The sequence below is a fragment of the Corylus avellana genome, chromosome 7, assembly GCF_965113065.1.
Source record: "Corylus avellana chromosome 7, dhCorAvel1.hap1.2, whole genome shotgun sequence".
NCBI classification, from domain to species: Eukaryota; Viridiplantae; Streptophyta; class Magnoliopsida; order Fagales; family Betulaceae; genus Corylus; species Corylus avellana.
The window spans coordinates 2,518,829-2,579,776 of NC_142496.1; the positions used below are offsets into that span (position 1 = coordinate 2,518,829).

The 60,948-nt window shown below is 34.1% G+C and overlaps 5 protein-coding genes and 3 pseudogenes across 6 annotated transcripts; 7 read left to right on the forward strand and 1 right to left on the reverse strand.

Moving 5' to 3' along the window:
• Nucleotides 1–1,167: 1,167 nt before the first annotated feature.
• On the forward strand, nucleotides 1,168–11,632 carry SDG4 (SET domain group 4). Its single transcript, XM_059598743.2, has 11 exons — nucleotides 1,168–1,584; nucleotides 2,443–2,589; nucleotides 4,103–4,267; nucleotides 5,470–5,496; nucleotides 6,412–6,526; nucleotides 6,705–6,798; nucleotides 7,467–7,560; nucleotides 7,713–7,791; nucleotides 8,473–8,644; nucleotides 9,652–9,732; nucleotides 11,299–11,632. Exons 1-11 carry the CDS (start codon nucleotides 1,219–1,221, stop codon nucleotides 11,450–11,452), a joined length of 1,494 nt encoding a protein of 497 aa, XP_059454726.1. The 5' UTR covers nucleotides 1,168–1,218; the 3' UTR covers nucleotides 11,453–11,632.
• Nucleotides 11,633–13,379: 1,747 nt separating this feature from the next.
• LOC132185614 (gamma-glutamyl peptidase 3-like) lies at nucleotides 13,380–14,571 on the reverse strand. The gene is made up of 3 exons (XM_059599371.2): nucleotides 14,254–14,571; nucleotides 13,672–14,004; nucleotides 13,380–13,573 (listed from the first exon to the last, which is right to left on the reverse strand). The coding sequence occupies exons 1-3, from the start codon at nucleotides 14,569–14,571 to the stop codon at nucleotides 13,478–13,480; spliced, it is 747 nt and encodes a 248-aa protein (XP_059455354.1). The 3' UTR covers nucleotides 13,380–13,477.
• A 9,013-nt stretch (nucleotides 14,572–23,584) lies between these two features.
• LOC132185447 (putative F-box/LRR-repeat protein At3g18150) lies at nucleotides 23,585–26,405 on the forward strand. The gene is made up of 4 exons (XM_059599220.2): nucleotides 23,585–23,672; nucleotides 23,791–24,963; nucleotides 25,108–25,302; nucleotides 26,202–26,405. The coding sequence occupies exons 2-4, from the start codon at nucleotides 23,839–23,841 to the stop codon at nucleotides 26,403–26,405; spliced, it is 1,524 nt and encodes a 507-aa protein (XP_059455203.2). The 5' UTR covers nucleotides 23,585–23,672; nucleotides 23,791–23,838.
• Nucleotides 26,406–31,808: 5,403 nt separating this feature from the next.
• Nucleotides 31,809–34,838, forward strand: LOC148584335 (uncharacterized). Its single transcript, XM_088518150.1, has 7 exons — nucleotides 31,809–32,129; nucleotides 32,228–33,199; nucleotides 33,308–33,376; nucleotides 33,456–33,518; nucleotides 33,602–33,664; nucleotides 33,787–33,833; nucleotides 33,986–34,838. Exons 1-7 carry the CDS (start codon nucleotides 31,809–31,811, stop codon nucleotides 34,836–34,838), a joined length of 2,388 nt encoding a protein of 795 aa, XP_088374276.1.
• A 10,482-nt stretch (nucleotides 34,839–45,320) lies between these two features.
• LOC148584336 (putative F-box/LRR-repeat protein At3g44810) lies at nucleotides 45,321–46,649 on the forward strand (annotated as a pseudogene).
• A 477-nt stretch (nucleotides 46,650–47,126) lies between these two features.
• LOC132184582 (FBD-associated F-box protein At3g52670) lies at nucleotides 47,127–50,830 on the forward strand. The gene is made up of 4 exons (XM_059598271.2): nucleotides 47,127–47,687; nucleotides 47,803–48,992; nucleotides 49,117–49,302; nucleotides 50,434–50,830. Exons 2-4 carry the CDS (start codon nucleotides 47,850–47,852, stop codon nucleotides 50,668–50,670), a joined length of 1,566 nt encoding a protein of 521 aa, XP_059454254.2. The 5' UTR covers nucleotides 47,127–47,687; nucleotides 47,803–47,849; the 3' UTR covers nucleotides 50,671–50,830.
• A 2,278-nt stretch (nucleotides 50,831–53,108) lies between these two features.
• On the forward strand, nucleotides 53,109–54,898 carry LOC148584337 (putative F-box/LRR-repeat protein At3g18150; annotated as a pseudogene).
• Nucleotides 54,899–56,715: 1,817 nt separating this feature from the next.
• Nucleotides 56,716–58,331, forward strand: LOC132185704 (F-box/LRR-repeat protein 25-like; annotated as a pseudogene). The gene is made up of 3 exons (XR_015912811.1): nucleotides 56,716–56,820; nucleotides 56,937–58,140; nucleotides 58,293–58,331. The product of XR_015912811.1 is annotated as an F-box/LRR-repeat protein 25-like (transcript).
• Nucleotides 58,332–60,948: the final 2,617 nt, after the last annotated feature.

Sequence of the window (60,948 nt, forward strand, 5' to 3'; positions counted from 1 at the left end):
GAGGTGTCCAAACCACCCCAATGGCAATGAGAGTAGTTCAACCACTCCTCCCAAAACCAACTATTAGAGGGTGGATGAACCATCCCCAAAGGTGATAATCGGATGTTTGACCACCTCTAAAATTGATTATTGTTGGTGGCTTGGTTATGGGGGTGCATGGTTCATAACCACCCTAAAGGTGATGTAGGTAGTTCGGCCACCTCCAAAATCGGCCTCAGGGATAGTTGAACCACCTTTAAAAAGTTATTGGGATTGGTCAACTACTCCTAAATCATGCTAGAGATTTTTTTTTTTCCTTTATTTTTTTATCTGTGGTAAAATTATAATTTCATAAAGACTATTGAAAAAATTGTTGAAATTTATATGAATGGATACTTTTGTTACAAAAGCATATCACAAATATTCATGTGCTTATATATATATATATATATATATATATATATATAAGCTTCATCTTAGTTTCTTAGAAGAGTAACATTATAAATAATATTTTTTTGTTTTATCATCAGTTTATCTTATTTGTTAATGTGGTAGTAATAATTCGCCCTTAATTTTATTATTTTTTTAACAAGGGCTATTTGCCGCTGTTAGCTTAGCAAAGTAAAATAATGATGAAATAAAAGAGCAGTTTCTAACGTTATATTAATTATGGCCATAACATTTTCTAACGTTCCTAACATTTTGTGGAGAAACTTTTCTTTTTTGAAAAAATTATTAGTATTAACAGACAACTTTAACTATAAAATATTTACAAAATACTCAAAATGACACTGATATAATTATATCACGTGATAATATTTTTCAGCCATAAAAAACAAAAAGAACATCAAAAAAGTGTTATGAAACTAACCCAATCTCAGTAATCACAATGGACTGAATTAAATCCACGTGTGTGTTTCAATACCATTATACAATTTAGGCTCCAACGGCTATTTTCCAGTTTCCCACTCCCAAAAAAGTCACCTTTTAGTTCACACTACAGACCCATCCCACCGTTGACTGGGCCACGCAGTCACTCATCCACTGATGTGGAAGGCACTCTCGTAATTAGCCCAACTATAACAAAAATTTCCGTAATTTCACCTTCTCCCTCTCTGCAACTACAAATTTCACCTTTCCCGCCCAAACCACCACTCTCTCTCTCTCTCTCTCTCTCTCTCTCTCTATACACACATCTATACATACAACTTTCTAGGGTTTCGTTTTCTTCTCAAAACCATGCCAGACCTTGGAAATCTCTCTTACTCAGCTTCTCTGACTCTTACTCGTTGCCCTAGCTTCAAGCCGGTGACTGACACTCCCGATCCGGGCAGTACTCAATGCCCTACCTCCGTCCAACCCCTAGGCGAGGACTGCGATCCGGAGCAGAGGTTGTGGTTTCCGTTGCTGCACAAAAGGGAGGTCAGCAGTGGGAATGGAATTAGGGTTTTGAGGAGGAGCCGGGGCTCGTTGGACCGGGCAAAGAAGGCCTCCAATGGGAAGGGCTTGGAAGACCACGTGAGGGCTTGGGTTCAAAGGAAGATGGAATCAGGGGTTCCCGAGTCGCGGTGCTCTCTTCCTTTCCTCGTTGGCGCTCCGAAAATGGTAATTTGGCATTTCTTTTTAGGCGCTGAGAAAATGTTGGAAAGAATTGGAATTTAGCATCTTGAATTTTTAATCGTTTTGAGAGTAATGCTGTACAGTATTTTTGTTGGAAAGAATTGGAATTTAGCATCTTGATTTTATAATCGTTTTTAGAGTAATGCTGTACAGTATTTTCGTACAATTGGTGTTTGTGTAATCTAAAACAATTTTAAGAAATGATGAATGTCAGTGTGAGATTGGTAGTTACTCGCTTCTTTATGATTTTCCTTCAAACCGAGAGCTAGCAACTATCTTGGAGAGTATTTGTAAGTTAACCTCATAGCAACTCCATTTTGGTATGTGAAGATGATAATAAATTAGTAAGGAGTGTAAAGAACATGTTAAATGTTGCCTTTTGAGGACCAGGAACTTATTGACTACATATTTAGTTTGAAAAGTCAAGAAAGAAGACTTCGAAGCTTAATATCTACACTAGGAGCTTACTCCCTGGAAGCTAAATGTGGGTTTTTTGAAGTCTTTATGTATGGGGAATTGCCAATGTTAATGTTTAAAGCCGACACATACACACACAGAAACATATTTGATTCTTATAGTTAGGAGTGTTGATTTGCCCTGTACTTTACGCACCTGATGCAAGCATGTTTTGCTCAATGGACGTTTTTTAATGTACATATGCAGAGCAGTTTATCATTATAGCCAAGACTCTGCTGCTACAAAATCGGCAAACCTTTTTGTTCATTGGCATGTTAATGGCTGTTTTAGTGACAATTGTGATTCCAACATAATGTTCACGTTTCATTCTTGTCATTTAACATTGGCATCCCCTTTTTGTTCCTCTCTCTTTGTTACTCATGTTAGGTTGAATGTCTTGTTTGCCACAATCTTATCTACCCCGGGGAGGAGCTATTGTGCTCTGTTCGTGGTTGTCAAGGAGTCTACCACATACAATGTGCAAAGGCAAAGCTTCAGGTCTTAAATCTGAAAAAATTCAAGTGCCCACAACATGTAAAGTCCCATCAAATCTTATATTAGCTTTTATTATTATTTTTTTGGATGCATGCGTTGTCTCATTGTGCTAATTTTCTTTATTGTAACATCAAACACATGAAGCATATCATATTTGTAATTCGAAGCTACTGTTGGCGTGATTATGCTTTATTAATTTTGATGCAAACCTTCTAATACTTGGTGTTATAACCCAAGTAAAACATTAGTCACATATGTGCTATGTCCTAAAAAGGACTAGTCAAAGTCACCATGGGAGTTCCCTAGTATTACTTATATGGGCCAGTCTCACCTACCAAAGAACCAATATGAGACCTAACACCCATGCAACACCTTCACAATTCACCTACTCAATATAGTACTTAACTTTTTAGGGTATCACAATCATTTCCATTTAAATCCATGATGTTCTCATCAGAGTCCATATCATGTTGCAATGCCCCAGTGCCTCATAATGTTACTAGGTTAGTTACGGTACCATTTGTAACAACCTAGGGAAAATACTAACCATATATGTGTTATACCCAAGAAGAACTAATTAAAGTTACAATTTTGAGCTTTTTAAGTTAGTTATTTATCTCATCTCACTTAGTAAGGAACCAACGTGCAATTTAGCATCCATGACATTCACAATTCAAACGCTCAATGTAGGACTTCACTTTTTGGCGCATCACACTTGGTATACTTGTTATTTAACTTTTGTCTAGCCTGTTGAAATGTGGATCAGGTCAATTTCTTACTGTATATTGAAATGGGAAGGCTGTTGATAACAAGCCTTCTTTTGGTTCTTACTTTCCTTGCATTCCTGTTAATTTTATTCAATGTAACAAGGGCGCACATACAAAATATATCATATTTCATGCCTGTACATAATAAACACCTATGCTTTTGTTATATACTTAGAAAGTGCCTTGGGTATTTTTGTAATTAATAGATGTTAAAACAACCCTTCTTATGGTTGTGCTGCTTATTATTTAATTTTGTTTGGCTATTGACGTCGCTTTCCTCACTTTCTTGTTATTGGTACGAGAACACATCCTTTGAGTGTAATTAGTGGCTAGAAGAGTGTCTATTCATGTGCAGCATCTTATCTAAGCGAAATTCCAAATATGTAATGACTTTTCTCACCTTTTATTTTCAAATTGGGCTGTGGTTACTTATATATCATTATTAAATCTAGTTACTGGTCTAAACTTTCACGAGAAATACTTTTTCTGAGCTATTCATTTCAGAAATTAAGGACCTTTTTTATAACTTCCCCATGTGTCTCTTGTTTCAGATCTGTTCTATAACTGTTATTTCTGAAATTTTTAGTGTCATTTTCTGAATTCCAATAAATTTTATATTGACTGCAAATTTACACCTTTTTTGCCGCTTTTGATTAATCTGTTGTTATCAATCTCTGTAAATTGTTCTTTTTCTTTCAGAATCTCTATGGATTGTTTGTTACATCTATTATAATTGCTACTACTTGCAGAGGATCTAATATACTTGACATCCTTTCAATAAGCAGACATGCTACATTTGCAAACAGAGGCTACATTGGCGGTGTGTGCGATGCCCAATGGCGTCACATGACAAGTGTGCAGCATGGCCGGACAAAGTGATGCATCTAGAAAGCCAACCGGGCAAAGCTATTTGCTGGAGGCATCCTACTGATTGGCGGTTGGATAGAAAGGTCAATTTTTTTCGTTCCTTCATCATTGTGATTTCCATACACTTGTTTATCTTTATGAAAGATGTATTCTTGAGGTTATATTCCCTACCTATTTAGTACTACTGGAAAATTCTACCCATGGGTGCCTTCATATTATGCCTAATTATATTGTTGCAGCCCACAGAGGATCATTTTCTTTTTCTATCTTTCTATAACATTGATCACTGCATGGGCTGTAGGTAAAGTGTAATAATATTGAAACAGTATCTTTGTTTTCTTACTGTTCCCAGATATGAAATTCAAGATGTTGTATTGATTCAGTTGGCTGTGGTAGAGTCTTGGTCATAAGTAAACACACCATTTATTTGTTACTGGTATTACATATCTAGTTCTGGACTTTGTGATTAATAAGAAGTACCTGCATTTGGCGAGAAGGAATTTCTGAATGTTCTCTTGCTAAAGCTTTTTTACTTGATGCGTCTCAATGGAATGTGCAAAATCTTGTGTTAATCAACTCTATCATTAGAGTTTTGTGGTTGATGTTTCAATGTAAATTATGCACCGATCTGCATTCAGTTGTTGTAGAAATCTTTTCTTATCTCTTGCTTGAACATGCAGATGCTCGTTTCATGTAGGCAGTGATAACTGTGTAATAACTGAGCTTAAGTGTTAGAGGGAGAAGAGAGAGAGAGAGAGAGAGAGAGAGAGAGAGAGCATGGTTCAGGAGACATGTTGGTTTTTGAAAATATTTATCTATTGTGTAGGAGCCATTTTTATCACTTGTGTGAGAATTCAGCATCTTAGGATTTGATTGTAGACTATGGACTACAAGATGGAATTTTCCTGTTTATTCTTTTAATTGCTGTATTTGTATAGTGCTTGTATATATTTGCTTTCATATTCTTATTAAGTTCATAAGTATTTTGGTTGTCGAATTGTGATCAGTGGACTTATCTTTATCTTGGAATTTTAAACCCATTTGATTAAGGAAGTGATATATTGGGCCTCTTTCCATGTGGGGCTGTTTGATTTACTATATCATGCCCCAATTAATTTTGTGGTTTATCAAAGAGAACCAGTTGGTTTTGGGGTTAAGTTAATGGATTGAATTTCCTTCAACTATCACACTATTTTTGAACTTTTTGTTGAAGTTTTATTTCTTCATTCGTATTTTTCATTGATTAGGCTGGCTGACAGGACTGATATATTTGTTGAATGAGCAGCATGCAGCTTGGACAAGTGACATAGAGGTAAAATTCATGAATAATCTTTTAATATAATTGCATGAAGTTATATAATATGATCTATGTTACATGAAAACACTTCTAAATTAAGCACCATTGTTAGACATGACAATACAAGGGTATGGACGTGTGATATGTTGGACATGCCTCCTGTCAAATATTGACTTTATAGCCGTGCCCAAAAAATGGAAGAGAATCACATTCCTAGAGTCCTAAGACTTGAGAAGGATTCATTCCAAATATGTTGCGAGAATGAATATTTCATCATAGGCATATCTTTGTTGAATACAATTCTGATTAAATGAATATTTCATTCTGACCTAACGTATAGAAAGAAAGAAATTGGACATAGTGGGAATAACTTGTCTCCTTGTGTCCAAAATTTTGGTAGTCGATGGACTGATATATAATGCACGTTTCTGGTAAGAGATCAGCACCCAACAAGCTAACCCCAAGTTCATGTGATTTGAAGAAATGATTTTGGAAATTTGCATAACTTTATTTGGGGTCTGTTTTTCTTGTTTTCTTTGAAATCTGTAGAACTAATTTCTGAAGTTCTGCTGGTTCTTGGTTGGAGTTCTCTACTTGTACTTTTGGATTTTGTTGTTTATCTTTAACCTTGTATGGCACCGCCTTTCATCCAGGCCCTTACCAAAATATGAAAAGATGAACAGACCTAAAGTTGAGTGACCATAAAGCGTTAACCTGACTTCTTAATCGGCTATGGTCATACTTAAATATAGAAGCCTTAGAGAAACTAAGAAAGTACTACATGTTTGATTGCATTACAGCTATAGATCTCATGTTTGTCTAGTTATCATCAAATACCAATCTCTAACTCTCCGTCTCTTGCTTGCTCACTCTTTCTTCTCTTGCTCCCCCCCACCCCCCACAAAAAATAAATCCTCTTCAAAATTTCAGGAAGTTTTTTGTGGCTTGCCTTTGCCTTATGTTGATGAGGAGTTCAAGATTGACTTGACATGGAAAGACATGGAGAATAAGATGGAACTACCTCCCTATGTGCACATCAGGCGCAGTATCCTATTTCTGTCATATTCATCAGTAGTATAAATCGTTTAAGCATTTCTTTGCTAAGTATTGAGCATATGCAACTTCTTGATGAAAAAAATGGCTATTGCTCCATTCGTCCGGCTCATTATTTATGTATTCACTGTATTTATGATTATTATTGCACTAGCCCTAACTGAATATAGATATATATCTAGTCAAGAAGAAGCGTAATGATGCAGATGATGATATTGGATGCACAAATTGCAGTTCTACATGCTCTGACGATTGTGTTTGCAGGTCATTTAGAATTATATGTCAAATATTAACTTCTCATAAACAACAACTTCGGTTTTTTTACTCTTTGAGAATTGATATTTCTCCACTTTGATGGCATATATGCATGTAATTTAATTTTGGAGCTTCTCATGGATAAGCCAAGTAAGACTGTGCGTGTGTGTGTGTATAAATAATATACATCATATATTTTTCAGCTTTTAACTATAAGTTCTGCTGCTTCTACATTAGTACAATTGACATAGATTTTTATATGTTAATCTTTCTGGACTTTTATTTGCTAAGCAATTTTCTCTTAGCCAATTGCTGATGTGGTTTTCCCCCCTTTCCCTACCCATCTCCTGTTAAGAGTAGTATTAATTTGTCACCTACCGCCTACAATTGAATTCTTTGAGAGTGTCAATCACATTACTATTCATTAGAGTAGCAATATCATAGATACGTCAACTGCTTTAGTATTTTGATTGTATCATTTAATAGGGGTTTTCTCTCATTACTTGGACAACTGCTTTTTTAGCTCCCTTAGTGATTAGTTTTAATTACTTTCTTGTTCTCTTTTCTCCTTCTATTTAGGCGTTCTCTTGTATACTTCATGTGTACTAGGATTGTGCTCCTTTACGCCTTTTGATATATACTACATTACTTATTTATATCAAAAAATCATTTAATAGGGGTCAATGCATAAGCTGCTCCAAGGCTTGTCGTTGCTCAGAAAATTGCACAAACCGGCCATTTCGCAAGGAGAAAAAGATCAACATTGTCAAGGTGAAAAAATTTTACTTGAGTGCTTCAAGTTTCTTTACTTCAAACTTGTACTATTGTAGAAGAAATTGTTTACCCTTTGTTAAATTTGATACGTTGAATGAGTTCTTGTTTTCTAAGTTCTTTTACCATTAAATGTTTATCTTCCTTCACAGACAGAATTTTGTGGTTGGGGAGTAGTGGCTGCTGAAAAAATCAATAAAGGAGATTTTATAATTGAGTACATTGGGGAAGGTAATTTATTTTATTTGACTTTTGCATATATTCTTTCAAGCCCACCCTTTTTTTTTTGTATGTTCACCTTTTGCTTTTACTGTTAGTTCGGCTATATTTTCATGAATTAGATTCTCCCGTTATCAAGCTTAGCTTCTGTTCCTCATACCTTTTGCTTGTGATTACAGATCCCTTTTTTTCTCCATTAAATTTTTATTCTTAATTATAATAATTTAGGAAGCTTCGCTAGTATATTCAAATAATATATATTAAACATTCTCGCCTTTGAATCAATTTTTTGTTTGTGTCAACATGCAAATCATAATTGCTGCTTGCTTGCTGTCAAAAGATTTTTTTTTTTCCTTGGAGTCGCTAGTGAATATGACAAAAAAGTATTCTTCGTAAAAAAAGGTATCTATCAATTTTGAAGATTTGAATATGTTTTCTCCAAGTTGGGGCCTAGACTTGCGAAGTTGTTTGAACCATTTATATAAAGTATGATGCTTGATTTCTGTTTATGAAATTTGTCATTGCATGGATACAATGACATAGCTGATAGCTGCATTGATATATGCACAACATGCCAATCATTCATAAATAAGATCTACTATTGCTTTTGATTAGATTGGAACCTCAGCCTACCCTTCATCATTTACATATTTTCGAGCTTGGAATTCTAATTAAGTTGACTTTCTGTTTCAGTTATTGATGATGCTCTGTGTGAGCAAAGACTTTGGGACATGAAATATAAAGGTGCACAGAATTTTTACATGTGCGAAATTCGAAAAGACTTCACAATTGATGCAACTTTCAAGGGGAATGCATCTCGATTTTTAAATCATGGTTGCGATCCCAACTGTGTTCTGGAGAAGTGGTTAGTATGAGCAGTATTGTGGCTTTTTATCCTTTTCTTCTTCAGGGATTGTAGGAACTAGCATATTCTTCTGGACTGGAAGTTAATTGCTTTAAAGTTAAAATATGTAATGAGTCAAATCTGCATACACCCGAGTTTAGCATTATAAATTTTTTCTTCTTTTCAGGAACTGGCTAACCCCAATGTTGTTCCTTTGCTTTGGTAATTTGTATGTACAGCCGATAAAACTTTTCTGGTGGTCCTGATTAGCTGGATCAAATATGATATATGAACTAGAGCCTTTTAATATGGTTCTTATGGATCCATATATCTTCTCAATTATTTTTGGGAAGCTCTATACGTTCTATGGACTCTTAATTCCAGTGTGCTTGGACATACGCTGGACATGCTTGGGTATACATGGGCAACTTAATCAATTCTCTAAATTTGGTATTTTCTGTTCCGTAGAGACATGATTGACATGGATACAAAATGCAGGCTGGGACACGACTGTCCTGTGTAGTGTATATGCTTATAATGTGTTTAACCATTTGTCTGTGTATGTATAATTAATCTTAAGTGTGTCTATTTATGATGGATCCTACTCGTGTCCTTGTCCTTATTCAAAAGTGTTGGCCCATTGCATCTGTCCATGAACCGCATGGCTAAAAAATGAAACTCGAGATGAGTAGATTGATGATGTCAAATTTTTAGAGCATTCGAAAGCAAACTCATGAGTAAGCTTGACTGTTGTGATTTGTAGTTTGTTGAGGATTTTTTCTATTGTGCCCTCAACTTAATTATAACGGTGGACCAATTTGTTGGAAAAGAGTGAGAATTTCATGTTCTTAATTTGTGAGTGCCAGACATTTTCTGCCTGAGCAGTTCTGGCATATTAACAGTGAAAAGGTAGTAGAAAGGGTTTATTTTTTTATTTTTTTATTTTTTTATTTTTTTATCTGCTATGATACCGTAGGTTAACAATTTCTCCACCCAAACGGATTTATAACTAATATTTTCTCTTCCAGGCAAGTTGAGGGAGAAATACGTGTTGGTGTGTTTGCTGCGCGGTCAGTCGACATTGGAGAGCCATTAACATATGATTACAGGTATATCTGGTTGTACCTTGTTGTTGATGCTTTAGTTTCTTCTGTATGACCTATATCACTGGGCTACAAGAATTCCAACAAAATAAACAATCAGACCCAGTGGTATTGGTATTTGATTACTTTGTTTTCACGTTAATATTAGCTTGCACGTTTTTATTTTAGTTCCGTTAAATATTCTAGTAGTTGAAACCCAAGTGGGGGCCTATGTCAAATTTCGTCAAGGCTTTCCTATGAGTTTTCTTGGTCCAAATTAATGGACTATATAAAACAATTACTTCTGCTTACATGTTAATCTTTTTTTTAATTTTTTCCTTCTTTTTGTACGAATTGGGAGGAGGTGGGGTGACTTAACCTGTCTAGATGAAGTGCATTAATCTTGCATTTGTTATCAGCTGAGCATTTACAGTTATGGTGGTCATGCGTACAATGTCTTCTGAAGGTGACATTAGATTTTTGTGCTTCATCAAATCCTTTTAAAAAATATGAGTTGCAATATACTATACAACTTTTCAAAAAACTAAAATTATTAAATACCAATGTGGATGATGTGGTAAGAGGTTTGTTGGCCCCAATAACAGGGTCTATATACTTTTATCTGATGAATTATCAATTTGTGTCGTATTCTGAACCAATTTGTATCACAACTAGTTGGTTACTCAACAGGATTTCGGAGTGGCTTGGATGAAGAGAAATATCAGTTTTCATTAATTCAATTTTAGTTGGGATAGGCTTTTGACTATTGTTGCTGTAGGATTTTCTTAACTTTTCCCTATGGCTTTGACGTGAGACTGATTATGTTGCCATCTTGTTCTTTGAAGATGTTATCCCCATCAAATGTTTATTGGAGTCGTTTTGGGTCCTCCGAAAAGTTTATATTGCACCACTTAATTGTAGGGAAAAGTTTAATTTGTTATTATTCTGTGAGTTTTTCAAATCATTTCTCATTGGAGTATAGTGATGTAATCTTTGCTCCCCCTGTCCTGAAACCGTTCATATTAGTTTTTGCCATCCCAAATCAGTGTTGTAGGCTGACTCTTCTCATCACCCAAATGGTTGTTTATAGCTTTCTTAGATGTGGTTTTATTCAACCTGGTGTTTGTCAGAGCAACTTATATATCCTTGTGTTATCATTCCAATTTAGTGTAGCTCATTCTTGTGACGTCCTCAACAGAAGTCTACCTATTTGTTGCATAACATGAATTTAATAGCATTAATTCGTTTTTGGGTATGCTAGTGCCACCTTTTCTTTCATGAATCACTCTTCATCATTAGACAAACTGTAGTGGAAATTTATGTATGCAAACAATCTCCGAATGCTTAACAGGAGCAGGAGATTATAATGAAAGAAAACAGGTTTTATAACCATGAATGGCCTCAGTAATTAACTATTGCATTAAAAATTGATTCTATGAATTCAAAATTCGAAATCTTTGAACACCTCATCTTTAGTTTTTGTGCTAAAACTCTCGTCTGCAGTCTCTTGGTTTTGTCAAATAACTAGTTTCTTTCATGTCCTACTAAAAGTTGCAGCAGAGTTGAAAAATTTTCTGGTTTTTGGCATTGTAGATTTGTGCAATTTGGACCAGAGGTGAAGTGCCAATGTGGAGCTCCAAATTGTCAAGGCTATCTTGGAACCAAAAAAAAGATTGGTAAGGTGGACATTTGCTGGGGCTCAAAACGGAGGAGATCAACTGCTTGCATAGCTATCATAACGGTATGATTTGTATCAAGCAATATGTTACATAGGTGGGATGGATGGTCATGTTATATGCCACTTCCCATAAAGTTTGGCAAATGAAAAATTAAGAAAAAAAAAAAAAAAGGGGTGGAGAAGTAGAAAGTAGTCTCTTGTCATTCTTCCAACATTCCAGCTATGACATCCTCTCCAGATGAAAAAATAAAAAAAGAAAATCTTATTGTAATATTGTAACAATTTAACATGTAATTGATTTCCCAATGGTGGGAAATTCAAGTATAAATCAGAAAAAAAAAAAGAAAAAAAGAGGAAATCTGAAAGCAATGTTAGAGATTGGTTGGATTTATAATATTGATAGGTGTGCAAAAACTTTTTTTTTTTTTTTTTTTTTCACTGTATCCATGTTTTCATCAATTTGAATCTAGTGAGCGTCAAAAGGTAATTTAATATTTTAATTCTAGGATTGGGATTTCCTAAAGTTTTTAAGGTATTTTATTTTTTAGAGTTAAGATTTTTTAATAATTGGCTCTAATTTTTCAAAGGGTTAAATGATGGTTGGTCATTCCTTAAAGAGGCGGCCGATCAGGGTAGTTCGGTCATGTTTTTTACTATGCCTTTTTAATCTTTTTATTTTTTGTGAAGGCTTAGTTTGCTTGATCTAGGTTGTTCATTCAAAATGAACAGTCTAAATACTTAAAATTGTAGGCCCCTACAATTTTAAGAAATTGCAAAAGATCCCAATCTCTCTTAAACAGTCTCACGAAGAGATCTTGCCAAAGTTCTTTTATCCACGTGCTAACTTTTAAAATTAAATACTTCAAAAAATTTCAACGTAGTATCCAACCGAGTAAAATACAATGAATTAAGGAATAACAACCTTCTTAAAATAGTAAATGATGCAGGAATACAATATGAAATATTAATTTCAAAGTAAGGAATAAGATTTTGGAAACTCAATCTTAGAGTTATCTCAATTTTTTTTTTTAATTCTCAAAACAACTGTGAAAAAGGGTTTTCTTTTATTTTTTATTTTGGAAAACAGATTCATCAAATTGCGAGGAAGAATCAATGGATTCAATTTAAATAAATATGTAACGGATCAATTCTTACGAATCTTAGCACGATGAAGTTCCTCATTGACTTCAAAAGATAAGTAGAACTATGGAGTATGGACCACCAATAACAGTAGAATTAGGCTTAAATTCTTGTGCTACTGGCAGTCTAGCATTACCATAAGGCAGAATCTTTAGATACCATTTCTAGAGTTTGTCACTTTACAGTTAATGACAAGATCTTTCTTCAAATCGGGTAGGATCAATTTATTCTAATTCAATCTATTAGACGGATACGTGTTTAAAATGTACGAAATTTTCACTATATGTAAGAAAAGAATCATGTATATATAATTTAGACTAAATTAAAAGAATTTTTTAAAAAAACTAGTTTGGAGGATAACTTTGCTGTCATTCAAATGATAGCATTCTTTTAGGGATTGTTTATCCATTCACTGTTGGAGGTTTATAATGCAGTTGGGTTAAGAACAAACAAAGCCGACAACCATGAGGGCTGGAACATGATGAGAGGGACATGCACAATTTGTCATGCAAGACTCCTGTAAATATTCCACCTAATTTGCATATGGGTTCAAATATTCGAGCCTTGGATTCCCTCCATTGCTGCCTGTTGTGATGGGAACATAAAATACCCAAAACACTTGGAAGGCTTTTTTTTTGTCCAATTTTATTGAAATCCACAAAGCTTTTATGCTGGAGGAATTCAACTTTGTCCCCAGTTGGCTGCGTTTCCCACATGGCTAATTCAAGTTTAAGCCATAGAAATGGAATCAATATGGCTTTAGGGCATCAATAACTCCCAAATTATACTTCCATTACCTCAATAAAAGGTTTATACACAGTATATCCATGTCAGATGTTTATGCTAACCATTTTGAGTTAATCTAAGAAGGAAAGATGGGGGGTGGAGGAAGAACATAAACAGAGAAAAAAGAGAAACCCTGGATGTGTAAGAAAGGAGGTAAAAGAAAAACTATCATCCCTTGAGAAAGTTCCTGCATATCTTTTCCCAAAACTTCCTATCCGGCTCAGCTGTCTGCAATCCAAACTTTACTTTTTCTGCAAAACCTCTCTGCAACCATTCAAACAAAAACAAGGTAAATATATATAGTGATAAGTAGACAGCAAATTAACATTCACAAACAATGGATTGACAATGAGATTAATTACCTCTATGGCATCCATATTGAGAAGGCGATCAATGAGATTTTGAAGAATGTCCTTGGTGTACTCAGGGTGGCCTTGAATGCCTAAAATATGGCTTCCAATCCTGAACATCTCCACACCTGTTTTGTCTGAGGATGCAATCACTTCAGCTCCCAGTGGAACCTCAAAAACCTCATCTTGGTGGCATTCAATGACAGAAAGGGAAGCTGGGATCTCACCCAACTCATCAAGGAAGCAGCATGGGGCCAACTCCTTCACTACACTCACCTTCCTTAGCCCCACATCCCACCCTGTATAAGACTTTCCAACCTTTCCTCCCAATGCTCTGCACAATACCTGCACAGCAAAACCTTTGTTTTTTTTAAATAAATTCTTCTCTGCATGAGATTTATGTGGGTTCGTTTCGGTTTCAAAACATGTAATTTGAAAACATGATTTGGTTTAAAATTGTGGTTTTTGTATATAAAATTGCAGTGCCAAACACACTCGAATCGTGCATGAGATATAAAATGTTTTTCAACGCACTGGTCAATTCACTACAGTTGAGAAATAGCTGTATTGCAATGTAGAAGAGGTCCACATTACCTGGTGACCAAAGCAAATCCCAAGGACTTTCTTCTCCATGGCATCCAAATTTCGCAGCAGCAAGCAGAGCTTGAGAATCCAGTAATCATTGCCATAAGCATCACAAGGGCTTCCACTGATCACAAAACCATCATAGTTTTGGAGCTCATCTATGTCAGGGAAGTCCCCCTCTATCACCCTGTACAAGTCCCATATCTCTCCTTCTTCCCCAAAAGCTGCAAGGAACACATTGAAGTAGCCACCATATACTTTCTTCACATAATCAGAGTCTTTTGCTGCTAGAAGAAGAGCATACCTTTTCTCTCCTCCAACCTTCATCTTCTAAAAAAGAAAAATTGAATTGAATATCTTGGATATGGAGATGTGTGTGTCTGTCGGAAAAGGAAAGAATTAGAGTTGAGGAAATTAGGATTTAGAATGTTGAAGTTTGTAGAGGGAATGATGCCTTTTTATAGGAGCTGAATGATGGAAGCCACTTATGAATAATGGGGAGAGTGAAAATATTCATATGATTGGAATATGGGAATAAAACTATTTGCCAATATAAACTTTCTATGTATGTATTTTTATTATGCAATCCAAAAGTGAAACCGTGTATGCCCTATTTGATATGACAGATTTTTGTCTTAAGCAGGAGATGTGGTTTTTCTTTTCTTTTCTTTTTCTTTATATATATATATATAAAGCACTTAAAAAAGTCAAGTCCGGTGATATGAAAATAATACTAGTATCACATATAAATGGTCTAGTTCTAATTGAAACTGGATTCAAGCCAAATTCATTGTCAAAATAGAAACTTTTATTTTGTTATAAGAAAAGTTTCCAAATAAGATGAAACAATGAAAGTTTTTGTCATGAGGATCGGAGATTTGCAGTACAAAAAGGTAATTAATTTTAGTTGTCATTTGTATTTTGAGTTGTTTGTTAATATTTTTGTTTTAAAAATATAAAATAACTTTTTAGCAAACATAATCGCAGTTAAAAAAAGATAATTAATTCTACTTGTCATGTTTTGGTTTCTTTAAGAAGGTTGTCTGTAAGAAATTGACAATTCAGATAAATTATTAAAGCAAATGTTGAAGAGTAAAAGAACAAAAATAAAATTTAGGAAACATTGGGAGTCATTTGAACTGAGACCATAATAAGGACAGGTACATGAAGAGAGAGAGATTCAAACGAATTTATTGGATGACTACTTTTTCTATAATCTTGCAAACAATTAGAATTTAGAGCAATATATACCCTTTTTTTCAAAGTCCTAAGGGTCATTCAATTCTACCATTGACATGCCCAATAGGGAACAGAATTAGGCACCGACCATTTCTTCCATGCACCCTCTTGTCAAGGGAGAATATGATTCTCTTTATTTAAAATAAATATAAATGAACTATTTTATAATTAAAATTTAATATTATTGCATTTAATTGTGCAAACAATGGGGACGCCGTTTAAAAAATTTAAATAATGTAGTTGTTAAATTTTGACCATAAAATTACTAACCGAAAAAATCATGCGGTCAAAAATCGTGGGTTCTCATAGAAGTAGAATTAAGAATCAAAATAAATTTAGGAATAATTCTTTTTTATACATGTATATACTTTGTATTCACTTCTTTTGATTGTATAAGTCCCGAGTTCCTATTGCTTAACCTTTTATCAAATCACTTCTTTAAAATTAATCAAATCAATCCTTAAAGTTTAATCTACTCTTATTAAATCACTCTTTTTGTCTCAATTATGTTGACTCTTTTGGTGAAATGCTACATCATATCCTATAGGTTTGTGGCACGTGTATACACACATGCATAAGCATAATCAATGTCACCATGTCAACAGTATTTCATGATGAATTAGTACATCGATGGCACGTCATAAATGTCACGTCATTAAAAATTATTTATCAACAAATCACTAAATTTCATATTAAAAGAAAAAAAAAGAAATAAAAAAGTGAAGAGAGAGAGAATAGTCACGACTTAATCTATTCTAAGAGCATTTGGCTTGTAGGAGATTTAGGGGTGACCACACAATCACTTCTTTCTTATGTATTTTTGCGAGATCTAGTAAGATAATATTATTATATTAATATATTATTTAATCCAAAACTTTGGACGTAGGAATTGAATCAAAATTAGATTATAACGTGTAGACTTTAACACTGGAATTTTAATGGGAGACCTTCACGCAACGGACCATTTTTCACGTGGAAATTTCAACGTTCCAGAACAAGGGAGCGTGGAAAGCTAGAAAGCGAACACGCGGAACTAAAGCAGCCGCACTGCCGCTGGCAAAACAGTAATATCACGTCGAATGGACCTTCGAACACGACCGCGTCATTAAATCTTTTTTTACTCCCCATTAGGCCATGGCCCATCGGCCCATGAGGGGTCCGCCAACTTTACGGGAGTCAGGCCGGTAGTAAAGCATCCACCAAGTTCAACTAAAACTACGGGCATACCCTTAATGTATAGTGCCAATTTTGAGAGTAAATCTTAATTTTTATATATATATATATATATATATATATATATATATTGTGGCGGATCTAGGAATTCATTTTACCAAGAGCGTCAAGAAAATAATAAAATATAATGATAAAATATTTTTTTTATTATAATATGGTAAATACAATTAAAAAAAAAATTATACCACAATATATGTATCACAAAAAGCATATTTATTTGATTTCATAAATATATGTTAAATTGATATATCAATTACCATGTAGGCACTAGTATAAAAGTAAAAGAAAATACAAAATACAAAGTGCTTAAAATTGCATTCTATGCGACCTTAGAGAAACAAAATAATGAAAATGAGAGATATATCTTAATTAAAAAGCCTAAATTATAACCAAAACAAATTAAAGGCGCTGTCATAACTAGGACAAATTAGGGCCTTAATGACTTTAATTATAAACTTTACTCTCAACTTACTCGGTAGGGTTATGACAAGGAAAATGCCAAGTATTGATAAATAAACATTAAATTTCTTGACTTTTTTTTTTATTATTATTATTGTTTTTTTTTTTTTAATATGAAACCAAGAAACTAAACCAGCCAAAGAGGGAAAGATTAGAAAAAGTTTGAAAAACTTCAAACACGTTACACGAGAATGAGAGAAACCAAGTTCTTGACTTCTTGTTTATGACAATTGAGTCATTGACAATGCACAAAGAATGTGAGAGAAACATCGAACACGCACTGACCGACCCACAGACATCAAACAGCTAAAAATTAACAGCATGCTGCACAATCAACTGAGTGAAGGGCGCAACAAATCAAAAAAATTAAAAATACCAGAAGCCCAACAAACTAAAAATTAAAAATTGAATTAAGAAATTTTTCTTAATTTTGTTTTACTAGGGGTGCCCGCCCCCAGCTCGTCCCCACGTAAATCCGTAAAAAGGGGAGACGTGATTCGAACTAGTGACATCCACTTCATGAAGCGTAGTTTACAGCCGATTGAGGTATCCCTTGGATACTCTTTGCACTTGTATTCTATTTTCTACTTTAAGATTATATATACTAAATTAAAACACTTGATATAAGGATAAGGATAAGGATAAAATTAAAATTCGGGACATAATTCAAAGACCAAATATATATTTTGGCCAAGTTATAAGAGTTGGGGATGAAGTGGTTGGCTCCTCTGTCCGAAATGGTTAAAGTAAATTGGGATGTGGAGATAGACATATCCAGAAAGATAATGGATGTGAGGATTATTGTCTGATATCAAAAAGGGTATCTTTTGGCTTCAATGTGCTCTATAAAACAATTACGCATGAATTGAATGTCCATCACTTTTGGGATATAACATTAATTGAATTGAATGTCCATGACGCTTGAATTTTCAAAACATGTTTCTTTTTCAAATCTGATTATGTTGAGAGGGAGTTACGACTCCTTTCTCCCCGCTCCATTTCTCCTTCCCCTTTTTTTTCATGCCCTCACCATAAATCGACTAGGGTGTGTGTGTCAATGATCATTAGGGTGCTTTTTAGCTGTGTGGTTGGCCAACAGTGGCTCATGGAACGCGTGAGGGTGTGTTGGGTTTTCGTTATTGTATTTTCGTTTTTAAATAAGAATGTATAGTCTATAAATCTGTTTTTAGTAGCAATGGGGTGAAGTTTTATTTGCTTTTATTAAGTTTTGTTTTTACAAATCTTTAAGAATAACGGAATTGGTTTTCGGTTAGTATTTTCCCCCTTTTCCCTACCCTTGTGCAGATATGTGAAAAAAAAAAAAAAAAAAAAAAATCAATAATGATTTATCACAAATCCAATGGTAATTTTAAAAGCGATAAGTACTAGAAAGCCAAAGAGAAGGAGTCGGAATTCTTTCCAAACTGACGTAGCAAGAATTTTAAACACCCCAGACCGGTTGTTTAGAATTTTTTTTTTTTAAAAAAAAAAATTTCTTGTCACGTCAGTTTGGAAAGAATTTTTATTTTATTTTTATATGTCCACACAACAGAAAGGGGAAGGGAGAGAGGAGATTCGAACTAATGATCTCCGCTTCATTAGGCGTGACCCACAACCGATTGAGTTATTCTTTGGGAACTTGGAAAGAATTTTGGCTCCATCTCTTTAGCTCTCTAGCACTTCTCTTTAAAATCTACATTATTTTTTGAAAGACACAAATGAGACTTCTACCATTACTCTAAAAGTACTATCAATGCGTAGATGCTCTAATAGATTCATATTTAATTCTAAATTCTTAGTATAAAAAAAAAAAAAAAGTAAAATTAAATATAGACCGTAAAAAAAATTACTCCACAAATACTAAAGCTTTTCTACAGGATCTAATTAAAATATTTTTTTAGCCAAAATTAACGATGCCGAGGATATTTTGGTACTAGTCAGCATAAATGCAGTAGCTTTTGTGTTGATATATAATTGATATTATATTATATATAATATGATATAAAAGTAATACAATATTGCAACCATTTCAAACATGTATAACGTGGTAGGCATTGTCTCACGTGTGATAAAAAAAAGCTTTTAATAATACAATGGAATACCTAATCAAACAGGTCTATCACATTTTCTTAATTGCAGATAGTTAATTTGAAATGGATTTCATTTTCTTAAAAATTGTGAAATAAATTTATCCATTGTACTCTATACCTCCCGTAAATTGGGATGCAATCATTGAAAGAGCATGTTTGGTTATGTAATTTCACATTTTAAAAGTGTATTTTTAAATAAAATTGTAAAATTATGTCCTCAATGGTAGCTCAATCGACTCAAAATTATATATTCCTCATGAAGCGGGGAGTTTATCGGTTCAAATCCCTTTCCCTCACTCCCTTCCTTGGTTGCTCATATCAAATAAAAAATAAAAGCGTAAAAAGTGTTATATTTGAGGGTTTGTTTGATAAAAAATAACAATATACATGAAGGCAAGGCAAGAGAAGTTAAGGCCAATAGGGCGGAATTAATGGATTTTTATTTATTTATTTTTTAACGGGGATTGATTTAATGGTTGTTCAATGCTATTATATCAACTCAGTGAAATGGGGGGTGTTGTATTTATCATTACTCAGTTCAAAATGGAGAGTTGCACTCTACATTCTAAAGTTTGTAATCTATATAATAAAGAGTAATGTTATACTCCATGAGCATAGTGAGATAGTGATGAGATAATAATATAGTATATAACATTACTCTATAATTATAGAGTAATGCTAAAAATTATATTTTTATCATATAATTATCTTATAATACTAATGTGTCAATCACAACCAATCCTTAGATTTTTTATTATTATTATTATTATTATTTAAGAATGATGGATCAAAGAATTAGTTGAAATTAACATGCCAGTGTTGTAATATAATTTTGAGATTAAAAAAAAAAAAAAAAAGGTGGTTTTAGTGTTACTCATAAATATACCCTTATGGGCACACAAGTGACAAGTGTCATTATAAACTGTGAGACAATATGTTTTATTAAATTAAATTCTCATCAAAAGAGATCTTTTTAAAATTAAAATTCCCCAAAAAAAGTATTCACTAATCAAATTGATTCGGATCACAAGAAATCAGGAAAAAAAAACAAAACAATTAGTAGCCTGTGACTCTGAGCATATAGTATCATTTTTGAAAATAAAAGTATTTCCATCTAAATATAAGCATATTCCTGTCAACTTTTAATATATACTCCATTTGGCATCATGAATTAGGCCTTCCTTCCTGGCAAAGTTCATGATCTATGGCAAATTTAGAAGTGTCAACTTACAGAAGATAATCCATCAAAATAGAAAGCAAAAAGAACAAGAAAAGATATTCAGTACTGTAGCAAATTGCTTAAAGAACAAGTAACATATTCTAGAACCAAAAAACAATTCTATGAGACAAATTGGAATCCCAATTGAACAAGGAATAAGAACCCAATACTTGGGACCTTTTTGAATGAAGAATCCCCAATATCAAACAAAAATGGATGAAACTAATGACGGTTCTTTTATCCGATCTAAAAAAAGCATTAATAAACAAAGCCGATATTCGATTATGCACAAAACATCCCTTCATATCTTTGAATTAGTTGCATTATCTATGTACAATGCACCAAAGGATCCTGAAATTCGTTTCCAATAGGCATGAAAGATTCGATTATATATACTATGGCATTTGCCAATACCTCATTCATCCCCCAACTTGTCGAATCATAATCCCTACTATGTTAAATTTAACACATGTTTGGTTACTGTTTTCTCACTTGCCCATCTCATAGGCTTCCATTATTTAAAATTTCAGCAAAAATACCATTTAACAAGCACTTTAGCCCACTTCAAAAAAAAAAAAAAAACAAGCACTTTAGCCAATGTCAAATATACCTTTTGTCATAATTCATCTCCAAATGTATAGAGCCCAAAAAGTAAAAAAATTATTTTTCTTCTTCTCTCTTTTTTTTTCTTTTTTAATATTATTGTCTTCATTGGCAGTATTACGTTTGGTTCCTTCGTTACGTTTGCCCAAATGGTTGGTCTATTACGTTTAATGCGCAACACTAATTATGTAGCTGCAATTACGCATAAATTGAATACTGATCACTTTTGGGGTGTAACTTTAATTCCATAACATTAAGGCATGAATTGAATGATGTAGAATCTGATTCTGTTGGAATGCTTTACTATTGAGACTTCGAGCATATTTAACTTTTAAGTAAAAAATGTGCTTTATAGCAAAGCTTTATTTTTAAGCTTTTTCTAAAAGTGCATTTTAGCCCTTTTTGGACTTTTTAAACCTTTAAAAACGCTTTCAATTTTTTTTTTTTTTTTACCAAATTGGTACTTTTTTCTTCAAACGAACTTTTTGAGTGTTAAACACACTTTTAGACTCTTCAAATGTACATCCAAATTAACAAGCCCTTCAATGGTTAATATTCAGCAAAAATAGTCTTAAATTTCAACTATGGAAGCCTTTCAGTACACCCAGTGGCGGATCTAGGAATTTATTTTAATAGAGGTGAAAATAAAATAATAAAATATAATGATAAAATAATTTTTTTGGTTCTCTTTGTATATTATATTTTTACTATAATATGGTAAATACAATTCAAAATATAAATTATAACACAATATGTGTATCACAAAAAGCATATCTATGAGACTTCATAAATATATGCAAAATTGATATATCAGTTAACATGTAGGCCATAGTACAAAAATAAAGAAAAATACAAAATATGAAATGTCTACAATTGCATTCTAAGTGTTCTTAGAGAAACAAAATCATTAAGTATCACATCTGAATTGAAACTTTTGGAAATTTTCTTTCAATGTAAACAACTAAATTCTCCGCAAAAAACTCATCCTTCATTTTGTTACGAAGTCTTATTTTAACAATTTTCATAGTTGAGAATGCTCGTTAGGTAATTGTTGTAGAGTGTAGACACTAGAAGAGTCAAAACAAGACGAATCAATCTATCAATTAGATAATACGTATATGATTTTCTTGTCTCTACCAATCTTCGACATAAGTCCGCAATGGAAGACAATCTTTGTAATTCCGAATGATGAAACATATCAACTTCAAAATGCTTCAACTAAAATCTCAAAATAATTTTATCCTACTAAGAAAAATCAAGAGAATAATACTTCTATGCAAGACTACATATATCATCAATATTAAAGGATTTATAAGTATCATTTGGATTCAAAGCTGAATTAAGTGTCAAGAGTTCCATTGTCTCTTCACCAAATCTACTATTGAGCTCTTGCAATTGAAAGTTTATAGTAGTATTGAATATGTCAAAATGATAATGATGCTCTATTATAATATGATCCGGTTGATGACAACCTCATCCTTCAACATAACGAGCACAAAAATCTAGAATGTCAATTTCAAATTACTTTGAGAAATAAACCTTTCTCAAGCAAATTATCCTAATGCATTAATCCTGAAAGCTATTAATCTAACAAATCAACAAAAAAATGAATTAGTAAAAGAAAACAAACAATAACAAATAACAAATAACATACCTGAGATTGACAATAATATATATATATATATATTCCTAAAAAGATGCAAATATTGTTTTAATTATAAAGAGAAACAAAATTTTAATAAAAAAAACAATTATGAAAAGTAATTATTTGTCATTTCAAGAGTTTAAGATCAATTAGATAAATTAAACAATGGATTGCATTTTAATATCAAATAACTTGGTTAAGTGGCATGATAATATATATCACTCATAACTCATTAAGCAACAATTTAATATATATATATATATATATATATATATATCTTAGCTCTCAATTTTTGCAATTTCAAAATCCAAAGCCAGCTTCAGATCCTAAGCCAGTTCTTTACTAATGCTCGGGCTTCTTTGGATTGCCTAAACATCCAAACTGCCCAATAGGCCCAATAGCCAAGGAATGGGCATCATACGTAGTGCTCACACCATGACCCGATTCACAAGAGTTTGGGCTGGGCCTCAAAATTTAAAAGGCAAAATTGTAAATATGCGTGCATAATCAGGTAAAAGCGTCAATGGGATTCTATATATAGTACAAGTTTAGTCTCCTTCGCAAGACTATTGAATCACACGAAGATAAGCATCCAATTAGAATTTCAAATGAAGATAAAGTCTTAAATGAAGATATAATCAAACAATCTTATCATAATTCTCTTGTAGCAATAGAACACTAGGATTAGATTATATATTTGAATTAGATGTAGATATCTAAACAAATTGTATATCCTATGAGTTTATAAATACAGGAATTGCACTACGTATTTTGTAGGCAGTACATACATCAAAAACATAAAACTCTATAAAGACAATTTGTGGATGTTCTGAAATTTCACAAATTTGCAGACGTCGTCTCTGCCGCCGTCGAAGCAAAAAGATTTTGTCTTCCTTCTCTCTACCAACCTTCAATCGCCTGACACGTGCTTGGGAAAAAGGTTTGTCTTCCTCTGATTTCTATTTTGTTCCCAATTTTACTCTTGGCAATTGGCCTGTTTGTCGTGAGGTTTTTAATTTAATTTTGTTTTTTTTTTTCTCCTTTTTATGGAATACTAGGATTTGTTTTTTTGGAGTTTGTTTGTGGAGGAAGATTAATTCAACCTTATGGAGCACAAAATTGACCGACTGTCAGTGTTGCCGGAACATGTTATGGAACACATTCTCTCATTCATGCCCTTGAAAAGAACACTTCAACTTAGTATATTGTCCAAGATATGGCAAAAGGTCTGGACTTTATTCCCTATTCCAGAATTTAATTCAAACTTCTATGGCAGAGATTTGTACTCGATTTATGACAATGAGAAAAAGCAGCAAATCACAATAAAGAGTGAAGAGAGAGAGAAGTTCAATTATTTTGTGGAGAGAACTTTAGTCAGCCGTTGTAGGCAAAAGCTAGGATTAAACAAGTTTAATCTTAAAGTTTTGGTCATGCGTGAATCGGATTATGTTCTTGCAAGAGGTTGGCTTGGCTATGCAATTGAATGCAATGTAAAAGAGTTGAATCTTTGCTTGAAGTCCTATTTCTATGACAGTGAAGCCGCGCTTGACAGTTATGCGGTGCCCGAGAGTATTCTAACAGCAAAATCAATAATTGAGTTCTATTTGTGTGGGGCTATTTTCAAGTCATGTTACAGTGATATTAATTTATCTTCTTTGAGAAAGTTGGTTTTGAAGCGAGTTGATATGAATGACCAAATTTTCCGAACTCTAATTTCTGGTTGTCCTGCATTAGAAGAGATAACAATTGGACAATGTTACGGGTTGAAAAATATACATGTGAGAAGTCTTCCTAGGCTCATGGCGGTTACGTTGCTCTATAATCCTGAACTTGAGATCTTTAAGATTGAAGCACCAAATCTAAAGAAACTACTATTAGAATCAACCATTGTGACAGACAAATGGTTGCACGACTTTCTTTCTAAACATCCTCTCGTTGAGAGCTTGGAGCTACGGCATTGCAATATGTTAAAAAGGATTAAGATTTCAAGTGATCACTTGAAGAGTTTGACAATTTGTCATTGCGCGAAGTTGGTTGAAGTTAACGTTATTACTCTTAACTTAGACAGACTCAAGTATAGTGGTGATGTTATATCATTTTCTTCAAATGCTAGGATTCTATCGGAAGTTAGACTCAAATTTAAAATTGCTCCTTTGGATGTTAAAAAGATTGAGTTCCTCGCACAGTTAAATCATCCGAAATTATTGGCTTGGAATACTCTCCGTGTCGAGGTATTGTAGTTTCTTTTATTTGATTCTCCTTCTAATTTTTTTAATTTTTTTTTTTTTAATGGTTTGTGTTGCTATGTACATCAATTATTACCATATATTATGAAAATCTATCTTTCTTTTTTTCTTTTTTTTTTTTTTGTGAAGAGTGTGATTGCTCTAAAAGAATTGAGAGAAATACTACCATCCCCATTGTATAATGTCAAGCAATTGAAGCTAAAAGTAAATCATCGACGTGGGTGTTATGAGATCATCAAACTTGTGGATGCCTTGCTATGGATTTCTCCTCTTCTAGAAACTCTTTTTATAGAATGGACGATGGATGAGAATATATCTTTCAAGGTACGTATTGCACATATATTCATTTATGAGAATTTAGAAAGCTTCTTCTAATACTCTTATTTTTTAGGATGCTTTGGTTATTTAGTGCTTCAAATCAAGTTACTAAAGTAAAAGTCATTCTTGTTTTTTCTTTTTGTTTGCTTCTCAAGTTAAATTGGATTTGGGATAGATCACTATTAGATTTTGATCCCATAATGATTTTAAAAGCCATATTAGATTTGGGGGATAAAAGAAGGACAAAAGTCCTACATCTAGCATTACTCATAAGTTTATAAATTAGACACAATAGAAGAAGAAGGAATGAACTTATCAATTGAGTCTTTTATCATTTAAGATTCAACTATACCATTTATGAAGCAATCATTTTCCAATGAAACTTCTTTTATTTTCTCTACTTATAAGGTTGTAACCTTGTCGTCTTCATCTCCTATATGGTAACAATTCACTGTTGTGAAGAATTCTAGTACTTTAGTGATAATTATTTTAGAATGGTGCTAGGGATATTACAACTTTTATAACTAAGTTATTTACAAATTAATGTGGTAGTTCATAACTAGTAAAATAATCAAACAAAAAATAAGGTTTATTAATTTCTCTTAATTATTTTACTAATTATAGATTGCCATATCAGTTCGTAAAAGATTTTATAATAAAATTTTTAGTACCCCAAACATTTTCCGTTATTTTGCACTATAGCTCTAATTTGATCTTTTGTGGTTCATTCGTAGCACCTGACATTAGATGCTAAAAGTTAATGGTGGTATTACAATGCATTAATCATTTTTTTATAATTAAAAAAATGATTCTTATTGTGATCATGTTTTCACATTTCTAAATTCAATTACAAATACTTTTTTTTTTTTTTTGGTAGTGTTCCTAATCATGTGCTCTTATTTCAGTTCTCCTATGAAGATCGTATTTACAAATCGAAAAAACATAATTGTTGCAAACTTCTTCCAGTTCTATGTTGGCGGCATTGTCTAAAGACTGTCAAGATTGAACATTGCGGAGGAACTATTGCAAAAGAGACTCTAGAGCATTATTTTTCCACACATGCTGAAATCTTAGAGAGCTTCGAATATTGTATGAGGATGCATGTTTGACGAAATTCAATGCACTGCTAATTTTTTGGTTCGATTTATAATTTATAATCACTTTTCCAACCGTCATTTTTTAACAATTAGAAACTATGCTTCAATAGATAAAAACTACACTTAAAATTCTATCTAAAATGATGATTTCAAAAATTCGAACAATTACTTCTCTTATGCTATTACACTTTTCTTGTTTGAGATAGCGTTTAGAATTTGGAATCCACACACTATATTCGAATAATATTGTATTATGAGTATAAAATTACCAAGTCCCCTTTGCAAAATATATTATATAAGTGGGAGACAATATTTGTCTAAGAGATAGATTAAAACTCGCCTTATTGATCAATTTGTAGCCATTCCCATATAATATTATGCAATACTTTCTTTTAGGGAAAAATGCATTTTACCCCCCTGAAGTTTCAGGGGTTTTGCAATTTTAACCCCGAAGTTCAAAAAGTGGCAATTTACCCCCCTGAAGTTTCAAAATTTGACAATTTAAACCTTCCGTTTGTTTTTTCCGTTTAAATGGACGGAACTCGGCGCACGTGCTCCTCACGTGACTTTTTCACTCAAAACCTTCCAATTTAGCCCTCAGTAATATTACATGATGAACCCAACCCCTTTTCAACCCCACCAACACACTTTGCTCGACATTCCCTCCAAACAAACCCACACACCCCCACGGAAGCACGACAAGGTGAAGAAGAAAGTTCCAAAGGCGTGGTCCCCTCGTGTATTGAAGAAGCAAATCGCGTGGTCTCCTTTCGTTTCTACCCCACCCACACGACACATCACGACAACACCCAGGCGACAATTTCGGTGAAGTTGTTCGTGGTCCCCCGTTCGTGGTCCCTTGTTCGTGGTCCCATTGCGTGGAGAAAGGGGACAGCAGAAAGCAAACAACTTGTTCCCATAAATTTCGGTTGCTATCTAGGTATGCCCCAATTTTACAACTAATTATCAACCATCTACTTTAGGGTTTTTTGTAAAATTGGGAGTTTTGGGGGTTTAGGGTTTAGGGTGTTGAATTGTTTAGGGGTTACAATGCCCGAATATTGTGAATTGTTGGATATTTTGGGTTCATCATTTTTTGTCGGTATGCCCCAATTTAGCAAGTAATTTGGACCATGTACTAGGGTTTTTTGTTTATTTGGGGTTTTGGGGCAATATTGGTTTTGGGGTTATTGTGAATTGTTGACTATTTTGGGTTCATCATTTTTTGTCGGTATGCCCCAATTTTGCAATTAATTTTGGACCATGTACTAGTACAATTGGTTTATTTGGGGTTTTGGTGAAATATTGGTTTTGGGGTTATTGTGAATTGTTGGATATTTTGGGTTCATCATTTTTTGTCGGTATGCCCCAATTTAGCAAGTAATTTGGACCATGTACTAGGGTTTTTTGTTTATTTGGGGTTTTGGGGCAATATTGGTTTTGGGGTTATTGTGAATTGTTGACTATTTTGGGTTCATCATTTTTTGTCGGTATGCCCCAATTTTGCAATTAATTTTGTACCATCTTCTAGGGGTTTTTGGGGGGAATTTTTTTTTGGGTTTAGGCTTCTTCCAATTGAGTTACAATTTTGAACCCCCCATTTCTGAAAATTGCAATGGGAAATGTCAATTCTATGTTGTGAATCAAACTTTATTTGGATGAGATGCACACACACACACACACACACACACACACACACACACACATATATATATATATACTTGGAAGTTGGATGAGGGACAAATGTAAGCAACCACATATTGATTTTGGTTGGAATTTAAAGTAAAAACAGCATTGGTGTTTGGCTATACATATCTCTCTGTTTTTATAATGAAGCTACAATCTTGAAAGACTTGAACATATGACTTACAAATCATCATCATATGCTCCATCTCCTTGTTACATTTGTGATTATATTCACTTAAAGTTGGATTTTTTTCGACTTCTTCCAATTGAGTCACAATTTTTGAACCCCCATTTCTGAAAATTTCAATGGGAAATGTCAATTCTATGTTGTGAATCAAACTTTATTTGGATGAGATGCACACACACACACACACACACACATATATATATATATACTTGGAAGTTGGATGAGGGACAAATGTAAGCAACCACATATTGATTTTGGTTGGAATTTAAAGTAAAAACAACATTGGTGTTTGGCTATACATATCTCTCTGTTTTTATAATGAAGCTACAATCTTGAAAGACTTGAACATATGACTTACAAATCATCATCATATGTAGGGGTGGGCAAATTAACCGTTACCGTTTAACCGGCCGTCTACCGGCTTCGACCGAACCGATATAAACCGTAGCCGATATGCCGATATCCTTATCGGTTAAAAAAAGTAAACCGGAATTCGGTCCGGTCCGGTCCGGTCCGGTTAAGCGGTTCTTATCGGTTAACCGGTTAACCGATAAGAAACCGGAATTTTTTTTTTTTTTTTTTTTTTTTTTTTTTTTTTTTTTTTAAGTCCTAGTCCCAAAACGGCGCCGTTTAGTCTTTTAGAGAGGTTTCCAAATTCCCACAAGTGACACAGGTTTCCGAATTTGTGTAATGGTGTTGCCCATGACTTATTTTCCTTTTGCTAAGTGACTTTAATTAGTTAATACTTTGTTTATTATTCATTAATGAATTTTATTTTAATTTGAGTTTGGGTAGGTTTGATGTTTTTTTTTTAAGTGATGGCATTTGATGAGATTTCTTTGCCTTTGGTAAAAGCATTTTTCATTAACTAGTTTTGCTAGTCTAATTAGCATTCATTATGTTAATTAGTCCATTTGCTTTGAAAAAATGTATTTTATAATATTAAAAAAAAAGAAAAAAAAAAAAAAGGTTGAAGTGGATCAATATAAAAAAGTTTCAATTTTTAGCCCAAAAAACAAATATTTGGGTCCCAACAAAAAGTATTTGATCCCTAAAACAACTCATTTTTAATAAATTATTTTAGCCCAACAAAAAGTATTTGGGCTCTCAAAAGTCAAAAAAACTCATTTTTTGTTTTTGGCCCAACAAAATAAATCAATATAAAGCTCTCGGTTAAATCGGTTAACCGGTTTAACCGGACCGTTTAACCGTGTACCGTTTTAACCGAAATTATCGGTTAAAATTCTTATTGGTTCGGTATCGGTTAATAAACCGTTTAACCGAAAATTATCGGTTAATAACCGATAAGGTCCTTAACCGGACCGTTTTGACCGATACCCAGGCCTAATCATATGCTCCATCTCCTTGTTACACTTGTGATTATATTCACTTAAAGTTGGATTTTTTTCGACTTCTTCCAATTGAGTCACAATTTTTGAACCCCCATTTCTGAAAATTTCAATGGGAAATGTCAATTCTATGTTGTGAATCAAACTTTATTTGGATGAGATGCACACACACACACACACACACACACACACACATATATATATATATACTTGGAAGTTGGATGAGGGACAAATGTAAGCAACCACATATTGATTTTGGTTGGAATTTAAAGTAAAAACAGCATTGGTGTTTGGCTATACATATCTCTCTGTTTTTATAATGAAGCTACAATCTTGAAAGACTTGAACATATGACTTACAAATCATCATCATATGCTCCATCTCCTTGTTACACTTGTGATTATATTCACTTAAAGTTGGATTTTTTTCTACTTCTTCCAATTGAGTCACAATTTTTGAACCCCCATTTCTGAAAATTTCAATGGGAAATGTCAATTCTATGTTGTGAATCAAACTTTATTTGGATGAGATGCACACACACACACACACACACACACATAAAATATGTACCAGATAAACTGAGGGCCACATAGTAGTATAATTCACGTTTGTTGCTGGCATGCACCCACTATATATAATTTATTTATTTCGGTATTTCTTTTGTTTCCTTTAAATGCCGAGTTGGGATTGTTGGCTTTTGGATGGAATTAACCATGTCAATTTCTATTGCATCGCCTATATGTGACATGTTATTGAGTTTGAAATTAATTTCAAATTATTAGTTTAGGATGGCCAATTGAATCAAATTATTCACTAAAAATGTTTATTTCACTTTGTAGGATGGCCAATTCAAGGTTATTGTTTGAGGTCCACCATGGTGGTAGATTCAACAGGACACTTGGATGTGAGTACGTGGGGGGTGATGTGGCAGTACATACAGAGAGTGTTGACCCTGATGAGTTGTCATATTTCGAATTGGAAGGCATATGTCGACATTATGGGTACAAGTCGGGGGATTTAATCTTTTTTCAAGAACCTGGTAAAAGTTTAGTCAATGGCTTGCATTTGATTACATCTGACCATAATGTACTATTTATGGTTGCTAAGCACACTGGTCATAACGTAGTTCACTTATTTGTTGTTTCTTTCGGAGAGGGTGTAGTTGATGAACAAGATGAGGAGGATGAAGATGAGGATGGAGGGAGGGTTGACCCTAATGACCCTTGGTGGCGTGATAGGATTAGTGATGATGAAGATCTTTTTGATGTAGATGTTGATGACATTGATAGTGGGGCTAGACCATCAAATACAAAACCAAATAGTCAGGAAAAGGAACAGGATGGGGATGACAGAGGTGTTGAAGAGGGTGAGGATGCTATAGGCGATGAACATGATAGAGGTAATGACGAGGGTGAGGGTGATAGAGGTGATGAACATGATAATGATGAGGGTGAGGGTGATGATGATAGAGGTGATGAACATGATAATGATGAGGGTGAGGGTGATGATGATAGAGGTGATGAACATGATAATGATGAGGGTGAGGGTGATGCTGGTGTTCTCGGAGGTGATGATGATGATGATGATGACAACTCCGAAATGGCTAGGAGTGATATACTTGCGTCGCCAGTCATCAGTGATGAAGATTGTGAAACACAATCTGCACGTGCAGTCGACTTTCATGCTATGGATCTAGTGGATCCAGTCATTAAACTTGAGATGAAATTCCCAAACATTCAAATGTTTAGGGAAGCTGTGAGGGTGTACAATGTGAAGAGGGGAAAGGATGTCAAATTTACGAAAAATGAAACAATGAGGTGTGTAGCGGTATGCAGGGATGCGAAATGTAAGTACAGGGTGTATGGAAGGAAGATGCCTGATGAAGAATCATTTCAAGTAAGATCAGTACAGTCTAAACACATATGTGGTCGAAAATACCGAAACACCATTGTGAACTCTTCTTGGATAGCACAGAATCTCATTGACAAGTTTAGGGTTCAGCCGAACATGCCGTTGGATGTAATCCAACATGAAGTGAAGGAGAAATGGCGTGTTGATGTGAGCCCAAGTATGATGTACAGAACTAGGAGGAAGGCCAAACAAAGATTGTATGGGAATCTTGAGGACCAATATGGTAGGTTGTGGGACTATTGTGAAACCTTGAGGAATACTAATAGTGGAAGCTGTGTTGTTATGAAAGTTGATAGACCAAACCCAAATTTGCCTCCAAATTTTGGAAGACTATATGTTTGTTTGGCTGCCATGAAGAAAGGCTTTTTGGAGGGTTGCAGGCCGATCATTGGGGTAGATGGGTGCTTCCTAAAAGGACCGTTCAAGGGCCAACTCCTTTCTGCAGTTGGAAGGGATGGGAACAACAACATGTACCCAATTGCCTTTGCGGTTGTCGAAGCCGAGGTTAAAGACAGCTGGATTTGGTTCCTTGAAACCCTTGTCTCTGATCTTGGTACCCATGACAGGCATGCTAGGCCTACATTCATTTCAGATCGACAGAAAGTAAATTGTTTTCTTGTTCACAACTTAAATATTCATGCAATTTGTTTGACTACTGTTTTGGTAACATAATATATATATATATATATTTTTTTTTGTAGGGTCTAATGCCAGCTTTTGAGGTTGTTATGCCCATGGTTGATCACAGAATATGTGTTAGGCATTTATATGCCAACTTTAGAGACATTGGGGGGCATCGAGGGTTGGCACTGAAGGAACAGTTGTGGTCTGCAGCCTCTTCATACACAGAATATGAATTCAATGATCATATGGAAGAGTTGAAGAAGATGAATGAAGCCGCATATGAATATTTGAGTCAGATTGACCCTAGTACATGGTCTAGGGCATGGTTTAGTGACTACCCCAAGTGCGACCTCCTAGTCAACAACATCTGTGAGTGTTTCAACTCATATATTTTGAAGGCCCGTGAGAAGCCCATGTTGACCATGTTGGAGATGATACGGAAGAAGCTGATGCGGAGATATCAAGTTAAGAGGGAAGGGATAAAGAAGTTGACTGGGAAGTTAACCCCCAGGATTGCTGCAAAGTTGGAAGAAATTGGGTTGCAAGCAATTGACTGCATTGCACAGTATGCTGGTGATTCTATGTTTGAAGTTACTTGTCCGGATAATAGACAATATGTGGTAGACCTTGGTAGAAGAAGGTGTGGTTGTAGGCAGTGGGAAATTACTGGAATCCCATGTTCCCATGCAGTGGCAGCTATACTCTATGATTGTGGGGACCCTGAAGACTATGTTGATGAGTGCTTTACTATTGAGGTCTACAAGAAGGCATATGCTCCAGTAATATACCCAATGCCCAGTGAGGAACAGTGGATAAAAACAAGTCATGATAAGTTGGAGCCTCCAAGAGGAAGAATTGCCCCGGGTCGACCAAAGAAGCTAAGGAGAAGGGCACCCGATGAGAGCAGGGACCCAAGAAATCCATATCGGATGAGGAAGTACGGAGCGCGAATGAGATGTGGGAAGTGTAACGGGGTTGGACACAATAAAAGGGCATGTCCAACCAATAGAAGTGAAGCATCCAATAGCAAGAAGTCGGATACACCAATTGTAAGTTTCTCATACATATAGCTCATATTTAATAAACATATGTTTTATAATATTTATAGTTCGTTGTTATGCATGATACTAAACTTGTTTTTGATGTTGTGTGTGTAGTCACGAAGTGTTGGGTTGAAAACACCTAAAGCGACAAAAGGCAAAGGCAAACAAACAATTGTGCAAAAGGTAGTGGAAGGAGTTCCTATTTACTTATATACATGGTAATATTGTGATACTAAACCTATTTTTGTTTTTATGTGTGCAGTCACATAGGGTTGGTTCTAGTACACCTAATGCGAGCAAAGGGAAACAAAAAGTTTTGAAGAAGGTACTTGAAGGAAATCGTATTTATTTACTTTTATACATGGTATGCTTGTGATACTAAATATAGTTTTGTTCTTATGTGTGTAGTCACAAAGGGATGGTGACAGTACACCTAAAGGGACCAAAGGGAAACAAAAAGTTACGGAGAAGGTACTTTAATTATTTTGTATTATTGTATTTATTTTATTAAGTGTTTTGGTATTATTGTAGTCCACCATTTAACAATTTGTTGTTCCAATTGTGCTAAAACAAATTTTGTGTTATTTTAGCAGGAAATGTCTTTGCTTAGGGAATTGTGTGGTGGACTACTTGGTCCACAGTCGGCTACTGTTTTTAAGGTAGTTAAAAACAGTATCCCAAACAAATGATTTCTATTTATTTTTTTGTTTTGAACCCTCATAATTGTCTTGTCTTTTATGTAACTTATTTTCTGATATGTTTTATTTTTATTGTTTCTTTTTACATATAAAGAAGAAGGGCATATCAAAGAGCAAAGCATCTACAAGTGTTGGTGCACATTCCAAGAGAAAGGAAATCCACATCCCGCATCTTGTTGACGAGCGAGAGCACACACCCCCCCCCCCCCCCCGGATTTGCCCATGTACGCAAAGATTTCCCACCCGCCGGTGGTGGTGTGGAAGAAAGAGTATCACCCCCTCCTGCAGCTGCTGATGAAGAGGGCGTATCACCTGCAACTGGAGTTGCTAGTGAAGGTAAAGGCTCATCTCCACGTAGACCAGCTATACTTGAACATGGATTTGGTGCAGGTATTGAACTACCTCCATCATGGGGTGACCCACTTGGACCCTTAACAGATGATCTAGATGATCTACTATTTCCTAAGTTGTCCATAGGAGGGCCTGCAACAAGGACTCGCCATTCGGATCGAATAGCTGGTATTTGTCACAGTTTTCCCAAAAAAAACACTGGCCCAATACACATTGACTTAACTGAAGATGACTGTGAAACTGGAACTGCTGCAAGAAGAGGGCCATTGACTAGGGGTGGCCGAATTTCAAGATCTGTAAGAAAAGGCCCATTAACAAGAGGTGGTTCAACTGGTTCAACTGCAACTAGGGGTGGGGCAGCAACGGGTGGTGCATCCAGGGGTGGTCCAGCCAGGGGTGCTGCAGCCAGGGGTGGTGTACGCAGGGGTGGGGCAGCAAGGGGTGGTGGAACGCCGTCTGTGGCAGGCAGAGGTGATGCAAATGCTTCTTCATCGTCAAACCAAGTGAAAGGCAAGCGCATTGTGAGAACAGTACAAAAAGGAATAGAAATTATGGAGGCCAAGAGGAAACGAAAAAATCCAGATTGGAAGCCATAGGCAGATGTTTTATACTTGTAAATTATTACGATGTTGGTTGTGGTATGTTAGGTGTTATGTATAATGACATGTAAATAGGTCGTTTTGGTTTGTTAGTTGCTAAGTTTAGTACAAGGATATGCTGTTTTGCTATGTTGGTTGCTAAGATTAGTACAATGACATGTTTTGGTGTGTTGGTTGCTAAGTTTAGTACAATGACATGTTGTTTTGCTATGTTGGTTGCTAAGATTAGTACAATGACATGTTTTCGTGTGTTGGTTGCTAAGTTTAGTACAATGACATGTTGTTTTGCTATGTTGGTTGCTAAGATTAGTACAATGACATGTTTTCGTGTGTTGGTTGCTAAGTTTAGTACAATCAAACTTTATTTTGGTATGTTGGTTGCTAAGTTTAGTACAATGGTATGCTGTTTTGGTGTGTTGGTTCCTAAGTTTAGTACAATGGTATGCTGTTTTTATGTTGGTTGCTAAGTCCAAAACAATAACATGTTTTGGTATGTAGTTTGCGTATTGTTATTGTATGAGGAAATTTGAATGTAATTTACAGCAGGGGTATTATTTTTCGTATGTTGTGTTGGTATGACGATGTTTGAATGTAATTTACATCTTTGGTATTATTTTAGGTATATTGTGTTGGTATGAGTGAGGAAATTTGAATGTAATTTGCAGCTTTGGTATTATTTTAGGTATGTTGTGTTGGTATGAGTGAGGAAATTTGAATGTAATTTGCAGCTTTGGTATTATTTTAGGTATGTTGTGTTGGTATGAGTGAGGAAATTTGAATGTAATTTGCAGATTTGATATTATTTTAGGTATGTTGTGTTGGTATGAGTGAGGAAATTTGAATGTAATTTGCAGCTTTGGTATTATTTTAGGTATGTTGTGTTGGTATGAGTGAGGAAATTTGAATGTAATTTGCAGATTTGATATTATTTTAGGTATGTTGTGTTGGTATGAGTGAGGAAATTTGAATGTAATTTGCAGCTTTGGTATTATTTTAGGTATGTTGTGTTGGTATGAGTGAGGAAATTTGAATGTAATTTGCAGATTTGATATTATTTTAGGTATGTTGTGTTGGTATGAGTGAGGAAATTTGAATGTAATTTGCAGCTTTGGTATTATTTTAGGTATGTTGTGTTGATATGAGGAAATTGCAATGGTAATGTAAAGCTTGATCTTTTTTTTCATTTATTGAATTGGTATGAGGATATTTCAATGTAATGTACAACTTTATTTGTATTATTTTTGGTATATTGTTTTTATATGAGTATCTTTAATCAAATTTATACCTTTGGTAGTTTTCGTATGTTGTTTTCGTTTGAGGATCTTTATTGAAAGATGTTGAACACAATAAGGTCTTCAACACTATATCGCGTACTACATAATAATGTAACATAAATCGCACTTGGGACTAATGGAGTTAAACTAGGGTTGAGGTCAAATTTAGGGTTTACGATTTAACCCTAAACCTTAAACCCTAAACCCTTAAACTAAACAAATCCCACATGGAACTAATGCCTTTTAACTAAACAAATCTCACGTGGGACTAATGGAATTGCAAATTCATGATCAAACACGGACTAATACCTGTAAAACAAAATAACTCCGATTAAATAAACCCTGATTTATGGAAAGCTTCTAAGGTTTAGCTTATACCCTGATTTATGGAAAGCGTGGCAACAACATATTGCTCATTGCCCAAAGAATGAAAAATAAAAAAGTAAAAAATTTAAAAAAATCCTCCAAACAACACATGACACTAATGTATTTAAAGTGAACAAATCCCCATGGGACTAATGGATTCATGATCCAACATATCGACTAATGTCATAGACAAAATAACTTCACATACGACTATATAGTTCTATCATATTACACATTGGTAAATATACTAACATATCACAAAACCACAACAAAAAACTACACCACGTTCCACCAGCTCAACCATGACGACCAACCTCAGGATAGCATCACACGACGTAATTTGCAGACGTGGTGACCATTGGGAATGTATCTGTAACGACCTAGATTTTAAAACTCTTATATAAACAATATTAAATAGATTAAAAGAATAAATGAATAAATTAGATCAATGATATATGGATTAATGATATTGAATAACTATTTAGTGTTACAAGTATATTACATTGATTTTTGACATCTTTTGTATATCCATTCAATTCTAAAATTTAGCTTCACTAATATGTTTATGAGCATAATTAAACACAATCTAGTAAATAAATTATTTGTATTGGTGTTTAGTGAAGTCATAAATTAATTTGAAGCTTTGTAGTTTTTGGCCTAAAAAGCAGTGTCTTAATTTTCATACTGTCTAAATGGGATTAAAACTGCTAAAGAAAGATATCAAGGCTAGCCACCTTTGTTGAAAGCTTAAAGTCTTCTAGTAATGATGATTATAGTAAATATCATGATTATAATTATTTAATAAGGCAAGTGGCCAATGCAAATAGATTAAAGCCCAAGTTGAATAGGAAACTTTGTACAGGCCAAAAATAGACTCAAACGAACTCGGATGAAGTCGAACCAAAAATATAAAATGTTTGTCTCGGAGTCCTCTATCTACTCTCAAAATTTCATGTCAATCGGAGTACGTTTGGACATTGAAAAATGGATCGGAATACACTGCCCTCATTTTGGACGAAAATATCAATTGGTATAGAGCATGAAATATGGACTAGGTTCATTCTTTTGATTAAATACATCTCAACCCTTAGATCAAATGTGTAAAAATAAATCCTAACCATCCATTCTCTTATAAATAGAGCCTATAGCTAAATTCACTTTCACTTGAGTTTTTACAATCTTAGAACAAGTAAAATTGTTTGCTCCTCCTTTCATTTTATTTCTTAGTTCTACTCAAATACCATATAGCCTAGATCTTTCTTGTAGTGTTCAAGCGTTTTTCTAAAAATAGCTACCTAGAGAAGATTTGGTGGAGTTTTACTTCTAAAGGATTATTGGGTAAGTGTTTCATGTATAAATATCATGATTTATTGCTTTTATTACTTGTCCTCATTTAATTGTTTAAAGACCCAATAAAGCGTATAATGTAAAATAAAGTAATGGAACAAGTGTATTAATAATAAAGAGTTAGTGGACAAAATCAATTAAGGACTTATAATATTATCTATATATTATTTACTTTACAGTATTTACATTCAGTCATTTCTTTTATGTCATTTAAATTTCTGTTCATATTTCTGGCGGTAAAGACTATTTGAGGTCATCCCCGAAATATGCATTTAACATTTACATTCAGTCATTTCTTTTATGTCATATTTCTGGCGGTAAAGACTAATTGAGGTCATCCCCGAAATATGCATTTAACATTTACATTCAGTCATTTCTTTTATGTCATATTTCTGGCGGTAAAGACTAATTGAGGTCATCCCCGAAATATGCATTTAACATTTACATTCAGTCATTTCTTTTATGTCATATTTCTGGCGGTAAAGACTAATTGAGGTCATCCCCGAAATATGCATTTAACATTTACATTCAGTCATTTCTTTTATGTCATTTAAATTTCTGTTCATATTTCTGGCGGTAAAGACTATTTGAGGTCATCCCCGAAATATGCATTTAACATTTACATTCAGTCATTTAACTAGTTATATATGACTATTTTATATTAATATAATAAAATGAGTAAGTAAAGATGAAGTGACGGATAATAAATAAATATAAAAAGATGAGTGTCTTTAAAACAATGATATTATTGGAGAATGAACTAAGTATTGTTTGTATGTATGTATTATATGCAGAAGTGGAGCAGAATACTACACTAAGGAGTGTAAGTATGGATATACTTACTGAGTACTAGCTTTGTTTTATTGTTTTAGGAATTCTTATTTTGTCTTATTGATATAATTTTGCAATACAACTGCTGCATAATGTGTCTAATAAAATGGGCTGATAAGATAGCCACCTTAAGAACAAGCTGGGTGGATTGCCGCGAGGAACTGTCGGTATCTCAGTGGATGGGGGTATATAACCGTCCAAAAGGCCTAATATATAACTAAGCTGGGGCGGTGTAGTTGCCAGCACCAAACAAGTAAACCTCTAAAGTGTGAGGGACATAACGGACGTAAGCGGGCTGAGAGCTCATGAGAAGAGGTCTGAAGAAAGATTATCATAAAACACAAACTAATCTGTCATTACGCTGCATTCACAACTCATTCATTATTATATATTTTAGTCTTTAATCTTATTTGTTCAAATTAGTCTTTTTAGTCTTTATATCTAGGAAAATAGATTACTCACTTGTTTGCCTATGTAAATATGATAACGTCATCTTTACATAGATCTTGATGCAGGGATAGAAAGTGAGGACGATGGTCCTTTTACTGGTTTTGATGGTTGATAGACCATCTGCTGCAGGATTTATGCTTACTCTATGGAGCAAGTCTCATTTATGTTAATTGCTTTTATTATGTATGGTGATGTGTGTAAACTTAATAGATATTACTATGTTAATTTAGGTGCCGTCTGTGGCATATATTTGGTACACCTAGTGTATACATATGTTGTAATGAAAACCATGTTTCTATTTTATTTAATAATATATCACCTCGAGGTATTTCAGTCAGCTCAACTGTGTTGTGTAAGTTATTCCTAGGTCATAGAAAAAGAAAAAAATATACATACTCCGCTGTAAGATTGTATTTTCTAAAGTTGCAGCGTCACGACTTCGATATTTGCTAGCTCAAATATCGGGGCGTTACATTATGGTATCAGAGCGGTTTGCTCTATGGGAAAGTTAGTATCATACTAGACTAGGGTATATTTTAAGGTGTCTCGAGGATTTAGAAAAGATTATTGATCATGATTTAAAAATCGTATGATGATTTTATTGATTTAGGTTGCGAGCTAATTTGTGAAATTAATTTGGTGACAAAATGGTTTTATTGATTTAGGTTGTGAGACAAATGGTGTAAGTGACTTAGTAACGAATGGTCTTATGGATGTCGGTTGTGAAATGATTCTTGAACTGAATTAATGATATAAGAGTTTATATGAGTTTTTGGTAATGGCTAAGGTTTGGTCGATGACAATAATGATACTATGATTGATGTTATAATATATGGATTGATGAATAAGGATTTCGTAGTGGCATGAAGTGAATGCCTAAGTATTGCAGGGATAAATGCAAATAAGGTATACCCTAGAATCTATAAGATATTTTGAGATATAAAGTTGTGGTTTAAGGATTTTGATATTTTCAAATGATTGCAGAAATTGAGACTTTAGACTGTGAATAAGATTTACTCATAGAAGAAGGAGATGGAATTTCAATATGATAAAAGAGAGTAAGCTTTGATGAAGGATTGAAAGGAATATTATCTGAATCCCTCAACTTGAAGATTGGACGATAATATTATAAGTTTTAATTTCGGGGACGAAATTCCAATAAGGTGGGTAGAATGTAACGACCTAGATTTTAAAACTCTTATATAAACAATATTAAATAGATTAAAAGAATAAATGAATAAATTAGATCAATGATATATGGATTAATGATATTGAATAACTATTTAGTGTTACAAGTATATTACATTGATTTTTGACATCTTTTGTATATCCATTCAATTCTAAAATTTAGCTTCACTAATATGTTTATGAGCATAATTAAACACAATCTAGTAAATAAATTATTTGTATTGGTGTTTAGTGAAGTCATAAATTAATTTGAAGCTTTGTAGTTTTTGGCCTAAAAAGCAGTGTCTTAATTTTCATACTGTCTAAATGGGATTAAAACTGCTAAAGAAAGATATCAAGGCTAGCCACCTTTGTTGAAAGCTTAAAGTCTTCTAGTAATGATGATTATAGTAAATATCATGATTATAATTATTTAATAAGGCAAGTGGCCAATGCAAATAGATTAAAGCCCAAGTTGAATAGGAAACTTTGTACAAGCCAAAAATAGACTCAAACGAACTCGGATGAAGTCGAACCAAAAATATAAAATGTTTGTCTCGGAGTCCTCTATCTACTCTCAAAATTTCATGTCAATCGGAGTACGTTTGGACATTGAAAAATGGATCGGAATACACTGCCCTCATTTTGGACGAAAATATCAATTGGTATAGAGCATGAAATATGGACTAGGTTCATTCTTTTGATTAAATACATCTCAACCCTTAGATCAAATGTGTAAAAATAAATCCTAACCATCCATTCTCTTATAAATAGAGCCTATAGCTAAATTCACTTTCACTTGAGTTTTTACAATCTTAGAACAAGTAAAATTGTTTGCTCCTCCTTTCATTTTATTTCTTAGTTCTACTCAAATACCATATAGCCTAGATCTTTCTTGTAGTGTTCAAGCGTTTTTCTAAAAATAGCTACCTAGAGAAGATTTGGTGGAGTTTTACTTCTAAAGGATTATTGGGTAAGTGTTTCATGTATAAATATCATGATTTATTGCTTTTATTACTTGTCCTCATTTAATTGTTTAAAGACCCAATAAAGCGTATAATGTAAAATAAAGTAATGGAACAAGTGTATTAATAATAAAGAGTTAGTGGACAAAATCAATTAAGGACTTATAATATTATCTATATATTATTTACTTTACAGTATTTACATTCAGTCATTTCTTTTATGTCATTTAAATTTCTGTTCATATTTCTGGCGGTAAAGACTATTTGAGGTCATCCCCGAAATATGCATTTAACATTTACATTCAGTCATTTCTTTTATGTCATATTTCTGGCGGTAAAGACTAATTGAGGTCATCCCCGAAATATGCATTTAACATTTACATTCAGTCATTTCTTTTATGTCATATTTCTGGCGGTAAAGACTAATTGAGGTCATCCCCGAAATATGCATTTAACATTTACATTCAGTCATTTCTTTTATGTCATATTTCTGGCGGTAAAGACTAATTGAGGTCATCCCCGAAATATGCATTTAACATTTACATTCAGTCATTTCTTTTATGTCATTTAAATTTCTGTTCATATTTCTGGCGGTAAAGACTATTTGAGGTCATCCCCGAAATATGCATTTAACATTTACATTCAGTCATTTAACTAGTTATATATGACTATTTTATATTAATATAATAAAATGAGTAAGTAAAGATGAAGTGACGGATAATAAATAAATATAAAAAGATGAGTGTCTTTAAAACAATGATATTATTGGAGAATGAACTAAGTATTGTTTGTATGTATGAATTATATGCAGAAGTGGAGCAGAATACTACACTAAGGAGTGTAAGTATGGATATACTTACTGAGTACTAGCTTTGTTTTATTGTTTTAGGAATTCTTATTTTGTCTTATTGATATAATTTTGCAATACAACTGCTGCATAATGTGTCTAATAAAATGGGCTGATAAGATAGCCACCTTAAGAACAAGCTGGGTGGATTGCCGCGAGGAACTGTCGGTATCTCAGTGGATGGGGGTATATAACCGTCCAAAAGGCCTAATATATAACTAAGCTGGGGCGGTGTAGTTGCCAGCACCAAACAAGTAAACCTCTAAAGTGTGAGGGACATAACGGACGTAAGCGGGCTGAGAGCTCATGAGAAGAGGTCTGAAGAAAGATTATCATAAAACACAAACTAATCTGTCATTACGCTGCATTCACAACTCATTCATTATTATATATTTTAGTCTTTAATCTTATTTGTTCAAATTAGTCTTTTTAGTCTTTATATCTAGGAAAATAGATTACTCACTTGTTTGCCTATGTAAATATGATAACGTCATCTTTACATAGATCTTGATGCAGGGATAGAAAGTGAGGACGATGGTCCTTTTACTGGTTTTGATGGTTGATAGACCATCTGCTGCAGGATTTATGCTTACTCTATGGAGCAAGTCTCATTTATGTTAATTGCTTTTATTATGTATGGTGATGTGTGTAAACTTAATAGATATTACTATGTTAATTTAGGTGCCGTCTGTGGCATATATTTGGTACACCTAGTGTATACATATGTTGTAATGAAAACCATGTTTCTATTTTATTTAATAATATATCACCTCGAGGTATTTCAGTCAGCTCAACTGTGTTGTGTAAGTTATTCCTAGGTCATAGAAAAAGAAAAAAATATACATACTCCGCTGTAAGATTGTATTTTCTAAAGTTGCAGCGTCACGACTTCGATATTTGCTAGCTCAAATATCGGGGCGTTACAGTATCCAAATAACAACATGAATAATGCACACATCATTACCATACATGAACATACAATGATTGTAAGGTAATTCTTCTTCATTGCATTCATCTTTATGTCCACAATCTCGAGTTGTTTACGATACTGAGATATCTCATTCAGCAGTTGTTCCTTCATATGACGAGCTTCACTCTCCATTTCTGCCTTCAGCTGCACGGTTTTTTTCTCATGTTCTGCTCTTACCTTCCCAACTTCAACTTCAACCAATGTTTCATATCGTTTCGCTTGAGCCTCTAAATATTCGTGCCTTTGATGCAAACGATGTACCACCTTCTTACCGAAGGAGCACATTTTAGGATCAAGCCATTCAAAGAAACCACAGTCTTGGTTAATCTACAAAACACATTACAACTAACAATTACCAACCGAAAGTAATTGAATAAACTAAACAAAAGCAGTAAACAATGACAGTTCATATATTGATAACATAAAATATCAAGTACTTGCCTTCCAGTTTTCGCAACTCACAAACCTCCTTCCAAAGTTTTTCTCAGTGTTGGCTGTTTTGACAATAGTCGGCCGCTCACAGAAGCAAACGCGCTGCACCGCAGATGAACCACTGCTATGAGCTGAACCAAACGAGCTTCCAAATGAGCTTCCAAATGAGCTTGCACCTTCATTTGAGGTATCCATTCTACATGATATAGTAATACATAATTAGTCCGCTTCCACATTTGTTTTATTGTTGATCACATTTCAAATGGGTAATAATGCATGCATGTGACCAACGTATTCTGAAACCTACGCTATTCTTTTTTTGGGAAAATAATTAGAGAAGGAGAAGAGTGTAGGAAGCTTATTTCAGCCTGGGTTTCAGACTTACATTGTTCAGCTTTGGCTGCTCCTCTCCTTATTTAATTAATTAGGTAGCATTTTATTAACTACTACCTCAGACCATAGAAAATAACCACGGCCAACCAAGCTACAAGTGCTTACAACCGTTCATCCATTAATCGTTGTAGCATGAAAAAGTAATGTTTATTGGAAGCTAAACCATAATAAAGAAGAATAAATAAGAGGCATATAATATTCCCTTAAACAAAAACAACCCTAATCAATATTCCAACAAAACCCCCAATTTGTTCTCTACACAAAACCCTAAAACATTACATTATCCAATATTTTGAAATCTAAAGATACCTCTTAAGAAATGGCGAAGAGAGGAGATGGCGAACTTTTGGACTTCGTTGCTGTCGCTGGGCTAGGAGCACGCCTTTGGAACTTTCTTCTTCACCTTGTCGTGCTTCCGTGGGGGTGTGTGGGTTTGTTTGGAGGGAATGTCGAGCAAAGTGTGTGGGTGGGGTTGAAAAGGGGTTGGGTTCATCATGTAATATTACTGAGGGCTAAATTGGAAGGTTTTGAGTGAAAAAGTCACGTGAGGAGCACGTGCGCCGAGTTCCGTCCAGTTAAACGGAAAAAACAAACGGAGGGTTTAAATTGTCAAATTTTGAAACTTCAGGGGGGTAAATTGCCACTTTTTGAACTTCGGGGTTAAAATTGCAAAACCCCTGAAACTTCAGGGGGGTAAAATGCATTTTCCCCTTTCTTTTAATTATGAATATCCCACATTCAATTTTCAACACCCATGAGCTCAAGATCCCATCCGACTATTTTCAGTGATTACTAAAGAGAAATGCTAAACATTCCAAATTTTTGTTCTACAAGTTGGTTTCCAAATAATGTGTCACTATCTCATGAATTGGTGACACATTTCTCAAAATAATAAATATGATAAGATGGTGACACATTATTTGAGAACTAACTTTTGGGAAAAAAAATTTGAGATGTATTGCACTTCTCATCACTAAATCCATCTGGCAGCCCACATTCGCCATCGGCCCATCGGAATTGTCTAGCACGACCATCGTAGTGGCTGCTGCCAAGCATCAACCCAATTTGAAGGAAAAGTCTATCTATGTAGACGGTGAAGTATTCTTCAAGAAGTATAGGCAAGAGGCTGGAGATGAATTGGGCCTAACAATTCAAACAGAAAATTGATGGGAATCTGGATTGTCTGCCTCCGGAATCCAGCCAGCTTCAGTGCCTAAGCCCATGGGCTTGGCCAATTCTTTAGTGATGCTTGGGCTTCTTCCGATTGACAAAATATCCAAAATGGCCAATACTCCTTTGGGCTGGGCCTCAAACTTTTAAAGGCTAAATTGTAAATATACGTATATAATCAGGTAATATATATATATATATATATATAGGTCATATGTTTACGGGGATGTGAACTGGATTTCACACAACGCGAAATGTCAGCATATCATGATAAAGAGCGAAGAGAAAGAGAAGTTCAATTATTTTGTGGAGAGAACTTTAGTAAGCAGGTATAGGCAAAAGGTAGGTATAAACAAGTTTAATCTTAAAATTCAGGTCCTGTTTGAACCGGATTATGTTTTTGTAAACCGTTGGATTGGCTATGCAAGTGAAAGCAATGTAAAAGAGTTGAATCTTTGCTTGAAGTCCTATTACAATGACAGTGATGAGAGGCCTGACTATTATGATGTGCCTGAGAGTGTTCTAATAGCAAAATCAATAATAAGTTGAAGTTGTCTGGAAGTCGCTTGAAGTCATCTTACAGTGATATTAATTTATCTTCTTTGAGAGAGTTGGTTTTGAAGAGAGTTAATATGAATGATCGAATTTTTTGAACTCTAATTTTTGGTTGTCCTGCATTAGAAGAGATAACAACTGGACAATGTTACGGGTTGAAAAATATACATGTGTGAAGTCTTCTGAGACTCATGTCAGTTACATTGCTCTATAGTCCTGAACTTGAGCTTTAAGTTGGAAGCACCAAATCTAAAAAAACTATTATTAGAAGCAACCATTGTGACAGACAAATGGTTGCACAACGTCCTTTCTAACAATCTACTCATTAAGAGCTTGGAGCTACGTAATTGCAATATGTTGAAAATGATTAATATTTCAAGTGATCACTTGAAGAGTTTGACAATTTGTGATTGCACAAACTTGGTTGAAGTTAACATGATTACTTTTAACTTACATAGACTCGAGTACTATGGTGATGCTATATCCTTTTCTTCTAACACTTGAATTTTATCGGAAGTTAGACTCCAATTTGAAAGCTGTTATCCTTTGAAAATTAAAGAGATTGAGTTCTTCGTAAAGTTAAATCATCCAAAATTATTGGCTTGGGATACTCTCAATTTCAAGGTATTCTAGTTTCTTTTATTTGATTCTACCTCTACTTTTATTTATTTATTTATTTTTGATGGTTTGTGTTACTATGTACATCAATTATTATCATATATTATAAAACTTTATCATTTTTATTTTTATTTTTTTACTTTGTGAAGAGTGTGATTGCTCCAGAAGAATTGAGAGAAACAGTACAATCCCCATTATACAATGTCAAGCAATTGAAGCTAAAAGTAGACAATCCATATAACATCATCCAACTTGTGGATGCCTTGTTATGGATTTCTCCTCTCCTAGAGATTCTTTGGATAGCAAAAGGGTGGAGGGATGACTGTATATCTTTCGAGGTACGTATTGCGCATATGTTCATTTATGAGAATTTAGAAAGCTTCTTCTAATACGTTTATTTTTTAGGATGCTTTGGTTCTTTAGTTCTTCAAATAAAATATCTACAGTAAAAAGTCATTTTAGTTTTTTCTTTTTGTTTGCTTTTCATGATAAATGAGATGAATCACTACTAAATTTTGATCTTATATTTGATTTTAAATGTCATATCACCTTTGAGAGCTAAAATGAGGACAAGAGTCCTACGTCTAGCTTTACTCATAGGTTTATAAAATTAGACATAATGGAAGAGATTGGGCTTATCAATCGAGTCTTATATCATTTAAGTTTCAACTATGCCATTTATGAAGCAATCATTTTCCAATGAAACTTGTTTTATTTTCTTTACTTGTAAGGTTGTTACCAAGTTCATCTCCTATTTTGTAACAATTCATTGTTGTGAAATTTGCGAATTCGGTTGAAATTTTAACCACCTGTCCGGGTTGGAAAAGGATTGTGGGTAAGATATTTTAAATTATCGAGTACCGACCCGCCCCGTCCGCAAACCCAACCCAAAAAAAAACCTAAAACCCTCTGATCTCTCTTATACTCTTTCTTTCCTCATGCCGTCACAGCGTAGGATTTGAGAAACAGAGGATTTGAGACTAGGATTTGCAGGAGGAGAAGAGAGGGGGAGAGACGCAGAAAGAAGAAGAAGAGGAAGACGAGAGAGGGAGAGAAGAGGCGCAGCAGCGGCAGCACGCAGGAGGAGAGAAAAAAACCCATAAGAGAAAGAAAAGAAGAAGAAGAAGAAAAAAGAGGGAGAGCAGAGAGAGACAGGAGGAGAAGAAGAAGACCCGCCCCGATCGCACAAACCCGAAGTATCCGCCCCGCCCCGCAAATCCTGAGACCCGGAGGGTACTGTCCAATGAAGCCGGGTCTCGGGTACCAATTTTAATACCCGCCCCGTGCCGCCATCGTGTCTCTGAAATTTCACAAGAAAATTTGTGGATGTTCTGAAATTTCACAATTCTGTCGCCGTCGTGTCTCTGCCGCCGTTGAAGCCAAAAAGATTTTGTCTTCCTTCTCTCTACCAACCATCGAGCGCCTGACACGTGCCACGGCCCAAACGTGCTAGGGAAAAAGGTTTGTCTTCCTCTGATTTTAATTATAAGATTTCTATTTTGCTCCCAATTTTACTCTTGGCCTGTTCGTCGTGAGGTTTTTAATTTTTTTTTTTTTCCTTTTTATGGAATATTAGGATTTGTTTTTTCGAGTTTGTTTGTGGAGGAAGATTAATTCATCCTTATGGATCACAAAATTGACCGACTATCAGTGTTGCCGGAACCTGTTATGGAGCACATTCTGTCATTCATGCCCTTGAAAAGAACACTTCAACTTAGTATATTGTCCAAGAGATGGCAAAAGGTCTGGACTTTATTCCCCATTCCAGAATTTAATTCAAACTTCTATTCGTCAGATTTATCAGATGTGTTTGATTCGTACGAGATTTCAGACAAGGAGAAAAAGCAGAAAATCACAATAAAGAGGGAGGAGAGAGAGAAGTTCAATTATTTTGTGGAGAGAACTTTAGTAAGCCGTTGTAGGCAAAAGCTAGGATTAAACAAGTTTAATCTTAAAATTCTGGTCATGCATGAACCGGATTATATTCTTGCAAACCGTTGGATTGGCTATGCAATTGAATGCAATGTAAAAGAGTTGAATCTTTGCTTAAAGTCCTATTTCTATGACACTGATGAGGAGCCTGATGATTATCAAGTGCCTAAGAGTGTTCTAACAGCTAAATCAATCGTTAAGTTGAAGTTGTCTGGGGGTAGCTTGAAGTCATGTTACAGTGATATTAATTTATCTTCTTTGAGAAAGTTGGTTTTGAAGCGAGTTGATATGAATGACCGAATTTTCCGAACTCTAATTTCTGGTTGTCCTGTATTAGAAGAGATAACAATTAGAAAATGTTACGGGTTGAAAAATATACATCTGCAAAGTCTTCCTAGACTCTTGGCGGTTACATTGCTCTATAGTCCTAAACTTAGGAGCTTTAAGTTGGAAGCACCAAATCTGAAAAAACTACTAGTAGAATCAACCATTGTGACAGACAAATGGCTGTACGACGTCCTTTCTAAACATCCACTCATTGAGAGCTTAGAACTACGTGATTGCAGTATGTTGAAAATGATTAAGATTTCAAGTGATCACTTGAAGAGTTTGACAATTTGTCATTGCACAAAGTTGATTGAAGTTGACATTATTACTCTTAACTTACATAGACTCGAGTATTGTGGTGATGTTATATCATTTTCTTCCAATGCTTGGACTCTATCGGAAGTAAGACTTGACTTTAAGAACTATGCTCCTTTGGATGTTAAAAAGATTGAGTTCCTTGCAAAGTTAAATCATCCGAAATTTTTGGCTTGGGATGCTATTGCCAAGGTATTCTAGTTTCTTTTATTTGTTTCTCTTTAATTTTTTTTTTTTGATAGTCATTGTTACTTTGTACATAAATTAGTATCATATATTTAAAAATCTAACATTTGTTTTTGTTTACTTTGTGAAGAGTGTGATTGCTTCAAAAGAATTGAGAGAAACAGTACAATCCCCATTATATAATGTCAAGCAATTGAAGCTAAAAGTACGCAATCCATATAACATCATCGAACTTGTGGATGCCTTGTTATGGATTTCTCCTCTTCTAGAGATTCTTTGGATAGAATGGTGGAGAGATGTCAATATATGTTTCAAGGTACGTATTGCATATGCTCATTTATGAGTATTTAGAAACTTTCTTCTAATATTGTTATTTTTTAGGATGGTTTGGTTCTTTAGTGCTTCAAACAAAGTTACCAAAATAAAAAGTCATTCTCCTTTTTTTTTCTTTGCTTCTCAAGCTAAATGAGATTTGAGATAGATTACTATTAGATTTTGATCTTATATTGATTTGAAAGCCACATCATCTTTAGGAGCTAAAATAAGGACAAGAGTCCTACGTCTAGCATTACTCATGGGTTTATAAAATTAGACCCAATGGAGGAAGAGGGATTGGGCTTATCAATTGAGTCTTATGTCATTTAGGTGTTTTGAGGACTTGGAGGGGTCCTTGGAAGACATTTTATCCTCTTGTTTTCATACTTTGTACCTTTCGACTGTTGCGCATGTTTTTTTGGTGTTGATTAGTTACAATGATTTCCTTATTCGTTTTTCTCTTTCTAGTAGGGTGATCTTATTGTATACTCCGGTGTACTTTGAGGCGCCTTACGCTTTTAATAAGACTAGTTATTACTTATCCAAAAAAAAAAAAATTGAGTTTTATATCATTCAACTATACCATCTATGAAGCAATCATTTTCTAATGAAACTTGTTTTATTTTCTTTACTTTTAAGGTTGTTACCATGTCGTGTTCATCTCCTATTTTGTAACAATTCATTGTTGTTTAGAATTTTAGTACTTTAGTGATAATTATTTTAGAGTGGTATTAGGGATATTACAGCTTTTATTACTAAGTTGTTTCATAATTAATGTGGTAGTTTATAACTAGTAAAATAATTAAATATTGAATATGGCTTATCAATTTCTCTTAATTATTTCACCAAGTATAAATTGCCACATCAGTTTGTAAATGGTTATAGTAAAAATTGTAGTAGTTCAAGCATTTGTATCACCTAACATTAGATGCTAAAATTTAATGGTGGTATTACAATGCATTAATGAATTTTTTATAATTAAAAAAAATGATTCTTATTGCGATCATGTTTTCACATTTCTAAATTCAATTTCAAATACCTTTTTTGTTTCTTATACCTATTTTATGGCTTTTTTTTTTTCTTTTTTCTTTTTTTTTTAGTGTTCCTAATCGTGTGCTCTTATTTATTTCAGTTCTCCTATGAAGATCGTATTTACAAATTGAAAAATCATAGTTGTTGCAAACTTCTTCCAATTCTATGTTGGCGGCATTGTCTAAAGACGGTCCAAATTGAAAATTATGGAGGAGCTATCGAAAAAGAGACTCTAAAGAGATATTTTTCAAAGAATGCTGAAATCTTAGAGAGCTTTCAATATAGAAGATTGCTAAGATCAAAAACGGTAGATAATGTGCATATGAAAAGATTCTAAAATAAGTATCTTTTACATAATGCATAATTCTTTGAAATTGTCTCCCAAATAGTGACCTTTATTTAAATGGTCTTGTACAATGTTTTGACTCAATTTTGCTAATATTTATTTTTACTCTAAATAAAAATATTGTAGGAGGCTGAATGTTTTGTAAGATTTATCTAAGCTTTTACCAACTTGTCATACATAATAAATTTGTGGTGTTTATTTCACAACCTTAGTAACTATCAATCTTATGTTCTAAGTACTTAAAAAGATGGTGAAACTTCACTTTAGATTGTACTACACCACGTTTTGAGAAAACCTTATAAATTTCAAAAACTCTCAATTTCACCCCATGAACTTTCAATTTGATGTAATTTACTCCAATTGTCAATTTTTAAACGTTAAAAGTGATAAAATAACCATTATACTCATGACTTTTTTATAAAATTTCAAATTTACCTTTTATTTTAAATTAAAAATTTTAAAAAATAAATAAATTTATTGGCAAAAAAAAAAAAAACAAGGTGACTCACGGTTGGGCCACCTTGTGGACCTTTTTTTCAAAAAAATGAAAATCGAATGGTAATTTTGTCTTTTTAGGGGGTTTCGTTAGGTTTTAATGGCCAAAATTGACAGAGGGTGTAAATTGTATTAAATTTAAAGTTCAAGAGGTGAAATTGAGAGTTTTTGAAATTTAGGTGGTCTTCTCAAAATGCGCGGTAATTCAGGGATCTTTTGTAAAGTATTCCCTAAAACGATTCTAAATTAATTTTAGGGGAAGTATTGTGTATTGTGTATTGTGTTTGTGGCAGTGACGCTATTTGTTCATGTTGAATTAACCGATGCTTTCGATCTAATTTTTTACTTCATTATTGCACTAATAATAAATTGTCATATTAATTTGTAAAATTGAACCATTAATGTATCTTGAGGACAAAATTACTGAATTCTTTTTGCAAAACTTATTATATAAGTGGGAGACAATATTTTGTATAAGAGATTAAAACTCGCCTTATTATTCAAATTGCACTATTTTCTTTTAAGTTTGAATATCCCACATTGGTCACCGGGATTGTTTGGCACGGCCGTATATAGTAGTGGTTGCTGCCAAGCAGGAGTCTTAACTCCAACATTTTTTTCTCTATAATTTTTCTTCTTCTGTGGTTTCACATAAAACAGTATTTATTGTTTATTCTTGATCGGAAAAAGCTTCTTTTTTTTTTTTTTTTTTTTTTTTACCCAAAACTTAAGACACTTCTCAAACTAGTTGTGAGCAGATGAACCACTAAATCTATAAAATGTAATATTAAGGTATTCCGAAAAATTGACATGGACCGAGTGGCATGAAATTTGATGTTTGTTTTTGACATGTTTACACAAGAGGGAGAGAGTCTTGAGATTTGATGTTTTGCAATCTTTAAGTACTTACAAGAAAGGTAATATGAACCTTTCATGAAGCATAGGCAAGAGTCTTGAGATGAACTTGGCTAACAATTCAAGCAAAAAATTGACAGAAATCCAAATCCACCGAAAAGGTACTAGGGTCCGTTTAGGATTGCAATTTCAATAAGTGCGACTTTAATAAGAAATTGTTTTTTTTTTTTAAATCGCAAAGATGTTTAGTAAAATAAGTTAATATGTATATATATATTATCAAATATTTGTTACGCCAAATCGTGATTTTTGTTTAAATTTGAAGTTTTTTTAAATAAGCACCTCTTAACCTACTTATAGAAATCGTAAATTTTTTTTTTTTTATTTTTAGATTAAGTGTTTTTTAAACTTCAATGCCAAATACATTACATTTTACGATATATTTTAAAAACACATAAAGATAAGAAATTGTTTTAAACGCACCCTTTGTTTGTGGCCATGTGGAAAGCTGTCAAAAAGTCTCACACTGCCACTTTAATCCAGCTAGCTTCAGGGCCTTGTGGTCCATGAGATCGGCCAGTTCTTTAGTGATGCTCGAGCTTCTTCCGATTGCCCAAACTTCCAAAATGGCAAATACCCATTTGGGCTGGGCCTCACACTTTAAAAGGTAAAATTGTAAATAAGCGTACATAATCAAGTAAAAGCGTCAACGGAAATATTTAATTAATTAATTAATTAATTTTTTTTTTTCAGGTAAAATCACTCTCGTAGGGTTTTAATTTCTCGTGAATTTCGTGAGGTTTTTTACTTTTAATTTTTCCCTTTTCATGGAATATTAGGATGTGTTTGTTCGTTTGTTTTTTTGTTTTTAAACGTAAGAAGGTGTTCCTGAAAATTATTTTTATAAACGTATTTGTTTTGAAGAAAAGAAAAGAAAAGGAAGGACATAAAAGTTAGCAAAGAAAAAGGAATTGCTCTCAATAACAACAATAATTTGCATTAGCTGACTAAATTATATATTATATCGTGCTAGCACAGTCTTTAGCTTTGCTTCTTTGGAGGAAAATTAATTCAAGCTTATGGAGTACAAAATTGACAGGATATCCGAATTGCCGCAACCTATGATAGAGAACATTCTACCATTCATGCCCTTGAAAAATATACTTCAACATTTAGACTTTATTCCCCATTCCAGAATTTAATCCAAACTTCTATAGGTCAGATTTGTACGGAGATTTCAAACAATGGGAAAAGGCAGCATATCACGATAGGGAGTGAAGGGAGAGAGAAGTTCAATTATTTTGTGGAGAGAACTTTAGTAAGCCGGTATAGGCAAAAGGTAGGTATAGACAAGTTTAATCTTAAAATTTTTGGTCCTGTTTGAACCAGATTTTGTTCTTGCAAATCGTTGGATTGGCTATGCAATTGAATACAATGTAAAAGAGTTGAATCTTTGCTTAAAGTCCTCTTACTATGTCAGTGATGAGACGCCCGACTATTATGATGTGCCTGAGAGAGAGTGTTCTAGTAGAAAAATCAATAATTAAGTTGAAGTTGTGTGGAGGTCGCTTGAAGTTATGTTCTTTGAGAGAGTTGGTTTTGAAGCGAGTTCATATGAATGACCGAATTTTCTGAACTCTAATTTCTGGTTGTCCTATATTAGAAGAGATAACAATTGAAAAATGTTACGGGTTGAAAAATATACATCTGCGAAGTCTTCCTAGACTCGTGGCGGTTATGTTGCTCTATAATCCTAAACTTGAGAGCTATAAGATGGAAACACCAAATTTAAAGAAACTACTATTAAAATCAACCATTGTGATAGACAAATGGTTGCATGATGTCCTTTCTAAATAATAAACATTCACTCATTGAGAGCTTGGAGATACGTTATTGCAATATGTTAAAAATGATTAAGATTCAAGTTATTACTTGAAGAGTTTTGACAATTTGTTATTGTAAAAAAGTTGGTTGAAGTTAACATTCTTACTCTTAACTTACATAGACTCGAGTATTGTGGTGATGTTATATCCTTTTCTTCCAACGCTTGGACTCTATCGGAAGTTGTACTCAACTTTAACAATTATGCTCCTTTCAGAATCAGTCATTTGGATGTTAAAAAGATTGAATTCCTCGCAAAATTAAATCATCCGAAATTTTTGGCTTGGGAGTCATGCTAGTTGTGCCAAGGTATTCTAGTTTTTTTTTTTTTTTTCTCTTATTTTTTTTAAATTATTTTTTATAGTCTTTTTTTTTTTTTTTTTACTTTGTGAAGAGTGTGATTGCTTCAAAAGAATTGAGAGAAATAGTACAATCCCCATTATATAATGTCAAGCAATTGAAGCTAAAAGTACGCAATCCATATAACATCATCGAACTTGTGGATGCCTTGTTATGGATTTCTCCTCTTCTAGAGATTCTTTGGATAGAAAGGTGGAGAGATGCCAATATATGTTTCAAGGAACATATTGCAAATATTCATTCATTAGAATTTAGAAACTTTCTTCTAATACTGTTATTTTTTAGGATGCTTTGTTTCTTTATTGCTTCAAACAAAGTTACTAAACTAAAAAGTCATTTTCTTCCACATAACTGGTAAAACTGAGGCATTAGAGCACATACCTTTACCCAAAATAGAGTCTCCTTATAGGCACTCCTAACCGTGAATTGACCGTTGTTAGTCCCTAACCAGACTAACTGATCCTTCTGGCTACGTGGACAAATAGTCATTCCACAAATAAGCCTTGCTTCCTCCTCATTGAAAATATCATGGATCAGACCATGATATTTTTGCTAAATACCATTTTAGTATACATAGTTTAAATACTTTATTTCTGTATATCTCGGTTTCAATTCATATTGTAGATAGTACCACACTTATAGCTAAAAACAGAAATCGTACTTCCGTCAATAAAATCAACGAAAATCCACGTCAAACCAACAAGAAACTGGCATATGGCCATTTAACTCATTAAAAAAAAAAAAAAAATAGTAAACTAAAAATATTTTTTAAAAACACATTCCAAAAAAAAAAAAAGTTGCAATGGGGTCGGTTGGACCCCTCATGGTCAACCAGAGAGTGGCCAAACCATTCCATGGCCTTGGGGGTGGCCAAAACCACCGTCGTTTGGCCTGGGGTGGTTTCGGCCACCCTTGGCCAACCCTCCAAACATATTTTTATGGGTTAGCCTTTTGGGGGTGGTTCTAAGGGCCATGGGCGTGCTTCAACTACTCCTAGATACCGAACCACCCCATGGCCCTTGGAGGTGATTGTGATGGTGGCCCACCCTCTAAAAATAATTTTAAGGGTTGGCCTTTTAGGGGTGGATGAATCACCCAAAGACCCATTGGGGTGGCTCAACCACCCCTACACCGGTTGTATGCGGGGTTCTTTAGCTACCGCCAAGGAGCTAACCCTAAATTCTTCCCCCCCCCCCCCCCCCCCCCCCGTCTTTTGGCCTTTTTGGGGTGGCCTAACCACCGCCAAACCAAATGAAGATGCCCGAACCACCCCTCCCCCCAATCCCATTTTACTATTTCTAGGTAGCCGTACCACCCACCCCCTCGCTGGCCTTAAGGGATGGCTCGAGTCACCCTTTTTAGAAATAATAATATTTTTTAATATTTAATGAGTTTTTTAAATTTTTAATGATGCAAATGGTCGTGTGGTAGTTTTTGAATCATTTGATGTGGATTTTCGTTAATATGGATCGAAATACCATATTCATTTTTAGTCATAAGCGAGGTACCATCTACAATATAAATTGAAACTAAGGTTAGTGTTTGTAAAGTTGTTAAATCACACAAGGGTAATGAGCTTTTAGCCCTCCTAATACTTGGAGCCTTATTGAATGAAGAATCCCCAATATCAAATAGAAATGGATGAAATATTGACCGTTTCTTTATCCGATCTAAAAAAGCATTAATACACGTAGCCAATATTCGATTATGTACAAAGCATCCCTTCATATCTTGGAATTAGTTGCATTATCTACGTACAAAGCTTCAAAGGATCCTGAAATTCGTTTCCAATAGGCATGAAAGATTGATTAAAGATACTGTAAAAGATTCGATTATTTTCAAGTTTTTGCTAAAAGTGCGTTTTGAACATTTTTGAACTTTTTTGAACCTTAAAAGCATTTTTAATTTTTTTTATCAAACGAGTATTTTTTTCTTTAAACAAGTTTTTTAAGTATTAAACGCATTTTTAGACTCCTCAAACAAATATGCAAAGGCCCTTCAATGGTTAATATTCAGCAAAAAATAGGCTTAAATTTCAAACAAATTTTGTCTGGATTCCGGAATATTAGAAATGAGGTAAAATTTCGAAAAAATTATTTTAGGAGCACTTCTTTTTTTTTAAAAAAAAAAAAAAACAATCTTTTATATTAAAATCTTAGCTTTCAATTTTGCAATTTCAAAATCCAAATCCAGCTTCTGCTCCTAAGCCCATGGGCTCAGCCAATTTGCCTAAACATCCAAAATGCCCAATATCCAATGAACGGGCATCATACGTAGTTCTCACACCATGACCTGATTCACAAGAGTTTGGGCTGGGCCTCAAAATTTAAAAGGCAAAGTTGTAAATATGCGTGCATAATCAGGTAAAAGCGTCAATGGGATTGTATATATATAGTCTTTACAAGTTTCGTCTCCTTCGCAAGACAATTTGTGGATGTTCTGAAATTTCACAAATTTGCCGACGTCGTCTCTGCCGCCGTTGAAGCAAAAAGATTTTGTCTTCCTTCTCTCTACCAACCTTCAATCGCCTGACACGTGCTTGGGAAAAAGGTTTGTCTTCCTCTTATTTCTATTTAGTTTGTTCCCAATTTTACTCTTGGCAATTGGCCTGTTCGTCATGAGGTTTTTAATTTAATTTTGTTTTTTTCCTTTTTATGGAATACTAGGATTTATTTTTTTCGAGTTTGTTTGTGGAGGAAGATTAATTCAACCTTATGGAGCACAAAATTGACCGACTGTCAGTGTTGCCGGAACATGTTATGGAACACATTCTCTCATTCATGCCCTTGAAAAGAACACTTCGACTTAGTATATTGTCCAAGATCTGGCAAAAGGTCTGGACTTTATTCCCCATTCCAGAATTTAATTCAAACTTTTGTAGGTCATATTTCTACGGAGGTTGGTACTCGATTTCTGACAATGAGAAAAAGCAGCATATCATGATAAGGATTGAACAGAGAGAGAAGTTCAATTATTTTGTGGAGAGAACTTTAGTAAGCCGTTGTAGGCAAAAGCTACGATTAAACAAGTTTAATCTTAAAATTCTGGTAAGGTTTGAACCGGATTATGTTCTTGCAAACCGTTGGATTGGCTATGCAATTGAATGCAATGTAAAAGAGTTGAATCTGGACTTAAAGTCCTATTTCTATGACAGTGAAGAGGAGCCTGACGATTATCAAGTGCCTGAGAGTGTTCTAACAGCAAAATCAATAGTTAAATTGAAGTTGTCTGGGGGTAGCTTGAAGTCATGTTACAGTGATATTAATTTATCTTCTTTGAGAAAGTTGGATTTGAAGCGAGTTGATATGAATGACCAAATTTTCCGAACTCTAATTTCTGGTTGTCCTGCATTAGAAGAGATAACAATTGGACAATGTTACGGGTTGAAAAATATACATGTGCCAAGTCTTCCTAGACTCATGGTGGTTACATTGCTCTATAGTCGTAATCTTGAGAGCTTTCAGATTGACGCACCAAATCTAAAGAAACTACTATTACCATCAAATATTGTGATAGACAAATAGTTGCACGATGTCCTTTCTAAACATCCACTCATTCAGAGCTTGGAGCTATGTTATTGCAATATGTTGAAACGGATTAAGACTTCAAGTGATCACTTGAAGAGTTTGACAATTTGTTATTGCGCAAAGTTGGTTGAAGTTAACGTTATTACTCTTAACTTATATAAACTTGAGTATTGTGGTGATGTTATATTCTTTTTTTCCAACGCTTGGACTCTATCAAAAGTTGTACTCCACTTTAACGATTATGCTCCTTCCAGAATCAATCCTTTGAATGTTAAAAAGATTTGAGTTCCTCGCAAAATTAAATCATCCGAAATTTTTGGCTTGGGATGCTAGTTGTGCCAAGGTATTCTAGTTTTTTTTTTTATTTGTTTGTCTTTTCTTTTCTTTCTTTTCTTTTTTTTTTTTTCTTTTTTTTTGATAGTCTTTGTTACTTTGTACATAAATTAGTATCATATTTATAAAAATCTAACATTTGTTTTTGTTTACTTTGTGAAGAGTTTGATTGCTTCAAAAGAATTGAGAGAAACAATGTAACGACCTTGGTTCTAGGCTAGAGTAATTCCTAGGCCTACCCTTGATAGATGAATTCAGAGTTGTGTAGGCCCACTAGTATGATTTTAATTATCTTAGTTAAATGGATCAAAACAACTTTAGAGTATAAAATCTATATTTTGATTTAAAGGTTTTACCCTCGATTTGGCTAATATTTATTTTTACTTTAAATAAAGATATTGTAGGAGGCGGAATGTTTTGTAAGATTTATCTAGGCTTTCATCGACTTGTCGTATTTGTGATTATTTTTCAACTTTAGTAACTAGCAATATTATGTTCTACGAACTTAAAAAGATTTTAAATTAAGTTTAGGGGAAGGATTGTGTATTGTGTTTGTGGCAGAGTGGAGCTATCGTTAATGTGTCTGGTTTAGTTGAATTAACCAATGCTTTGGATCTAATTTTTTGCTTAATTATTTCACCAATTATAGATTGCCACATCAAATTGTAAAATTGAACCATTAAATTTAAGAACAATGATTAAAATCTTTAGATCTCCCTTCTCCACATAAAAATATTCTGAAAAATCTAAAAGACATTTACTTGTTAACATTTTAAGCATCAATTTATTAAAACACGTCATTAGAAAGAAAGTTTGGCGACATATATAATTTCACATGAACATAAACACAACATATGAGGAAAAAGGGGTTTTTCTGGGCTACCGTTCTATCCTGATAATAATATTCCAACAAAATATTCACAAACTTGAATTTTTTATTGATTCTTAATTAAAAGATAAATGTTTGTGGTCTCCAAGAACTAGTTCAATCGGCTAGGACCACGCCTAATGAAGCGGAGGTCACTAGTTCGAATCCCCCTCCCCCTTCTTATGCGGACATGTCAAAAATAAAAATATTCAAATGAAAACATAACATTAATCAAATAGGCTCTTTCTCGGCCAGTACAATATCCAAAAACAACCTTATTCTGTCTCAACCAAATTTGTCTAGCCACAACAGCAAACATTTGCATTTCCTCATAATCCAACCGCGTACAGAGAATTTCAACTATATGGGAGAAATTGTCAGAAACATTAGAACACTTATGAAACTTCTTATTACATTCAAAAGAAGAACAAGACCAAAGAATATGGCCCAAAACTTCCCTCTCCAAACCTCAAGTGGGACATTTGGGATGAAAGACAATCCCCTTATGAAATAAATTATCCTTGGTTGGCAAACTATTGTTACAAGCTTAATTTCCAAAGGAAAATTTTAGCCACACGTGAACCATGAATATTCCAAATTTTCTTCCACATAGCTGGTAAAACAGAGGCATTAGAGCACATACCTTTACTCAAAAATAGAAGTCTCCTTATAGGCACTCTTAACCGAGAATTGACCATTCTTAGTCCCTAACCAAACTAACTGATCCTTTTGACTAAGTGGACAAATAGCCATTCCACAAATAAGCCTTGCTTCCTCCTCATTGAAAATATCAGACCATGATATTTTTGCTAAATACCATTTTAATATACGTAGCTTAAATAATTTATTTTTGTTTATCTCAGTTTCAATTCATATCGTAGATAGTACCACGCTTATAGATATAGATAAAAACAGAGATCGTACTTCCGTCAACAAAATTAACGAAAATCCACGTCAAACCAACAAGAAACTGGTATATGGCCATTTACCTCATTAAAAAAAATTAAAATAAAAATAGAAAACTAAAAATATTTTTTAAAAACACATTCAAATAATAATTAAAAAAAAAAAAAAAAAAGTTGCAATGGGGTCGTTTAACCCCTCATGGCCAACCAAGGGGTGGCCATACCATTCCATGGCCTTGAGGGTGGCCGAAACCACCGTCGTTTGGCCTGGGGTGGTTTCGGCCACCCTTGGCCAACCCTCCAAACATATTTTTATGGGTTGGCCTTTTGGGGGTGGTTCCTAAGGGCTATGGGCGTGCTTCAACTACTCCTAGATACCGAACCACCTCATGGCCCTTGGAGGTGATTGTGATGGTGGCCCACCCTCTAAAAATAATTGTAAGGGTTGGCCTTTTAGGGGTGGACGAATCACCTAAAGATTCATTGGGGTGGCTCAACCACCCCCACACCGACTGTATGCAGGGTTGTTCAGCCACCCCCAATGGGATTTGGATTAAACCTCCAAATCCCATTGTACTATTTGTAGGTAGCCGAACCATCCACCCCCTCGCTGGCCTTAAGGGTATTTATTTGCAAAAACTTTCTTTTAAAGCTAACTTGATTTTGTGAACGCGTGAATGGAGTGATATATATATATATATATATATATATATATATATTCTAAAGAAGATTTTATAAAACCAAAAACAAGAAACCTACCAAATTGCGGCCCATCTCTTTATTCTCTTATCTTCTCAAAACTTTTACCTTCCCTCATTTTTTTCTCTCAAGAACCCTAGCATTCTAAACACTGGACGCAGCCGTCTCTCAATCTCCCTCTTATTCTGTCATTTTGAAAACAATATTCCTAATTGTGTGCTCTTATTTCAGTTCTCTTATGATGATTATATTTACAAATCAAAAAATTCTAGTTGTTGCAAACTTCTTCCAATTCTATGTTGGCGGCATTGCCTAAAGACTGTCCAGATTGAATATTATGGAGAAG

What these genes read in the sequence shown, in the direction of transcription:
- LOC132185614 (XM_059599371.2), bottom strand. Translation starts at nt 14,571, where the DNA reads ATGAAGGTTGGAGGAGAGAAAAGGTATGCTCTTCTTCTAGCAGCAAAA. An exon ending in GGATTTGCTTTGGTCACCAG is followed by an intron (nt 14,005 to 14,253) that starts GTAATGTGGACC and finishes TTTGCTGTGCAG; the next exon opens with GTATTGTGCAGAGCATTGGG. An exon ending in TCAATATGGATGCCATAGAG is followed by an intron (nt 13,574 to 13,671) that starts GTAATTAATCTC and finishes GAATGGTTGCAG; the next exon opens with AGAGGTTTTGCAGAAAAAGT.
- LOC132184582 (XM_059598271.2), top strand. Translation starts at nt 47,850, where the DNA reads ATGGATCACAAAATTGACCGACTATCAGTGTTGCCGGAACCTGTTATG. An exon ending in CTTGGGATGCTATTGCCAAG is followed by an intron (nt 48,993 to 49,116) that starts GTATTCTAGTTT and finishes TACTTTGTGAAG; the next exon opens with AGTGTGATTGCTTCAAAAGA. An exon ending in ATGTCAATATATGTTTCAAG is followed by an intron (nt 49,303 to 50,433) that starts GTACGTATTGCA and finishes TATTTATTTCAG; the next exon opens with TTCTCCTATGAAGATCGTAT.
- SDG4 (XM_059598743.2), top strand. Translation starts at nt 1,219, where the DNA reads ATGCCAGACCTTGGAAATCTCTCTTACTCAGCTTCTCTGACTCTTACT. An exon ending in CTATGTGCACATCAGGCGCA is followed by an intron (nt 6,527 to 6,704) that starts GTATCCTATTTC and finishes AACTGAATATAG; the next exon opens with ATATATATCTAGTCAAGAAG. An exon ending in CCATTAACATATGATTACAG is followed by an intron (nt 9,733 to 11,298) that starts GTATATCTGGTT and finishes TTGGCATTGTAG; the next exon opens with ATTTGTGCAATTTGGACCAG.
- LOC148584335 (XM_088518150.1), top strand. Translation starts at nt 31,809, where the DNA reads ATGAAAGTTGATAGACCAAACCCAAATTTGCCTCCAAATTTTGGAAGA. An exon ending in AACAAACAATTGTGCAAAAG is followed by an intron (nt 33,377 to 33,455) that starts GTAGTGGAAGGA and finishes TTATGTGTGCAG; the next exon opens with TCACATAGGGTTGGTTCTAG. An exon ending in AACAAAAAGTTTTGAAGAAG is followed by an intron (nt 33,519 to 33,601) that starts GTACTTGAAGGA and finishes TTATGTGTGTAG; the next exon opens with TCACAAAGGGATGGTGACAG.
- LOC132185447 (XM_059599220.2), top strand. Translation starts at nt 23,839, where the DNA reads ATGGAGCACAAAATTGACCGACTGTCAGTGTTGCCGGAACATGTTATG. An exon ending in GGAATACTCTCCGTGTCGAG is followed by an intron (nt 24,964 to 25,107) that starts GTATTGTAGTTT and finishes TTTTTTGTGAAG; the next exon opens with AGTGTGATTGCTCTAAAAGA. An exon ending in ATGAGAATATATCTTTCAAG is followed by an intron (nt 25,303 to 26,201) that starts GTACGTATTGCA and finishes CTCTTATTTCAG; the next exon opens with TTCTCCTATGAAGATCGTAT.